At 46.0% G+C, this 72,089-nt stretch overlaps 3 protein-coding genes across 3 annotated transcripts; all 3 read left to right on the forward strand.

The window, feature by feature from the left end:
• The first annotated feature begins 26,933 nt into the window (after positions 1-26,933).
• LOC147971017 (uncharacterized) lies at positions 26,934-28,337 on the forward strand. Its single transcript, XM_087522877.1, has one exon. The coding sequence runs from the start codon at positions 26,934-26,936 to the stop codon at positions 28,335-28,337; it is 1,404 nt and encodes a 467-aa protein (XP_087379003.1).
• Positions 28,338-34,551: 6,214 nt separating this feature from the next.
• On the forward strand, positions 34,552-36,276 carry LOC147971018 (uncharacterized). The gene is made up of 2 exons (XM_087523782.1): positions 34,552-34,645; positions 34,784-36,276. The coding sequence occupies exons 1-2, from the start codon at positions 34,552-34,554 to the stop codon at positions 36,274-36,276; spliced, it is 1,587 nt and encodes a 528-aa protein (XP_087379908.1).
• Positions 36,277-36,723: 447 nt separating this feature from the next.
• LOC147971019 (uncharacterized) lies at positions 36,724-38,088 on the forward strand. The gene is made up of 2 exons (XM_087522798.1): positions 36,724-37,560; positions 37,642-38,088. The coding sequence occupies exons 1-2, from the start codon at positions 36,724-36,726 to the stop codon at positions 38,086-38,088; spliced, it is 1,284 nt and encodes a 427-aa protein (XP_087378924.1).
• The last annotated feature ends 34,001 nt before the right edge of the window (positions 38,089-72,089 follow it).

Consider the following 72,089-nt stretch of genomic DNA (forward strand, 5'->3'; position numbering starts at 1 on the left):
GATTTGAGTGGAAAAAAAACTTGGGGAAGGCTAGAGATCAAGATTCATATGGTAGGAATGGAATATCTTGGTCTCAACACATGAGTAGGTGGTTCTCTCTCAGAACATATGAGTTGGAATTGTGTATGTGTTCTGATGGCTCTCTCCACGAATGAAGAGGAGGTGGAGGGGTATATATAGCCTCCACACAAAATCCAACCGTTACACACAGTTTTCCAATCTCGGTGGGACCGAATCAACAAACTCGGTCGGACCGAAAAGGTAAACCTAGTGACCGTTAGAGATTTTCGGTGGGACTGACATGCAACTTGGTAGGACCGATATGGTTAGGGTTTGGGCATAACGTAATCTCGGTGAGACCGATTACACAAACTCGGTGAGACCGATTTTGGTAATAAGCTAACCAGAGAGTTGGTCAGGCAAACTCGGTGGGACCGATTTGCTCTTTCGCTGAGACCGAAAAGTTACAAAAAGGAAACACTGAATTTACATTGCAATCTCGGTGGGACCGATCCGCTCTTTCGGTGAGACCGAAAAGTTACGAAAGGGAAACAGAGAGTTTGCAATCCCATCTCGGTGAGACCGAGATCCCTATCGGTAGAACCGAATTGCTAGGGTTTGGCAGTGGCTTATGACAAGTGAAACTCGGTGGCGCCGGATAGAAAGAATCGGTAGGACCGAGTTTGGCTTAGGGTTTAGGTCATATGTGGATATGGGAAAGTAGTTGAGGGTTTTGGAGCATATCACTAAGCACATGAAGCAAGAGGCTCATTAAGCAACACCTCATCCCTCCTTGATAGTATTGGCTTTTCCTAAAGACTCAATGTGATCTTGGATCACTAAAATATAAAATGAAGAGTCTTGAGCTTTTGAGCTTGAGCCAATCCTTTGTCCTTAGCATTTTGAGGGTTCCACTTTCACATCCATGCCATGCCAATCATTGAGCTTTCCTGAAATAGTCATCTTGGAATAGCATTAGCTCAATGAGCTATATGTTGTTATGAATTACCAAAACCACCTAGGGATAGTTGCACTTTCACGGACATGTCCGTCCGCGCCGGACGCGTCCACCGGCCACCTTACTCCGCCCAATGGCGAGCCGCCACGTCACCCCGCCGCCGATGTCCTCCAACCACGCGCCGCCACCTCAGCGGCATGCTCCCTCTCTCTCCTCTGCGCCCGCCGCCGGCCCACGGGGCCCGCAGCCGGCCCACGGGGCCCGCAGCCGGCCCGCGCGGCCCGCGCGTCGCCCGTCGCCGCCCGCGCGCCTGGCCGCATCCGAGCGCCGCCTCCCCGCCTCTTCACCGCCCGGCGCCACCGCGCGCTCCGGCGACCACCACCGCGCACCGCGCCGCTCCACCGCGCCGGCGCTGCGCCCCCTCGTCGGCGCCACATCACCCGCACCGCGCCGGCCTCTTCTTCCGGTGGCTCCGGCAAGCCCAACTCCGGCCGTCCCCCGCATCAAGTCCGGCCACCACAGCCATTAACTCCGGCGAGCATCCTCGGGCTGCGTGCGTGCGTGCTACAGTATAACTATGATCAAGAAGTGATCCTAGAAAAACCTACGTCAAGCATAACTCCAACACCGTGTTCACTTCCCAGACTCCGCCGGAAAGAGACCATCACGGTTACACACGCGGTTGATGCATTTTAATTAAGGTCAACTTCGGGTTTTCTACAACCGGACATTAACAAATGCCCATCTGCCCATAACCGCGGGCCCGGCTTTCGAAAGTTCAAATCCCTGCAGGGGTGTCCCAACTTAGCCCATCACAAGCTCTCACGGTCAACGAAGGATATACCTTCTCCCGAGACATTCCGATCAGACTCGGTATCCCGGTTCTACAAGACAACTTCGACAAGTTAAAACAAATCCAGCAACATCGCCCGAATGTGCCGACAAATCCCGATAGGAGTTGCACATATCTCGTTTGCAGGGCACACTCGGATTGTCTAAACTTCCGGTAGGCCAGCCCAGAGTTGCCCCTGGTGGCCATCGGCGGCAGACAGGTTGGACCAACACTCAGAGGAGCACTGGCCCGAGGGTTAAATAAAGATGACCCTTGAGTCTGCGGAACCCAAGGGAAAAAGAGGCTAGGTGGCAAATGGTAAAACCAAAGTTGGGCATTGCTGGAAGAGTTTTATTCAAGGCGAATTGTCAAGGGGTTCCCATTATTACCCAACCGCGTAAGGAACGCAAAATCCGGGAACATAACACCGATATGACGGAAACTAGGGCGGCAAGAGTGGAACAAAACACTAGGCATAAGGCCGAGCCTTCCACCCTTTACCAAGTATATAGATGCATTAATTAAATAAGAGATATTGTGATATCCCAACAAGTAAACATGTTCCAACAAGGAACAACATCTCCATGTTCCAACAAGGAACAAACTTCAATCTTCACCTGCAACTAACAACGCTATAAGAGGGGCTGAGCAAAGCGGTAACATAGCCAAAAAACGGTTTGCTAGGACAAGGTGGGTTAGAGGCTTGGTTCAACAATATGGGAGGCATGATAAGCAAGTGGTAGGTATCGCAGCATAGGCATAGCAAAAGAGCGAGCAACTTGCAAGCAAAGATAGAAGTGATTTCGAGGGTATGGTCATCTTGCCTGAAATCCCACAAGGAAGAAGAACGAGTCCATGAAGAAGACAAATGGACGTAGTCGAACGGGTCCTCACAAATGCGACGTTATTGGAACCAACCCGAAGAAGCAACGCCGGAAAGAAGCACACAGCATAGTAAACAACCACGACATGAACATGGCATGATGCACAACCAAGTAAGATGCATGTCCGGTTTAATGAAGCATGGCATGGCCTGGAAAAGTGCAACAAACAACACTACAAATTAAGTGGAGTTCAATATGCATCGGGGTGCATATTGCCAAAACACCACATAACGTATTTAGTTCGATCTTGTTTATGTACCCAACAATATTAAATGTCGATTAACATGGCAAGAGGGTGAAGCAAAGTAAAACTACCTATCTAGTCAAGTCTAAATGAGTCCGGAAGCAACGAACAACAATTCCGGTAAATCCCCATATGCATATATTAGATTTGGTATTGTTCTGACCTAAACCATATTTTATAGTTGTTAAACATGCAAAGTGATGCCACCATGTTAAACTAGGCATTTTCTACCCCATTTACATATATAATTTATTTACTTCGGAGCTACGGTTATTTAGTTATGAAATAAAGCATTTTAGCATGACATAGGAGCAAATTTAAACAAACAGCATTTTAAACATTTTGAACATGGATGAAAGTTGGATATTATGAATCTAGACAAAATTCTAAGCAAGTTTCATATATAAAACATTTTAATCCGATGCACAGTTGTGAAGTTATTAAATGCATGAAGAACAGGGACTTTTCTGTAAAATAGTCATCTCTGGAATAATAGACAAATTCGCAGAACTGAAAAAAAAGGTATGGTTCGAAACAAAGGTCGGCCCAACAGTGCATAGGATCTGGGCGACTGCTCACCATGGGCTTCGGCCCGTTGGTGAAGGAGGCTGGCTGGGGAGGAAGCGCCTGGGCCAGGAGGCCGAGCGCTGGGCCTTGGCGATTATCGGTGGAGGCGGCCCAGGGGGCGCGGTCGAGCAGGCGTGGTCAATGGGGCGAGCAGTTGCGCTCTGCTCGTTGCAGAGGAAGAAGAGGTCAGCGGCAGGGACGAACATGCCCAGGCGAGGGCGCTCGTCCAAGGAAGCAGCAGCAGAGGGGCGATACGGCTCCTGAGAAGGGGAGGCCGGTCAACGACGAGGAAACGGGCGGATCTGGGCACGGGGACGATCCATCAGCCGATCGGTCCACGCGGGCGACCAGAGGCGCTCGCTCAAACAAGACGAAGCAGAGGTGCGGCTCTCGCCGGGAAGAAAACAGGATGGCGGCAGCTGGGCGGAGCTGTGGCGAGGAACGGCAGCACGACGGTGGGATCCGGCCAGGACGGGCCTGCAGGCAGCGCATCCGCGCGCAACTGGAGGCGGCGCGACGAGCTTGATGGCCGGCAGTGCCATGGGGTTCCTATGGAGAGAACGAGAGAAAACTTGAAGGCAGGGAGCTAGAGAACCAAGAGAAAAGGAACGAGAGGAGAGGGAGAACAAGCATGGGCAGCAGGGCACTCATCTCCGGCAACGGCGGCGCTCCAAACGGCGGCGTTGGCGCTCATGGCTCCAGCATGGAGGCCTCGGGCTCCTCTCGAGCGGGCACGGAGCTGACTGCTGGTGGTTGCGGGTGCTCCCCTGGCCGTTAGATGCAAGATCCGGCGGTCAGGATTGACAGGAGGGGCTGGATCTGGTTTGGTGGATTGGGGAAAACGAGATAGGAAGGATGGCTACGCGTGGGTTCGCTCGGGTGGGATCCTAAGGAAGATGCTGCTAGTGGCGGCGTGAGGGACAACTGACTAGTATTTAGGGTTAGTCTAGAAATGGACGAAGGGGACACTATATATAGCAATTCAGATACGGTTAGGGCGGTTAGGTCCCTCCGATCGTAATCGGACTGTAACGCCCCAGATATACTTTCCATATTTGTATCCAACTCTTGCCGTCTCTGGCGCTAAGTTATATTTATTTCTCGGGTTCGGGTCTTTGTCTCCGTGTGTTGTTTTTCTTTTTTGTGCATCTCTTATCATGTCATCTCATGCATTGCATTTGCATACATGTTCATCTCATGCATTCGAGCATTTTCCCCGTTGTCCGTTTTGCATTCCGGCGCTTCGTTCTCCTCCGGTGGCCATTTCTAGCTTTCTTTCGTGTGTGGGGTTCAAACATTTCCGGATTGGACCGAGACTTGTCATGCGGCCTTGGTTTACTACCGGTAGACCGCCCGTCAAGTTTCGGGTCATTTGGACTTCGTTTGATACTCCAACGGTTAACCGAGGGACCGAAAAGGCCTCGTGTGTGTTGCAGCCCAACACCCCCCCAAATTTGTCCCAAAACCCACCAAACTCTGCTCCATGTCCTAGAGCGTTCGATCACGATCGCGTGGGCGAAAACCGCACCTCATTTGGACTCTCCTAGCTCCACTTATGCCTATTTAAACACCCCCCATTTCGGATCTCGTCTTCCTCCCCGTCCTCCTCCTAAAAAAACAGATCTCCCCGCGCCGACGGACGTGTCCGGCCCGCACCGGACAGCGTCCGCCGCCGCCCGCCTCCGCCACGTGGCGCCGCCTCGTCGCGCCCACATCGCCGGCACCAGGCCCGGGAGGCCCGAGGCTGGCCCCCGAGGCCTAGCCGGCTCGCCCCGCCGCCCGCCTCCTCTCGCCACCGTCGCCTTCGGCCCCGGCGACCGGCGCCACCGCAGGCCGCCTCTCCGGCAGCCGCACCTCGCCGGCGCGCGAGCCACCGCCGGCCGACCCCGCCGCCGCACCGCGCCTCCTCGCCGCGCCCCTCCGCTGCCTCCTCGCCGGCGCCGCCCCCCGGCGACCTCCTCCACCGCCGGCGCACCCCGCAGCTCCGGCGAGCTCGAGCTCCGCCGCCGGCGCCGCCTCGGCTTCCGCGCCGCGATCCCGATCTGGATCCGGTCGCGTGAACAGTAAACCCTAACCCCCGATTTTTTTTCTAAGTCCTGAAATTTTTTGATCCAAGTTGCTCTGTTCGAGGTCCCGTAACTTTGCAACCGTAGCTCCGTTTTGGGCATATGATATATCAAAATCTTCGTCTCGACATGTACATCATTTCATTCCATTGAATCATTTGCATTTGAGGTCATCTTGTTGCCCAAAATGCTGTTAGAAGGAGGCTTCGTGAGTTAAATTGCAGATCCGTTAGTTCATCATGCACTTTTGCCATTTTTGCCATGTTTAATCCGTGCATGATATGCCTGTGCCCCTTTGGTATGAATTGTTAAGCATTTTGTCTTCTTTCCAGAGGTGCCACCCATGCATTTTTAGGATGTGTTTGTTGTCTTGTGCAAGCTTGCGAAGAGAGGTACCTGAGATTGCTGATTTCAGGGACTTAGTGATTTTCACTGTCTGGGATATTTTAGTTCATGATGCTATATGTCCAGCTTGTTTCCTAGTGATCCGTGCCTCTTTTGAGGATGATCAGTAAGGGAGTTTTGATATTTATGTTATGCTATATCCATCCATGTCTTCGTTTGCATATGTGCAGTGCCCTAGGTTAACTCAATCGAGCTCAACTTTTGCTTCGTTGTTAATCTGGGCAGATCGTCAACTTGTTTGCGATTTTGCCGATGCTACCGTTAGTGTTCCATGCATGCTATGCCTTTGTTATTGCCATGTGTAGCTAGCATATTGTGCCTTTTCTTGCTGGTTATATGCTTTCCTTGCCATGACTTGCACCGTAGTGAGTGCATCGAGCTCGTTTACATGCCTTCGTGAGTTAAATTTCTGCATGTCTCAGTTTTCACTAAGTCTGAAAACTGATTGTGTTCGAGCTATGCTCGTGAGCTCGGTAGAGTATTTTGTGAACCCTTTTGGCCCCAGGTCACTTTGGGTGTTTTGTTAAGCCATGTTCTTACTTGTCATGTTCAGGTTCTGTATCATGTTGTTTTGCTGCTCCGAAGAGGGCTTCGTGATCTGAAATTTCAGGCTAGTGTTAATTTCACCAAGTCTGGAATCTGTTTTGCATATTCATTTTTGCCATGCTTGTTTGAACCTCTTAATGGATGAATTTGCCTATGGCTCAGTGCTAGTGTTTTGTTAACCATCTTGTTTACATCACTGCCATGTATTTTGTTTTCATGTTTGGTGGATGTAGCATGTTCATTTCGTTGCATTTAGGAGCCTACTTGCTGTATATCGCAGATCGGTTCGTTTCGTAAAACGCTCGCCATTTCCACACCGTAGCTCCGATTCCTATGATCTTTATATCGTTTTCAGGTGATTTCATCCCCTCTATCCAGTGGCACACTTGGTTTTCCAAGTTGAGTCCAAGCTCATGCATTTTCTGTAACGTCTTGCATTTTGCATCCCGCATCGCATCCCGCATCGCATATCATCTTTGCATCTTATTGCTTGTCCTTGCACGTGGTTGAATGTATTCTTGTTGCTTGTTTGTGTTGTTGGGTAGAGCCGGGAGACGAGTTTGCTAATGAGGAGCCCGTTGAGTGTGCTTTTGAGGATCCAGTCAACTCTGACAGCTTTGCAGGCAAGATGATCATACCCTCGAAATCACTACTATCTTTGCTATGCTAGTTTGCTCGCTCTTTTGCTTTGCCACTGCTACGATGCCTACCACTTGCTTGTCAGCCTCCCAATTGCATGATTGAACCTCTAACCTACCATTGTCCTAGCAAACCGTTGATTGGCTATGTTACCGCTTTGGTCAGCCCTTCTTATAGCGTTGTTAGTTGCAGGTGAAGATTGGAGCCGTTCCTTGTTGGAACATTTATTTACTTGTTGGGATATCATTATATTGCTATGTTATCTTAATGCATCTATATACTTGGTAAAGGGTGGAAGGCTCGGCCTCTCGCCTAGTGTTTTGTTCCACTCTTGCCGCCCTAGTTTCCGTCATATCGGTGTTATGTTCCCGGATTGTTGCGTCCCTTACGCGGTTGGGCTATAATGTGAACCCCTTGATAGTTCGCCTTGATTAAAGCTTTTCCAGCAATGCCCAACATTGGTTTTATCATTTGCCGCCTACCCCCTTTTCCTTTGGGTTTCCGGAGCCCGAGGGTCATCTTTATTTTAGCCCCCCACGGGCCAGTGCTCCTCTGAGTGTTGGTCCGAACTAGAGCCCTGTGCAGCGCCACCTCGGGGAAAATCAAGGGCTGGTTTTAGTTGTACGGATTGCTCATCTGAGTGTGCCCTGAGAAAGAGATATGTGCAGCTCCTATCGGGATTTTTCGGCACATTCGGGCGGTGTTGCTGGACTTGTTTTAACCTGTCGAATCATCTTGTTGTACCGAGATACCGAGTCTGATCGGTGTGTCTTGGGTGGAGGTCTATTCCTTCGTTGACCGTGAGAGCTTGTTATGGGCTAAGTTGGGACTCCCCTGCAGGGATTGATCTTTCGAAAGCCGTGCCCGCAGTTATGGGCAGATGGGAATTTGTTAATGTCCGGTTGTAGATAACTTCAACTAAACTTAATTAAAATGAATCAACCGTGTGTGTTACCGTGATGGCCCCTTCTCGGCGGAGTCCGGGAAGTGGACACGGTGTTGGAGTTATGCTTGCGCAGGATGTTCCTTTAGCTTCTCGCTCATGCTTCGCCTTCTCTTCTCGCTCTCATTTGCGTATAAGTTAGCCACCATATATGCTAGTCGCTTGCTGCAGCTCCACCTACACTTGCCTTAACCTTCCTATAAGCTTAAATAGTCTTGATCGCATGGGTGTGAGATTGCTGAGTCCCTGTGGCTCACAGATACTACAACTCCAGATGCAGGTCCAGGTGTTTCCGCTCCAGTTGACGATTACGAGCTCAAGTGGGAGTTCGACGAGGACTCTCAGCGATACTACGTGTCTTTTCCGGATGATCAGTAGTGGTGCCTAGTTGGGGTTATCAATTCAGGGCCTTGTCGCATGTTGGGGGTCTTTTCTATTTTGGCACCGTAGTCGGGCCATGAGTGATTTGTATGATGGATGTTATTTATGTACTTTGATGTGACGTGGCGAGTGTAAGCCAACTACGTTTCTCCCCTTTATATTATTTATGTACATGGGATGTGTAATGATTTCCCGACTTGCGACATTGCTTTCAATGCGGTTATGCCTCTAAGTCGTGCCTCGGCATGTGGGAGATATAGCCGCATCGAGGGCGTTACACGGACATTCGCGAATCAAATAGCTAGGGAGTCCAAATAAGAAAACGGAGATGCTTTGTAGATGTTTGGGGATGATCCGGATCCAACGGTGACGACTGTCCGGGTCGGGTCCAGGACAGCTTTTCGGACGCGCGCGCGAGGTTGGTTTGATGCACTGAGCAGAGAGGGTTTCGGACCGTGTGATCGCATCGGACAACTCCAGAAGCGAAGTGGGGAAGGAGGATGGACTAGGTGGGCTGTGGCGAGACTGCGAGGGGGAGAAGAGAGAGAGAGAGAGGGCCAGGCATCTGTTTCCGGAGACCGAAAACGTCCGACGTTAGACCGGCTATACTGCCGCTATAGTTTAACGGTTGGGCTATCAAACGAACTCTGAATGCGATGAAACTTGGCAGGCGACCTACTAACACTAAAACAACACTGCATGCCAACTTTCACCCCAAACTGAGAACATTTTCCGGCCACTTATAAGATAATATTTCAGACATGCCGCGGGCATGTGCAAGTGTGGTTGGGCTCAGAACAGACAATGGAAGGAACGGGGAGACCTGGACAGATGCAAGTTTCGAAAACATGATGATGCAATGCACATGATGACATGACAAGATGCGACACGCAAGCAAAGGCAGGGGAACAACATCGAATAACTGGAAGACATCTGGCACATCGGTCTCGGGGCGTCACAACACTCCACCACTACGAGAGGGTCTCGTCTCGAGATCTAGAATGGCACCGGAGGGAAAAACGGAAGAGCAAGAGAAGAGGTAAAACTAAGTTGCTTCTTTGACGAATGAGTGAAACCAAAGAACCTTGAAAAGGTTAAGACATTTCGAGAAAAGAATACAACGGAGATGAACAAAGTTGAAAACACTCCGTTAGTAAAGATGAACAAGGAAGAACAACTTTGGGCAGCACTCCGATTGAAAAGAAAAGGAAATGAGTAAGAACTTGATAAGATGAGAAGATACTTGACGAAATCACAACACACTGCCTCCGGAACTATTGAATGGAAGGAACAAGGGGTAACAAAGATCTCATACAGCACTCTGGTAGAAAAGAGGTGCAAGGCTTGATAAGGCGAAAAGAACTTGAGCAAAAGGGCACAACACTCCGGTTAAATGGATAGGCACATGAAAGAACATGATCTTAAATGAAACGAGATGATGGTTGAAGAAAGAAACATCACAAGGCCTCCGGAACAAAAGTAAGAATGGAATGGAATGAACGAAGGGAAACAAGATCTTGAGGGAACACGCTTACAACAAAAGCTAGAACGGAATTGTTGGAAAACCAACAACGAAAAGGATAAACTTGATATGGTCTTATGGAATACATCTCAAATTATGAGGTGACAACCTGCCACTCATGGGAAGAAGAATTGGATTGATATGAACAAGGAGACAAGAAACTTATCTCACCGGGAGGATAATGAAGAACTTGGGTCATTTATAAGCACCATAATTAGCAACAATCCTTAGGGGAAGTTTTAGGTGAAATATAACCCAAGATAACTCCAATGAAGAGATTGATGGATTTACAATACCCCATTCTTAACAACCTGTGAATCATGAAACATGAACTCAAATATCAAGAATGATGTAAAACCACCTCCAATGATATGGTAGAAAGAAATGCACTCCAGATTGCAAGATGAGGAATGCTTGAGCTCCTTAGAAAAGAAACTCAATGAAAAACTTCTAGACAGAATTAAAACCTTTATGAACCAACATGTAGCATCTTCATGAAGAACTCCGGTAAACAAAAGAATGATCAAACGAAAGGAAAGAGAAGTTGAAAACACAAGGTAAATCCTTGTAACGATTTAGATGAATCTCCGTGGTGATATAATTGAAAGAGGTTGGAACTCTGGAAAAAAGAGAAGATGAAACAATTGAAATCAGGAATTTGATGAGCCTCCGAAATAGGGAATTGAGTTCACTCGATGAAACAAGAATAAGAATTACATTATGCTTATCCTTCACAAACAACAGATTTGGCATACTACTTATTCTCGAAGAAAGGATTAAGATAGATATGGCGCCAACTTGAGAAGGTCTTCAACGAAAACACCGGTGGAATCGAAACAACGAATGAATTGATATGATAACCAAGGAAAAGAACTCTTGAACGAACCACCGTAAGAATTGGAAATGAACGAAGTAGGGGTGAATCACCGGTAAGAATTAGCAAATGAATGAAGATATATGAGAGAGTTTAGATATAAGAGAACGAAGAGATCATGAACTGATTAGAGAATATTTGAATGATGCACCGGTAAGATTTGGGGAACTAGAGCTGAAAGCTGAGAATGAATAATATTTGAAAAGATGGCCTTCGGAGGAAATAAATGGAAACAACTCATGAAATGCTCCGTGTGGGTGAAAAGAATTCTCACAATCAAAACCAATTATGAGAGGATGGCATGAAGCTAGAGCCATGACTCTTGAAGAGAAAAGAGCAAGATTTAGAGGGAAAATCTTCTTCGGTCTTCAAATGCAGAGAATGACGATGAGAAACACCACCGTGAATCATTGATGCACTCCGGAATGACAAATAGAAAAGGTTGAGCCAATGATGAAAATGATTTGACAGATCTTGGAGGAAGACATTTGACTGATGACAGTTCATTCTTACGTCAAACTTTGGAAAGAATTTGAGAAGCTCCGGTAAAATAAGAAGAGTCAGGTAAGATCCTGGGAAAAGATCTGTGGGTTAGGGCCCACTCAAAAGAAACACCGTTGAAATGATTTAAAAGGGAGGTTGCACCGGTTGAATTAAATGGCTTGAATGAGATAACAACCTCGAAATTGGTTGAGCTGATCTTGAATGACAAGACGGGCCTTCTGAGATATATTTAGCACTCAGGAACCAATGAATAGCGAGAAATGGAATGACAAAAGAAGTGCACCGGCATGAGAAGATATTTGAAACGAGGAAAAGGATATGGTCAACACCGCAAACTTGGATTAAATCTACCGGATAAGGGAAAAGAATGAAGGATGACGAACTTGATGCTCCGTTAGTATCTTCATGAGAATCACCGGATAAGAACATTGAAGGAAAAGAATGGAGAGACTTTGCATCAATAAGATGGATACTCGATTAAGAAATCTGAATCCTTGGAGAAAAACAAAGGGATGGAGGGTGGGAAAAACAAAGACAACTTGGAGACGAATGAAACAAACACCGTTGAGAAGAACTGATACTTGATCTTGCGGTTGTTGAAAAGATCGGGTCCACTTGAAAAGAAACATACCGGTTGAAAAGGATTGACATGACAATCTCGATTATCATGAAGGATTAGTATTCGCATAGAAATGTGAGAGCACCACTAAGGAAAGGTATGGAATCAACATTTGACTTCGAAGCAACTCGAATGCCACAACTCAAAACAAAACTAAGGGTTGGCTTGCAAAATAAGCCGGAACAAACATATGATAGAGATTTCGTCCGAAGTTTTCGTGGTGGGGCCTACACGGGCTCGATCGTACAGCACCATCATGTACAAGGCAGTGCACATGACATACGAAGCGTCCCCGAGTCGGCATAGCCAAGGACTCTTTAAGACACAACGAGACCACTGTAAAACCGACCGTGGATAGGCGGACCACTAGACGTAGAACCCCAATTTCTTATCATACCTCTGTCGGAAAGATATCCTAAGAGCTACTTGAATTCCCACTTATAAACTCCCGAAATTTTCCGGTTATGCAATCAGGTGTTGGGGATACAGGGGAAGCATAATATCTCACCCAAAACTAGCAAATCCTACATCCAGCTGTATCCATCCTTCAACACATAACCAAGAAACCTTCAGAAATCGTCTACCTCAACCTTCGAAGAGCATCCGTTATACGAGTTATGGCGATACTCCCGAACTCCCGCCCCAGTACTGGGTGGCGTCGAGGTTATCTCACCAACAACTGCATAAAAGAGATTTTCGATGTCGGCGAAACTAAACTCAGGTATTCCAGAACTGCAACGATAAAATTGTGACGACAACACCTCGGAGCTCAACTCCCCGGGACACTGCCACAACCCCTAAATGAAAGGAGGCACCAAGAACAAAGTTCTCGTCACAAATCGATCAGAACGATTCCAAGATACCCGCGTGATCCTAAAATTTTTTTAGTGAAATTTGAGAAGAGAAGAGTCAAAACTCTACGTCAGGATGCCTTACCAGAGCGATGAAGGGACTGGGGAGTAAAAAGAATTCCTAAACTCTCCGATATATAATTCCTAAATGACTCAAAACATTTTTCTAGACTCAACTCGTCAGCTAATTCGATCAAGCAGGGGGCTCCTAAGGTCGGGGAAGGCTCTGATTACCAACTTGTAACGCCCTCGATGCGGCTATATCTCCCACGTGTCGAAGCACGACTTAGAGGCATAACCGCATTGAAAGCAATGTCGCAAGTGAGATAATCTTCGCAAACAACCCATGCAATACAATAGGGGAAAAGATACATAGTTGGCTTACAATCGCCACTTCACACAAATACATGAATAAAGCATTACATCAACCAGATACAATCAAGGTTCGACTACGGAACCAAAATAAAAGAAGACTACCCCAAATGCTACACAGATCCCCGATCGACCCCAACTGGGCTCCACTACTGATCAACTAGAACGAAACAACACCCAGGGACAAGATCTTCATCGAGCTCCTCCGTGATCTTGGTTGCGTCGTCTGCACGGTTCAACAGCACCTGCAAGCTGGTTTTGGAAGTATCTGTGAGTCACGGGGACTCGGCAATCTCGCACCCTCGCGATCAAGACTATTTAAGCTTATGGTTAAGGTAAAGGTATGAGGTGGAGTTGCAGCAAGCGATTAGCATATATGGTGGCTAACATACACAAATGAGAGCGAGAGGAGAATGCAAAGCACGATCGAACAACTATGATCAAGAAGTGATCCTAGAACAACCTACGTCAAGCATAACTCCAACACTGTGTTCACTTCCCGGACTCCGCCGGAAAGAGACCATCACGGTTACACACGCGGTTGATGCATTTTAATTAAGGTCAACTTCGGGTTTTCTACAACCGGACATTAACAAATTTCCATCTGCCCATAACCGTGGGCACGGCTTTCGAAAGTTCAAATCCCTGCAGGGGTGTCCCAACTTAACCCAACACAAGCTCTCACGGTCAACGAAGGATATTCCTTCTCCCGAGACATTCCGATCAGACTCGGTATCCCGGTTCTACAAGACAACTTCGACAAGTTAAAACAAATCCAGCAACACCACCCGAATGTGCCAACAAATCCCGATAGGAGCTGCACATATCTCGTTCTCAGGGCACACTCAGATTGTCTAAACTTCCGGTAGGCCAGCCCAGAGTTGCCCCTGGTGGCCACCGGCGGCTGACAGGTTGGACCAACACTCAAAGGAGCACTGGCCCGGGGGTTAAATAAAGATGACCCATGAGTCCGCGGAACCCAAGGGAAAAAGAGGCTAGGTGGCAAATGGTAAAACCAAAGTTGGGCATTTCTGGAAGAGTTTTATTCAAGCCGAATTGTCAAGGGGTTCCCATTATTACCCAACCGCGTAAGGAACGCAAAATCCAGGAACATAACACCGATATGACGGAAACTAGGGCGGCAAGAGTGGAACAAAACACTAGGCATAAGGCCGAGCCTTCCACCCTTTACCAAGTATATAGATGCATTAATTAAATAAGAGATATTGTGATATCCCAACAAGTAAACATGTTCCAACAAGGAACAACATCTCCATGTTCCAACAAGGAACAAACTTCAATCTTCACCTGCAACTAACAACGCTATAAGAGGGGCTGAGCAAAGCGGTAACATAGCCAAACAACGGTTTGCTACGACAAGGTGGGTTAGAGGCTTGGTTCAACAATATGGGAGGCATGATAAGCAAGTGGAAGGTATCGCAACATAGGCATAGCAAAAGAGCGAGCAACTTGCAAGCAAAGATAGAAGTGATTTCGAGGGTATGGTCATCTTGCCTGAAATCCCGCAAGGAAGAAGAACGAGTCCATGAAGAAGACAAATGGACGTAGTCGAACGGGTCCTCACAAACGCGACGTTATCGGAACCAATCCGAAGAAGCAACACCGGAAAGAAGCACACAGCATAGTAAACAACCACGACATGAACATGGCATGATGCACAACCAAGTATGATGCATGTCCGGTTTAATGAAGCATGGCATGGCATGGCAAAGTGCAACAAACAACACTACAAATTAAGTGGAGTTCAATATGCATCGGGGTGCATATTGCCAAAACAACACATAACGTATTTAGTTCGATCTTGTTTATGTACCCAACAATATTAAATGTCGATTAACATGGCAAGAGGGTGAAGCAAAGTAAAACTACCTATCTAGTCAAGTTTAAATGAGGCCGGAAGCAACGAACAACAATTCCGGTAAATCCCCATATGCATATATTAGGTTTGGTATTGTTCTTCCCTAAACCATATTTTATAGTTGTTAAACATGCAAAGTGATGCCACCATGTTAAACTAGGCATTTTCTACCCCATTTACATATATAATTTATTTACTTCAAAGCTACGGTTATTTAGTTATGAAATAAAGCATTTTAGCATGACATAGGAGCAAATTTAAACAAACAGCATTTTAAACATTTTGAACATGGTTGAAAGGTGGATATTATGAATCTAGACAAAATTCTAAGCAAGTTTCATATATAAAACATTTTAATCCGATGCACAGTTGTGAAGTTATTAAATGCATGAAGAACAGGGACTTTTTTGTAAAACAGTCATCTCTGGAATAATAGACAAATTCGCATAACTGAAAAAAACAGGTATGGGTCGAGACAAAGGCCGGCCCAACAGTGCATAGGATCTGGGCGACTGCTCACCATGGGTTTCGGCCCATTGGTGAAGGAGGCTGGCTAGGGAGGAAGCGCCTGGGCCGGGAGGCCGAGCGCTGGGCCTTGGCGATTGTCGGTGGAGGCGGCCCAGGGGGCGTGGTCGAGCAGGCGTGGTCAACGGGGCGAGCGGCTTTGCTCTGCTCGTTGCAGAGGAAGAAGAGGTCAGCGGCATGGACGAACATGCCCAGGCGAGGGCGCTCGTCCAAGGAAGCAGCAGTAGAGGGGCGATACGGCTCCTGAGAATGGGAGGCCGATCAACGACGGGGAAACGGGCGGATCTGGGCACGAGGACGATCCATCGGCCGATCGATCCACGCGGGCGAGCAGAGGCGCTCGCTCAAACAAGACGAAGCAGAGGCGCGGCTCTCGCCGGGAAGAAAACAGGACGGTGGCAGCTGGGTGGAGCTGTGGCGAGGAACGGCAGCGCGACGGTGGGATCCGGCCAGGACGGGCCTGCAGGCAGTGCATCCGCGCGCAACTGGAGGTGGCGCGACGAGCTTGATGGCCGACAGTGCCATGGGGCTCCTGTGGAGAGAACGAGAGAAAACTTGAAGGCAGGGAGCTAGAGAACCAAGAGAAAAGGAACGAGAGGAGAGGGAGAACAAGCATGGGCAGCAGGGCACTCATCTCCGGCAACGGCGGCGCTCCAAACGGCGGCGTTGGCGCTCATGGCTCCAGCATGGAGGCCTCGGGCTCCTCTCGAGCGGGCACGGAGCTGACTGCTGGTGGTTGCGGGTGCTCCCCTGGCAGATGCAAGATCCGGCGGTCAGGATTGACAGGAGGGGCTGGATCTGGTTTGGTGGATTGGGGAAAACGAGATAGGAAGGATGGCTACGCGTGGGTTCGCTCGGGTGGGATCCCGAGGAAGATGCTACTGGCGGCGACGCGAGGGACAACTGACTAGTATTTAGGGTTAGTCTAGAAATGGACAAAGGGGACACTATATATAGCAATTCAGATCCGGTTAGGGCCTTTGCTCCCTCCGATCGTAATCGGAAGTTCGTGAATAAAATAGTTAGGGAGTCCAAATAAGAAAAGGGAGATGTTTTGTAGATGTTTGGGGATGATCCGGATCCAATGGTGACGACTGTCCAGGTCGGGTCCAGGACAACTTTTCGGACGCGCGCGCGAGGTTGGTTTGATGCACTAAGCAGAGAGGGTTTCGGACCGTGCGATCGCATCGAACAACTCTAGAAGTGAAGAGGGGAAGGAGGATGGACTAGGTGGGCTGTGGCGAGACTGTGAGGGGGAGAAGAGAGAGAGAGGGCCCGACATCTGTTTCCGGAGACCGAAAACGTCCGACGTTAGACGGGCTATACTGCCGCTATAGTTTAACGGTTGGGCTATCAAACAAACTCCGAATGCGATGAAACTTGGCAGGCGACCTACTAACACTAAAACAACACCGCATGCCAACTTTCACCCCAATCCAAGAACATTTTCCGGCCACTTATAAGATAATATTTCGGACATGCCGCGGGCGCGTGCAAGTGTGGTTGGGCTCAGAACGGACAACGGAAGGAATGGGGAGACCTGGACAGATGCAAGTTTCGAAAACATGATGATGCAATGCACATGATGACATGACAAGATGCGACACGCAAGCAAAGGCAGGGCAACAACATCGAATCACTGGAAGACATCTGGCACATCGGTCTCGGGGCGTCACAACAAGACCGGATCTCAGATCTGGAAACTCCCCTCGGTTGACTTTTTCCCTCCTAACCCTAACTTTTTGGCATACTTCATCATGTCATAATTCATCATCTGTGGCTCCGTTTTTGAGCGTGTAGCATATCAAAATGTTCGCCTCGACGAGTACATCATTTCATCTCATTGCATCATTTTCATTTGAGCTCATCGTAATGCCCGAAATGTTGTTGGAAGAGGGCTATGTGAGTATTTTGTCAGATCTGTTTCAACAAATGGCATTTTGTCATTTTTTCCATGATTAATGTGTGCATGCTATTATCCTGAGCTCTACATGTGTGTTGTTATATGCCATGCCATATTTACAGTGGTGCTTGCCATGTATTTTTGTGATATTTGTGGTGACTAGCACAAGCTTGCAAAGTAGCATAATCGGTAATGCTGATTTCAGGGACTTAGTATTTCACTAAGTCCTTGTCCTGATTTTGTCGGTATGCCATATGTTCATGTTGTTTCCTAGTGATCCATGCCTCTTTTGAGGATGATCAGCAAGGATGTTTTGTTAACATTGTGGTTCTCTATCCATCCATGTCTTTGTTTGCATTTATGGAGCACCCTAGATTGAGTCAATCGAGCTCTACTTTTGCTATATCGTGAATCCTGGCAGATTGTTGACTTGTTAGCGATTTTGCCGAGGATGTTGCTATTGATCCGTGCATGCTATGTTGTTGTTCTTGCCATGTCTAGCTTCTATGCCATGTATTCTTGATGGGTGTATGCTTAGTTTGTCATGCCATGCTCTGTAGTGAGTGCATCGGGCTCATAAACATGCCTACTTGCTAATCTGTTTTGCATGCTCCAGTTTTTCACTAAGTCTGAATCTGTTTATGTTTTTGCCATGTTCACATGCTTGCCATTGTATTTTCTGATCCCTTTTGGCTCAAGGTCACTAAGAGACTTTTGTTAATTGCTTTGAGTAGCTTCACGCCTTGCCTTGCTTTGCCATGATATGTTCCTGTAGCATATAGTTTTCATGCTCTAAAGTGTGCTTCCTGATGATAAATCCCAGACTTGTGTTAATTTCACTAAGTCTGAAACCTGTTATCATTTGCAATTTTGCCATGCTTGTTTGAGCCTGTTAATGGACAAATTAGCCGTAGCTCAGTGTTCATCTTTTGTCAAGCATCATGAGTGGATCCCTGACATGTTTTTTTGTCATGTTTGAGTTCTGTAGCATATTTATCTTGTTGCATTTAGATGACTACTTGCTGATTATCGTAGACCAGTGCCATATTTGTTTTTGCTTGCCATTTCCAAACCGTGCATCCGATTCCGGTGATCTTTATATCGATTTCAACCTAAATCATCTCACCTTTCCAGTGGCACTCTTGGATTACCAAGTTGAGGCCAGGTTCATTCATTCCCTTGCAAATCATGCATATGCATCGCATACCGCATCCCGCATATCATACCATGTCCATGTGTTGGTTGTTTACTATGTTGTGTGCTTGTTTCCGGTGTTACTTCTTCGGGTTAGTTCCGATAACATCGCGTTTGAGAGGACCCATTCGTCTACGTCTGTTTGTCTTCTTCATGGACTCGTTCCTCTTCCTTGCGGGATCTCAGGCAAGATGACCATACCCTCGAAATCACTTCTATCTTTGCTTGCTAGTTGCTCGCTCTTTTGCTATGCCTATGCTGCGATACCTAGCACTTGCTTATCATGCCTCCCATATTGTTGAACCAAGCCTCTAACCCACCTTGTCCTAGCAAACCGTTGTTTGGCTATGTTACCGCTTTGCTCAGCCCCTATTATAGCGTTCTTAGTTGCAGGTGAAGATTGAAGTTTGTTCCTTGTTGGAACATGGAGATGTTGTTCCTTGTTGGAACATGTTTACTTGTTGGGATATCACAATATATCTTATTTAATTAATGCATCTATATACTTGGTAAAGGGTGGAAGGCTCGGCCTTATGCCTGGTGTTTTGTTCCACTCTTGCCGCCCTAGTTTCCGTCATATCGGTGTTATGTTCCCGGATTTTGTGTTCCTTACGCGGTTGGGTTATAATGAGAACCCCTTGACAGTTCGCCTTGAATAAAACTCCTCCAGCAATGCCCAACATTGGTTTTACCATTCGCCACCTAGCCTTTTTTTCCCTTGTGAGTCGCGCTCCTGAGGGTCATCATTATTTTACCCCCCCTGGCCAGTGCTCCTCTGAGTGTTGGTCCAAACTAGAGCCCTGTGCAGCGCCTCCTCGGGGAAACTCGAGGTTTGGTTTTAGTTGTATGGAGTGCTCATCTGAGTGTGCCCTGAGAACGAGATATGTGCAGCTCCTATCAGGATTTGTCGGCACATTCAGGCGGTGTTGCTGGACTTGTTTTACCATTGTCAAAATGTCTTGTAACCTGGATGCCGAGTCTGATCGGAATGTCTTGGGAGAAGGAATATCCTTCATTGACCGTGAGAGCTTGTGTTGGGTTAAGTTGGGACACCCTTGCAGGGATTTGAACTTTCGAAAGTCGTGCCCGCGGTTATGGGCAGATGGGAATTTGTTAATGTCCGGTTGTAGAAAACCTGAAGTTGACCTTAATTAAAATACATCAACCGCATGTGTAACCGCGATGGTCTCTTTTCGGCGGAGTCCGGGAAGTGAACACGGTGTTGGAGTAATGCTTGACGTAGGGTTTTCTAGGATCACTTCTTGATCATAGTTGCTCGACCGTGCTTTTGCTTTCTCTTCTCGCTCTCTTTTGCGAATATGTTAGCCACCATATATGCTAGTCGCTTGCTGCGGCTCCGCCATCATACCTTTACCCTACCTATAAGCTTAAATAGTCTTGATCGCGAGGGTGTGAGATTGCTGAGTCCCTGTGACTCACAGATACTTCCAGAACCAGCCTGCAGGTGCTGAGGTTACCGTGCAGATGACGCAACCAAGCTCAAGGAGGAGCTCGATGAAGATCTTGTCCTTTGTGTTGTGTCGTTCTAGTTGATCAGTAGTGGAGCCCAGTCGGGACGATCGGGGATCTGTGTAGCATTTGGGATAGTCTTCTTTTATTTTGGTTCCGTAGTCGGACCTTGATTGTATCTGGATGATGTAATGCTTTATTCATGTATTTGTGTGAAGTGGCGATTGTAAGCCAACTATGTATCTCTTTCCCTTATGTATTACATGGGTTGTGTGAAGATTACCTCACTTGCGACATTGCTTTCAATGCGGTTATGCCTCTAAGTCGTGCTTCGACACATGGGAGATATAGCCGCATCGAGGGCGTTACAAAGCAGACCCGAGGCGGTGAAGGACGACATAGTGGGAATAGCTCCGATGCGTTGGGCGGTGGCGACGTTGGAGCGGCAACGGTGAGGCGCAAGACGGCGTGGTTGAATTAGCTCGGGTACAGCGCACGTCGGCGTCCTGGAGGCAGCTCGGCCTCGGCTTCAACTACTAGCCGTGGAGGGCGTTGCGGTTGCGGTGGACGATGATGTCAGGGTATCAGTTCCGGCGTGATGGTGGAGGGCGGCGGTTGATGGGTGGGATGGGGTGACAGACGGAGGATGTCGGGGTTTTGCGGCTGGTGGAGAGGTAGTTTTGGCGCCCACAGAGTACGAATGGGGAATCGGACGGGGGGAGCTAAGGGGGAACCATGTTTCGGTCTAGGATGTGCTTGTTTTTTTTTTGAACAGATGGGACGTGCTTGTTTGAAATTTGGGGAAAGTACAAACTTTCCCCCCTCTTAAATTTTGGACCTACCGCAGGTCGGGGGTAGGACGATAATCCCAGGTGTCCCAAATAGTGGGCGGGGGCGATTTCGGCCGAGCGCATGTGTGTTTAGGCGGCCACGGTGTATGAATGTTTTTTGGAGGCAGTTGCGTGGTGTCTAGATGAAGATAGAAACCTACGCCCACTACAAAAAATACACTTCCATGATGATATGTGTTTGTCACAATAGGTCACGTTTTCTGTCATGCATGTACATCCATGGCGATTTAATGACAGAATCAAGATAGTCATACCTGTGTTGTCATAGAGGTGTTCCATGACAATACCAAAATTATCATCACGGAAGTGTCCACTTCCATGACGATAAATGGCGCGTCATGGAAGTGTTTTCATCAAGGGTAACCGACACATGGCATCCACCATAACGGGTGACCGTTAAGCTATCGGGTTCCGGTTTGGATTCGATCACCCGTTAACAGCCCCGACCAATGGGGATTTTCCACGTTTAAAATTCTTATTAACCGCTAGGAGCTCAGCGTTGGGACAGATGTCATCCACTCCTTATACACGAGGTGCCTATGATACGTTGGCACATGGCAAGGCCCAAAAGTGGCCCATTCAGATGAAAGAGGCTGGCCCAGTCAAAATTAGCAGGTCGGCCTATATAGGGCCGACTGGTGTCTGTTCCATTCAAGCACATGACCCATACGAGATGTGCCAATTCGGCCCGTCAACGGCCCGTTAACTATTTGACACCATTGTAGTGCATCGTCAGTTCAAGCCCGTAATCTTGGACGTGATGCCTATGTAATGATCATTGCCTGGATATTGTCATGATTATTTAAAGTTCTATCAATTGCTCGACAGTAATTTGTTTACCCACCTTTTTCTATTTTTCTCGAGAGAAGCCACTACTGAAACCTATGACCCCCGGGTCACTTTCTCATATTATTTGCCTTTACGATCTACTTTTCCTTTGCTTTTAATTTCAGATATATTAAACCAAAAATACAAAATTACCTTGCTGCCTTTTATTCTTATTTATTTTATTTGGCGTTCGATCTATCAATCTACTACAATTTATTTCACATCCGTTTGTCTATGTTGAGGCGCCGCTACCCGAAAGGGATTGACAAACCTTTTACACGCCGGGTTGCGAGTATTTGCTATTTGTGTGCAGGGGTTGTTTACGTTATGTTGCTTGGTTCTCCTACTGGTTCGATAACCTTGGTCTCATCACTGAGGGAAATACCTACCGCCGATGTGCTGCATCACCCTTCCTCTTTGGGAAAATATCGACGTAGCTTCAAGCCCCATCACATAACAAGGCAATACGCGGTGCTAGGGGTGACCTAACGCGGTATTAGGTGCTACTGGCGAAGGGGGAAACATCCGGGAAAATATTCCCGGTGTTTGGCATATTTGGACAGACGAACCAGAGGGGGACGGTTGCATGTTCGGTATGCTAGGGACGTGTGGTGAACGAACGGACTGCGTATTCAGATTCGTCTCATTGTTCTGAGCAACTTTCATGTACAAAGTATTTTCATCCGAGTTACGGATTGTTTTATATTAATTTATAAAGATATAAACATTTTCTAAATTTCTGAAATTGTTTAATACGAGTTTGACCAAGTCAAAATGACTAGTCAAATAGAGAAGGGGTCGCCCACATGTCACAGGCTATACCTAAACAAATAAATAAATCTAACTTTTTAATGGAGGCCTACATGTCATCAACTACTAAACTAACTTAGCACTAATTTAATCCTAAGCTAGGCTAAACAAGGGCCGACTCATACACACACCTACGCACACATCTAGCGGCAACAGCACACATAGCAGCAGCTCCTAGCGGCAGCAGCTTGCGAGCAAGGCAGCGGCAGCAGCAGAGCAACGACACCATGGGGCAGCAGCAACACATAGCGCAGCAGCGACAACTAAGCAGCAACAGTGGCAAGGAAACAACCCAAGCAGCCCATCGGCACAACTACAACATTAGGCACGGCGGCAAAAGCAGCAGTATGGGCAGCCGGGCGAGTGGCGTGACGGGCGCGCGCAGCCGGCACAGCACGCCCAGGCGGACGCGACCAGGGGATGTCTTGGGCGCGCGGGCACGGCAGGGGGGAGCCCAGGTCGCGGGCTGGGCACGGTGAGCGCGGACAGAGGCGAGCGGGAAGGCGGAGCTCCGGGCGAACTCAAGGGCAGCAGCTACGGCACAAATTCTCAAGGGGAAGAAGGGGAATTGGACGACGGCCTCACTAAATTTCTCGATGAGTTGCTCGGGAGGTCGGGGGAGCACTGAGGGAGGAGATCTGGGGCGGGGCAGCGGCGGCTGGATGCGGGGAAGAGGCCCGATGGTGAGCGCTTGGGGCGTTCCGGCTCGGGCACTTCGGTGTAGACGAAGGAGACGACTGCGGACAGCCTCCTGTACTTGGTGGTTTGGCACGGGGAGGCACGTGGCCGCGGGATTGACGCCGCGACGATGGCGCTACGCTCGGCTGTGTGCGGGGAGAGGAAAACAAGTGAGGGGGAGGGGATTTTTAGGCTAGGGTTCGTCAAGTGGGGGTCGGGGAGGACTTGCAGGTCACCGAGAAGTGGTAGATGGCCGGCACGTGCGGCAGCGCCGTGGGATGGCCGCCACGGTTGCCCTGCCTCCCACTAGAGTGAGATGTTAGGGATGCCCTAGTTGGGCTGGGCCACGGTGCACTGAGGCCACTAAAGGCCCAGTTGCATAGTAGTTTCATTCCCTTTTCCTTTTTTCTATTTTCTGTTTCATTTTTCTCCTCTCTTTTCTATTTTCAATAACTACTAACTAAATTTTGTTATTTATAAATATTGGTACATAAATAGTATGCATCATCATGAACATGCGCAAAAAGTCTCAAGCCATTTGGAAAAGTATAAACATTTGTTTATTTTAAAAGAACCAATTTAATTGTTGTTGGCCCACTTTCAATAAAGCTAAGGGCATTTTTAGAATTTAAAAGACATTGGTTCCTTCAAGAAAATTACTTGGGGATTTTATAACATAATGTACACATTTTGCTTCACTGTTTAGAGAAATATTATTTTGTCTTTGTTGCAAATTTGAATTTGAACTAGGTTGGGATCAAAGTGAAGTTTAGCAAAAAAATAATTATGATGACATGGCACCATTAGCATGGGTTCACTGTAGCTAATTATCTAGGGTGTCACAAATCTCCTCCACTACAAGAAATCTTGTCCCAAGATTTAAGAGGTAGAGTAAGCGGAAAAGATTTGGTTACAAAATTCTAACGAATCTTCTTGTTCTTATTGCACTCATCGAAGAGGTTGATCCATTACGTTGATGTCTTCATTTCTCTATTTCAGGTCATCATGATGAAGTCGTCATCCTTTCTTCGGCAACCCCATCATACTTGCGAATAGGTAGAAGGGGGAAACTATAAGGACAGATGTCTGGAAGGATTGACATCCGGTAATAATCTCAGGTAAGGAAATTTTAGAAGCACTAGGAAACATATCAAGAGTGATAGAAGGAGGTTCAATGAGTTTCAATCAGGTAGGCCTCCAGCTGATGCTTAAAACAGATGATCAAGGGGTTCAGATCAATGAGGAATAATGTTGCATCTGATTCCGGAATGAAACATGGTAAGGAATTTAGCTCGTGAATTACATACAAAGCAAAGAATGAGGAATAACTTTGGAAACAGGGGTGTACAAGAGAGTCTGGTTTCGATCCTATGGAACTGTGAGTTATGGGCCCACCATGTGGGTTAAAAGTAGAAAGGGCGCTGCCATATTGCACGGTCATGACAACAAGGCATGTCAGAGGATAGTCTATCATTTATGTCAGCAACAATGTCGGTAGCAAGGACGAGGGATGGGGAGAACTATTTTCCTGCTCGTTGAACGAGGCGGACCATTAGGCAAAGTTCTCGGCCATTGGTGGCTACCAGAATATCATCAACAATAGGAACAAGGTCTTGCTGACAGAATTGTACACCAGGTGTTTATAAACAGGAGAATATTACTACTTATATCATATAGACCTCAAGAAAGGTTAAACCAAACAATGGAAATGATAATATGATTATCAAATTAAACAGAACAATGGAAAGGAAAATGTGTTTAAACACATATTTCAGTGGTATATCCTTCCCAAGGACAAACATACCATGATATCCATGACAGGATAGAAGTACAAAACCATTTAGGTAAGGGGAGAGGAATTTCATGACATTACCCGAACAATAGTGTTTGTATAATTGATCAAGAAAAAATTTAGCATTGTGCTTCAATTGTCTTGTTGATGAACAGAGTACCACAGACATGATTCGAGATAGCATTGACATGGTCACTAGGTAAAGATCAAACTTTGGATACACAAAGGATCCATCAGGAACAACTTATAGAATAAGTCTCGCAATTTCCTCATGGAAGAATAGATATCCTTGCTAAGAAGGAAACTATAACAATAGGTCCTCCGGCCAAGTGTGCTAGGCATGATATCACCTTACCGGGTCATATAAAGACCAATGTTATAACTCTTATAAATATGTTCCAACCATCATATCTAACCGAGGTTCAGATCTGATTGGTGTCGTGCAACACAATTTGACGAGAAGACATTGTAAGATTCTCGGTAGTGAACTATGGAAGCGAGTTCCAAAACAAGAGTTATTCATTAAAGAGTAAATTGCAGAAAACCACCAGTTTGAGGGCTAGGTTAGCAGAAATCATTACGTTATAGTTTCTTGGCAAAAAAACACCAACTCTCCCGTAAACAATTTGCAAATACCACTGATCGGCGGATCGGACACTGATAAGTGGATTTATGACAGGTGGGGCCCGGTTTTTGCCGACATGGCGCTGTCAGCTAGTCCGACAGCCGTTAGACGCCGTTAGACGGTGCCGTTCGTTCTGTTTACTCTTATCCCTCGTTTCCCCTGTCTTCTTGCCCCATTTCTCCCTTCTTCTCCCCTGTTCCCGGTCGTGCGGCACACCATCCCCGCCCCCCGTCGCAGCCATGAGTCCGGCGAAGTCGAGCGATGCTGGCAGCGGCACCCAGCTGTCCACTGGCAAGATGTGCGGGAGCTCGAACCCTACGAAGGCGACGGTAGAAGAAGAGGAGGAGGAGGACCCGCAGTACTCGGTGGAATTCAGGGCAGCCAGATCTTTCGCCGTGACAGTGAAGGCAAATCCAGTTGGAAGCCAGCACATTGCTTCAGCTTTCGGCGGCGTCTAGTGAGATCCCAGTCCCATTCCCCTCCCCAATCACATTCCCCTTCTGTTGCTAGGGTTAGGGTTAACGTAGTTCTAGGGTTTTTGTGTGTTATAGTTCTGTAATTAGAATGATATAGTTCTTTAATTAGATGCTTACAACTAGGGTTTCTGTAAATAAAAGGATATGAATTGTTGCACTCAAATGATGTTCTGCTCTGGTCTGCACTAGCTTGCTTCAGTTTCCCTTAAGTACTTATAGTGCACTATTGTATTATTATTTGCAATCTTGAAGATGAGGTTTGGGAATTGAGGATGCATTTTCATGATAGAGATAATATTGAAAGGAGTATGATGATGTCAGACATCACATATTACAATTTGGTAGCACTCATGGAGACAGAAGGGTATGGTTTTAGAGATTATATGTATTATGTGAGGGACCCTGGGCTAGGGATTGAAGGAATGGAAGAAATAGATGATGATGATAAGTTAGAGGAAATTTTAGACCACATAGCAGAGAAGAATAACAAGATATTGAATGTGACAATAGTTAGGGCCAGTGCAGAGAAAGTTCCCAATACAAATACCAGTGTTAATGTCATTGAGATGCAGACCCCAATAGAACAAATTGGAGAGCCCAAACTGTATCAGATTGATGATGAAGGAGTGTTGTTCAATGCTGAAAATGTGCATATAGAAGCTGAGAGTTATGATGCAGGAGGAGAACAAGAGTCAATGCCCTTGCAGTTTGACACACAGCAGAGCAGAATAAATGTGAGCCTCGAACCTGCTTTAGGTGATGTAGTAGTGGAAGAATACCATGTGACTGACAATTCAGAGGAGCAACTGTTAACAGAGCAAGAAATGGAGGAGAAAAGGAGAAATGAAATTGAAATGTTTAGGAAGAACAAGAAGGAAAGAGTGAAGGACACTTGTTTGAACAACAAGGAAATAGTGCAGGAGACTTGTTTGAACAGGAAAGCAGCAGTGATGGACATTGAAGAGGATAGTGATGATGATGATCTAGTAGAATATGGTGATATCTTAGCTAGGCTTGAGGAGATGAGAAGACAGAGGAATGACCCAGAACTTCATTTTGAAGGGGACACGGATGTTGAGGAAATGTGTGACTCAGAGGTGGATGATGAGCTGTATGTGCCACAAGGTGAAGAAGAGGATGTAGAGGAGGAAGAGGAGGAGGAATTGGAGGAAGAGGAACAAGAGGATGTGCTAGGGCAAGATGTACCAAACAAGAGAAGGGCCAAGGGACAAAGAAAAGGCCCAACAAGCAATTCACATGGGAGTATAGAACACATGTTTGAGGAGGACTGGATTCCATCATCTGTTGAGGACAAGAAACCACAAGACCTTGGTGTGGAAGATGATGATGGTGCTGAGGCATTGGCATATGTGTTGCCCAATGGTAGAAAAAGCAGAGCAAAGAAGATGAAGAGGAGGTTATGGTTTGATGAGCACAGAGCTCATCCAAAGGAGCAATTTGTGAAGCATCTTTCCTTCTTAAATGTGTATCAGTTTAGAACTGCACTTCAAACCCTGCACATTGCTCAAAACAAGAACTTTGTCTACCATAGAAACTACAGTGATAGGGTGATAGCACAATGCATAGATGAGCAATGTCCCTTCTATATAGCAGCTTCTCAGATTGCAAATGAGATGTCATTTACAATTAGGAAGGTGTATTTAGTGCACACATGCCCTTCTATGTCAGAGAACACTAAAGTCACTGCTAAGTGGGTTTCAAAATTCTGTGAGGAGGCTATCAGAAATGACCCATGCACAACAATCACAAGTATTATTAATACTGCAAAGAGCAAGTATGGTGTGGACATATCAACACACATGGCATACAAGGCAAAGAGGGCAGCAAAGGTTGTTGTATTAGGAGACCAGAAAGCCCAGTACACCAAGATTAGGGATTATTTACAGGCTGTGTTGGATACAAATCTAGGTCCAAGATGCATTGTGACAACAAGATATCTGAAGGAGCATCCAAGCACTAACCCTAGATTTCATGCACTGTTCATATGTTTGAATGGATGCAAAGAAGGGTTTCTCAATGGCTGTAGACCATTCATAGGTAAGTCAATAATATTTGTGCTAAGTGCTACTAATGTTTGATTTCATGTGCTAATCAATTGTGATTTCATTTATTTGTTGTAGGTCTGGATGGTTGTTTCATCAAGCTCACTACTTTTACAGGGGGAACCGATGTTTTGGAGGAGGGTGGAGCCTTGGACGAACCCATGGCCAAATTATTGACTGTGTTGCGGTGGCTGTCTGTGGGCGGAGGGGAAGCAGACCCGAGGCGGCGAAGGACGATATAGTGGGAATAGCTCCGATGCGTTGGGCGGTGGCGACGTTGGAGCGGCAACGGTGAGGCGCAAGACGGCGTGGTTGAATTAGCTCAGGTACAGCGCACATCGGCGTCCTGGAGGCAGCTCGGCCTCGGCTTCAACTACTAGCCGTGGAGGGCGTTGCAGTTGCGGTTGCGGTGGACGACGATGTCAGTGTATCGGTTCCGGCATGATGGTGGAGGGCGGCGGTGGATGGGTGGGATGGGGTGACAGACGGAGGATGTTGGGGTTTCGCGGCTGGTGGAGAGGTAGTTTTGGCGCCCACAGAGTACGAACGGGGAATCGGACGGGGGGGAGCTAAGGGGGAACCATGTTTCGGTATAGGACGCGCTTGTTTTTGTTTGAACAGATGGGACGCGCTTGTTTGAAATTTGGGGAAAGTACAAAATTTCCCCCCTCTTAAATTTTGGACCTACCGCAGGTCGGGGGTAGGACGATAATCCCAGGTGTCCCAAATAGTGGGCAGGGGCGATTTCGGCCGAGCGCATGTGTGTTTAGGCGGCCACGGTGTATGAATGTTTTTTGGAGGCACTTGCGTGGTGTCTATATGAAGATACAAACCTACCCCCACTACAAAAAATACACTTCCATGATGATATGTGTTTGTCACAATAGGTCATGTTTTCTGTCATGCATGTGCATCCATGGCGATTTAATGACAGAATCAAGATAGTCATACCTGTGTTGTCATAGAGGTGTTCCATGACAATACCAAAATTATCATCACGGAAGTGTCCACTTCCATGATGATAAATGGCGCGTCATGGAAGTGTTTTCATCAAGGGTAACCGACACATGGCATCCACCATAACGGGTGACCGTTAAGCTATCGGGTTCTGGTTTGGATCCGATCACCCGTTAACAGCCCCGGCCAATGGGGATTTTCCACGTTTAAAATTCTCATTAGTCAGAGGATCCACGTGTCGGCTCAGCGTTGGGACAGATGTCATCCACTCCTTGTACACGAGGTGCCTATGATACGTTGGCACATGGCAAGGCCCAACAGTGGCCCATTTAGATGAAAGAGGCTGGCCCAGTCAAAATTAGCAGGCCGGCCTATATAGGGTCGACTGGTGTCTGTTCTATTCAAGCCCATGACCCATACGAGATGTGCCAATTCGGCCCGTCAACGGCCCGTTAACTATTTGACACCATTGTAGTGCATCGTCAGTTCAAGCCCGTAATCTTGGACGTGATGCCTATGTAATGATCATTGCCTGGATATTGTCATGATTATTTAAAGTTCTATCAATTGCTCGACAGTAATTTGTTTACCCACCTTTTTCTATTTTTCTCGAGAGAAGCCACTACTGAAACCTACGACCCCCGGGTCACTTTCTCATATTATTTGCCTTTACGATCTACTTTTCCTTTTTAATTTCAGATATATTAAACCAAAAATACAAAATTACCTTGCTGCCTTTTATTCTTATTTATTTTATTTGGCGTTCGATCTATCAATCTACTACAATTTATTTCACGTCCGTTTGCCTATGTTGAGGCGCCGCTACCCGAAAGGGATTGACAAACCTTTTACACGCCGGGTTGCGAGTATTTGCTATTTGTGTGCAGGGGTTGTTTACGTTATGTTGCTTGGTTCTCCTACTGGTTCGATAACCTTGGTCTCATCACTGAGGGAAATACCTACCGCCGATGTGTTGCATCACCCCTTCCTCTTTGGGAAAATATCAACGTAGCTTCAAGCCCCATCACATAACAAGGCAATACGCGGTGCTAGGGGTGACCTAACGCGGTATTAGGTGCTACTGGCGAAGGGGGAAACATCCGGGAAAATATTCCCGGTGTTTGGCATATTTGGACAGACGAACCAGAGGGGGACGGTTGCATGTTCGGTATGCTAGGGACGTGTGGTGAACGAACAGACTGCGTATTCAGATTCATCTCATTGTTCTGAGCAAATTTCATGTACAAAGTATTTTCATCCGAGTTACGGATTGTTTTATATTAATTTATAAAGATATAAACATTTTCTAAATTTCTGAAATTGTTTAATACGAGTTTGACCAAGTCAAAATGACTAGTCAAATAGAGAAGGGGTGGCCCACATGTCACAGGCTATACCTAAACAAATAAATAAATCTAACTTTTTAATGGAGGCCTACATGTCATCAACTACTAAACTAACTTAGCACTAATTTAATCCTAAGCTAGGCTAAACAAGGGCCGACTCATACACACACCTACGCACACATCTAGCGGCAACAGCACACATAGCAGCAGCTCCTAGCGGCAGCAGCTTGCGAGCAAGGCAGCGGCAGCAGCAGAGCAACGACACCATGGGGCAGCAGCAACACATAGCGCAGCAGCGACAACTAAGCAGCAACAGTGGCAAGGAAACAACCCAAGCAGCCCATCGGCACAACTACAACATTAGGCACGGCGGCAAAAGCAGCAGTATGGGCAGCCGAGCGAGTGGCGTGACGGGCGCGCGCAGCCGGCACAGCACGCCCAGGCGGACGCGACCAGGGGATGTCTTGGGCGCGCGGGCACGGCAGGGGGGAGCCCAGGTCGCGGGCTGGGCACGGTGAGCGCGGACAGAGGCGAGCGGGAACGCGGAGCTCCGGAAGAACTCAAGGGCAGCAGCTACGGCACAAATTCTCAGGGGGAAGAAGGGGAATTGGACGACGGCCTCACTAAAGTTCTCGATGAGGTGCTCGGGAGGTCGGGGGAGCACTGAGGGAGGAGATCTGGGGCGGGGCAGCGGCGGCTGGATGCGGGGAAGAGGCCCGATGGCGAGCGCTTGGGGTGTTCCGGCTCGGGCACTTCGGTGTAGACGAAGGAGACGACTGCGGACAGCCTCCTGGACTTGGTGGTTTGGCACGGGGAGGCACGTGGCCGCGGGATTGACGCCGCGACGATGACGCTGCGCTCGGCTGTGTGCGGGGAGAGGAAAACGAGCGAGGGGGAGGGGATTTTTAGGCTAGGGTTCGTCAAGTGGGGGTCGGGGAGGACTTGCAGGTCACCGAGAAGTGGTAGATGGCCGGCACGTGCGGCAGCGCCGTGGGATGGCCGCCACGGTTGCCCTGCCTCCCACTATAGCGAGATGTTAGGGATGCCCTAGTTGGGCTGGGCCACGGTGCACTGAGGCCACTAAAGGCCCAGTTGCACAGTAGTTTCATTCCCTTTTCCTTTTTTCTATTTTCTATTTCATTTTTCTCCTCTCTTTTCTATTTTCAATAACTACTAACTAAATTTTGTTATTTATAAAAATTGGTACATAAATAGTATGCATCATCATGAACATGCGCAAAAAGTCTCATGCCATTTGGAAAAGTATAAATATTTTTTTATTTTAAAAGAACCAATTTAATTGTTGTTGGCCCACTTTCAATAAAGCTAAGGGCATTTTTAGAATTTAAAAGACATTGGTTCCTTCAAGAAAATTACTTGGGGATTTTATAACATAATGTACACATTTTGCTTCACTGTTTAGAGAAATATTATTTTGTCTTTGTTTCAAATTTGAATTTGAACTAGGTTGGGATCAAAGTGAAGTTTAGCAAAAAAATAATTATGATGACATGGCACCATTAGCATGGGCTCACTGTAGCTAATTATCTGGGGTGTCACAAATCTCCTCCACTACAAGAAATCTCGTCCCGAGATTTAAGAGGTAGAGTAAGGGGAAAAGATTTGGTTACAAAATTCTAACGAATCTTCTTGTTCTTGTTGCACTCATCGAAGAGGTTGATCCATTACGTTGATGTCCTCATTTCTCTATTTCAGGTCATCATGATGAAGTCGTCATCCTTTCTTCGGCAACCCCATCATACTTACAAATATGTAGAAGGGGGAAACTATAAGGACAGATGTCTGGAAGGATTGACATCCGGTAATAATCTCAGGTAAGGAAATTTTAGAAGCACCAGGAAACATATCGAGAGTGATACAAGGAGGTTCAATGAGTTTCAATCAGGTAGGCCTCCAGCTGATGCTTAAAACAGATGATCAAGGGGTTCAGATCAATGAGGAATAATGTTGCATCTGATTTCGGAGTGAAACATGGTAAGGAATTTAGCTCGTGAATTACATACAAAGCAAAGAATGAGGAATAACTTTGGAAACAGGGGTGTACAAGAGAGTCTGGTTTCGATCCTATGGAACTGTGAGTTATGGGCCCACCATGTGGGTTAAAAGTAGAAAGGGCGCTGCCATATTGCACGGTCATGACAGCAAGGCATGTCAGAGGATAGTCTATCATTTATGTCAGCAACAATGTCGGTAGCAAGGACGAGGGATTGGGAGAACTATTTTCCTGCTCGTTGAATGAGGCGGACCATTAGGCAAAGTTCTCGGCCATTGGTGGCTACCAGAATATCATCAACAATAGGAACAAGGTCTTGCTGACAGAATTGTACACCAGGTGTTTATAAACAGGAGAATATTACTACTTATATCATATAGACCTCAAGAAAGGTTAAACCAAACAATGGAAATGATAATATGATTATCAAATTAAACAGAACAATGGAAAGGAAAATGTGTTTAAACACATATTTCAGTGGTATATCCTTCCCAAGGACAAACATACCATGATATCCATGACAGGATAGAAGTACAAAACCATTTAGGTAAGGGGAGAGGAATTTCATGACATTACCCGAACAATAGTGTTTGTATAATTGATCAAGAAAAAATTTAGCATTGCGCTTCAATTGTCTTGTTGATGAACGGAGTACCACAGACATGCTTCGAGATAGCATTGACATGGTCACTAGGTAAAGATCAAACTTTGCATACACAAAGGATCCATCAGGAACAACTTATAGAATAAGTCTCGCAATTTCCTCATGGAAGAATGGATATCCTTGCTAAGAAGGAAACTATAACAATAGGTCCTCCGGCCAAGTGTGCTAGGCATGATATCACCTTACCGGGTCATATAAAGACCAATGTTATAACTCTTGTAAATATGTTCCAACCATCATATCTAACCGAGGTTCAGATCTGATTGGTGTCATGCAACACAATTTGACGAGAAGACATTGTAAGATTCTCGGGTAGTGAACTATGGAAGCGAGTTCCAAAACAAGAGTTATTCATTAAAGAGTAAATTGCTGAAAACCACCAGTTTGAGGGCTAGGTTAGCAGAAATCACTACGTTACAGTTTCTTGGAAAAAAACACAAACTCTCCCGTAAACAATTTGCAAATACCACTGATCGGCAGATCGGACACCGATAAGTGGATTTATGACAGGTGTGGCCCGGTTTTTGCCGACGTGGCGCTGTCAGCTGGTCCGACAGCCGTTAGATGCCGCTGTTCGTTTTGTTTCCTCTTATCCCTCGTTTCCCCCGTCTTCTTCCCCCATTTCCCCCTTCTTCTCCCCTGTTCCCGGTCGTGCGGCGCACCGTCCCCGCCCCCCATCGCAGCCATGAGTCCGGCGAAGTTGAGTGATGCTGGCAGCGGCGCCCAGCCGTCCACTGGCGAGATGTGCGGGAGCTCGAACCCTATGAAGGCGACGGTCGAAGAAGAGGACGAGGACCTGTAGTACTCGGTGGAATTCAGGGCAGTCGGATCTTTCGCCGCGGCGGTGAAGGCAAATCCAGTTGGAAGCCAGCACATTGCTTCAGCTTTCGGCGGCGTCTAGTGAGATCCCAGTCCCATTCCCCTCCCCAATCACATTCCCCTTCTGTTGCTAGGGTTAGGGTTAATGTAGTTCTAGGGTTTGTGTGTGTTATAGTTCTGTAATTAGAATGATATAGTTCTTTAATTAGATGCTTACAACTAGGGTTTCTGTAAATAAAAGGATATGAATTGTTGCACTCAAATGATGTTCTGCTCTGGTCTGCACTAGCTTGCTTCAGTTTCCCTTAAGTACTTATAGTGCACTATTGTATTAGTATTTACAGTCTTGAAGATGAGGTTTGGGAATTGAGGATGCATTTTCATGATAGAGATAATATTGAAAGGAGTATGATGATGTCAGACATCACGTATTACAATTTGGTAGCACTGATGGAGACAGAAGGGTATGGTTTTAGAGATTATATGTATTATGTGAGGGATCCTGGGCTAGGGATTGAAGGAATGGAAGAAATAGATGATGATGGTAAGTGAGAGGAAATTTTAGACCACATAGCAGAGCAGAATAACAAGATATTCAATGTGACAATAGTTAGAGCCAGTGCAGAGAAAGTTCCCAATATAAATACCAGCGTTAATGTCATTAAGATGCATACCCCAATAGAACAAATTGGAGAGCCCAAACTGTATCAGATTGATGATGAAGGAGTGTTGTTCAATGCTGAAAATGTGCATGTAGAAGCTGAGAGTTGTGATGCAGGAGGAGAACAAGAGCCAATCCCCTTGCAGTTTGACACACAGCAGAGCAGAATAAATGTGAGCCTGGAACCTGCTTTAGGTGATGCAGTAGTGGAAGAATACCATGTGACTGACAATTCAGAGGAGCAACTGTTAATAGAGCAAGAAATGGAGGAGAAAAGGAGAAATGAAATTGAAATGTTTAGGAAGAACAAGAAGGAAAGAGTGAAGGAGACTTGTTTGAACAAGAAGGAAAGAGTGAAGGAGAATTTTTTGAACAGGAAAGCAGCAGTGATGGACAATGAAGAGGATAGTGATGATGATGATCTAGTAGAATATGGTGATATCTTAGCTAGGCTTGAGGAGATGAGAAGACAGAGGAATGACCCAGAACTTCATTTTGAAGGGGACACAGATGTTGAGGAAATGTGTGACTTAGAGGTGGATGATGAGTTGTATGTACCACAAGGTGAAGAAGAGGATATAGAGGAGGAAGAGGAACAAGAGGATGAGCTAGGGCAAGATGTACCAAACAAGAGAAGGTTCAAGAGAGAAAGAAAAGGCCCAACAAGCAATTCACATGGGAGTATAGAACACATGTTTGAGGAGGACTGGATTACATCATCTGATGAGGACAAGAAACCACAAGACCTTGGTGTGGAAGATGATGATGGTGCTGAGGCATTGGCATATGTGTTGCCCAATGGTAGAAAAAGTAGAGCAAAGGAGATGAAGAGGTTATGGTTTGATGAGCACAGAGCTCATTCAGAGGAGCAATTTGTGAATCATCTTTGCTTCTTAAATGTGTATCAGTTTAGAACTGCACTTCAAACCCTGCACATTGCTCAAAACAGGAACTTTGTCTACCATAGAAACTGCAGTGATAGGGTGATAGCACAATGCATAGATGAGCAATGTCCCTTCTATATAGCAGCTTCTCAGATTGCAAATGAGAAGTCATTTACAATTAGGAAGGTGTATTTAGTGCACACATGTCCTTCTATGTCAGAGAACACTAAAGTCATTGCTAAGTGGGTTTCAAAATTCTGTGAGGAGGCTATCAAAAATGACCCATGCACAACAATCACAAGTATTATTAATACTGCAAAGAGCAAGTATGGTGTGGACATATCAACACACATGGCATACAGGGCAAAGAGGGCAGCAAAGGCTGTTGTGTTAGGAGACCAGAAAGCCCAGTACACCAAGATTAGGGATTATTTACAGGCTGTGTTGGATACAAATCCAAGTTCAAGATGCATTGTGACAACAAGATATCTGAAGGAGCATCCAAGCACTAACCCTAGGTTTCATTCACTGTTCATATGCTTGAATGGATGCAAAGAAGGGTTTCTCAATGGCTGCAGACCATTCATAGGTAAGTCAATAATATTTGTGCTAAGTGCTACTAATGTTTGATTTCATGTGCTAATCAATTGTGATTTCATTTATTTGTTGTAGGTCTAGATGGTTGTTTCATCAAGCTCACTATTGGTCAACAAATTCTAGCTGCTACTGGAAGATATGGGAACAATAATATTTTTCCCATTGCTTTTGGAATTGTTGATGAGGAGGACACTAACTCCTGGACCTAGTTTTTATATCAGTTGAGACAAGCATTAGGTGGAGAATCTGGGAAGTTTGGGAACTACACAATAATTTCAGATAGGCAGAAGGTAATTAGTTGTAATTACTTTCTTTATTTACTTTCTTTATTTACTCTCTTGTATTTACTTATTGTACACACAGGGCCTTTTAAAAGCCATTACCAGAGTGTTTCCGAATTGTCCCCAAAGGTTTTGTCTTAGACATATCTACTAGAACTTTCAAAATGCTGGGTTTGGAGGGCCTGAATTAAAGCAATACATGGATGCAGCTAGTTATTCATATACTGAACATGGTTTTAAAACTGCAATGGCTGCATTAAAGAATGAGAGTGAGGCTGCTTGGGAATGGCTAAGCAAAATACCTAAACACACTTGGGCCAGACATGCAATGGATATGAACTGCAAAACAGACTTAGTTGTTAACAATCTAAGTGAGGTTTTCAACAAGTGGGTTCTAGATGTCAGGGCTAAACCAATTAGGACCATGGTGGATGGAATTATGACAAAGTTAATGGTCAAGTTCAATGCAAATAGAACAAAGACTGAGACTGTAAGATGGGAAATTTGTCCAACATATGCTGAGAAATTAGAGGAAGCAAAGAAGTTTGCAAGGAACTGTCATGCTTTGATGGCTGGGCCCAATCTTTACCAAGTCACTAGTTGGGAGACAACTTATGCTGTGAACCTACAACATAGGACTTGTGGGTGCAAGAAGTGGGATATGACAGCAGTTCCTTGCAATAATGCTATTTCTGCCATACACAAGGCTAAGCTTCAGCCAGAGGACTTTGTTCATGATTTCTTCAAAAAAAAAAAGATGTACCTGACAGCTTACAGTCCCATTATATATCCTGTACCTGGACCTGATATGTGGCCAAGGACAGACAGTATGGACATTGAGGCTCCAGTTTTCAAAGAACACAAGGGAAGGGCACAGACTAAGAGGAGAAAGGGCCAATATGAGAAGCCAGCTCCCAAAGACACCTCAAGAATGGCCTCAATTACCTGCTCTAATTGCAAAAAGGTTGGCCATAGATACACCAACTGTAATGTTGCTTTGAATCCATCACTGGCAATGAGAAAGAATAGGCATGAGGTAACCAATGTCCTAATATTGACTATTTGTTGCTGCTTTGAATCCGTCTTACTGTTCTTACACTATTTGATCTTTTTGTAGCCAAGTAGCAGCTCCTATGAACTTGATGCAGCCACACCAGCAAGGAGGGCCTCTTCTGCTGCTGGTGCTGCTGCTACTGCACCATCACCAGCACAGAGGGCATCTTCTTCTTCTGCTACAGCACCTGGACCAGCAAAGAAGAGGGCCCCTTCTGCTTCTGCAACAACACCTGGACCACCAAAGAAGAGGGCATCTTCTGCTTCTGCAACAGCACCTGGACCACCAAAGAAGAGGGCCACTTTTGCTGCACCAGCACAGAGGACAACTACTGGTAGTTCATCATCTGATGCAAAGGGTAAAATAACAGTAACTAGATCTTCAGCTACTGCAAAGGGAGCAAGGGCATCTTTCTTGCCTCCAAGGCCAACTGGTGTTTCCCAAAGAATCAGGAAGCCCACCCAGAAAATTAGAGATTACTTGACTGCTTCAGGTGCTCCATGGGAATGATGCATTTTAGGTGTGTGAAAACTCTTGTGATGATGGTCAATTTGGTTGTGTGTCAAAATAATGTCAATTTGGTTGTGTCAAACTGCTGTTGAGATGTTTGGTTGTGTCAAAATACTGTCAATTTGATCAGTTTGGTTGTGATGATGGTCATGTAGTTGAGATGTTTAAGTTAAGTTGTCATACTATAATGCTTCGATGGTATTTTGTGATGATGAGTTTATCATACATTTTGTGATGATGATGAGTTTAGCATACATTTTGTGATGATGATGAGTTTATCATACATCTTTTCTGGTATTTTGTGATGATGAGTTTATCATACATTTTGCGATGATGAGGCTAGATGTCGACAAAGCCACCAAAGATGCCAAAAAACGATCGAAGATGCCTAAAAACCCTAGTGAAGGCTAGATGTCGACAAAACCATCGAAGATGCCAACCCTAGGTGATGGCTAGACGTCGACAAAACCATCGACGATGCCTAAAAACCCTAGTGAAGGCTAGATGTTGACAAAACCATCAAAGATGCCAAAATATCCTAGGTGAAGGCTAGATGTCGACAAAACCCCCAAAGATGCCTAAAAACCCTATTTGATGGCTAGACGTCCACAAAACCATCAAAGATGCCTAAAAACCCTAGTGAAGGCTAGATGTCGACAAAACCATCGAAGATGCCAAAATACCCTAGGTGATGGCTAGACGTTGACAAAACCATCGAAGATGCCTAAAAACCCTAGTGAAGGCTAGATGTCGACAAAACCATCGAAGATGCCTAAAAACCCTAGTGAAGGCTAGATGTCGACAAAACCATTGAAGATGCCAAAATACCCTAGGTGATGGCTAGACGTCGAAAAAACCATCGAAGATGCCTAAAAACCCTAGTGAAGGCCCGGAAGGACCGCACACTATTCAGAATTTCCTCGGCCTGACGCACGAGGATATATACAAATCATTCTTCGGACCCCAAATAGAGTGTCCGGACACTACCGAGGATGTGGGCATGAGCAGCAACCGCACCGCGGCCCAAGTAAGTAATCCCATGGCCGAACACACTGTCCTTTTTTTTTATCATGACATCATTCTGAAGAATCGCTCTTTGACCAGGACTGGATAACAAAGGCGAAGGTGATCCGGTGTTCGGCCCCCCTTCCTGAAGGCTTGGACAATCTGGTGTTGGAAAAGATGCTCGAGCCAGCACCTTGCCTGGTGCCCTCAAAGGAAGATGAAGGGGGGAATAAATAGGGCGAAAGCGGGCCTCCACCGCTACCTATTCGAACCGAGGGAATGAGCGCCTCTGTGAGGGAGGACAACCCAGGGGAAGCATCTGACATTCTCTCGCCCCGGGGAAGGATGAGGACTACCTCTGAAGACCCGGAAACCAAGGTTTCCAAACGGGAGAAGAAATCTCCACCAAAGGGTCCTGCCTCGGAGGGTGCTCTCGTCGCACAATGTCCGCGCGGGGATCAGCCCTCTAACGAGCTGTAAGTAATCAAAAAGTACTTACTAGTGAAGATATCCTACCTTACTTCTGAGGAAAATAACCGAAATATTTAACTTACAGTTCGGATCTTAGCCCTTCTCAGCAGAGCTCGTCTTCAGGGGATCTTCTTCCAGAGATGATGGAGAGCGAAACGCCTCCCCCGGACTCCCCAGCTCAAGAAGCGGGCGACCTTGAAGTGTCGTCGCAGAGGGTCTCTCCAGATCCGGCGAGGCCAGAAGATAATCCTATGGCCACCCGAAGCCCCCAGTATCCGGCTCTTGAAGAGAGCAACCAAAAGAGTCCGGCACCGTCTGGTATGCGGTCGGACGTACTGAGGGATCTGCTAGAGCGAGCGAATATCTCAGAAGAGCACCGTACGTTGATGGGTACGGTGACTGAAAGGATTTCGTCTGCCGAAAGCGGGTTGCATGAAGCCTTTATGAGTCTACTGACGGGTTTTGAGGTACGTGAAATGATGTACATTTTTCACAGTATCGCACATTTTAAGGTGTGCCTTGTGTAGATAGTAGCCCCTGAGACTCTGGTTGTCGTCGAGAACGGCGGCAAATAGAGGATCGTAGTCCCAGGTAATAACCAGACCGCCTTTATGTGCAGGTGGTTGAAGCTCCGGTGGATAGCCGGACTGATGGGTTTGCGGGACTAAAGCGACAACTGGATGCGGCAGATGCCGACATTGTGCTTGTCAACAAGCGGCTTGATGAGGCACAGGGTGAGTGATTTTCTGGTGATCGTCACATAATAAGAGCAGCATGATGCTAGTATCTTTAACATGTTGTGACTGCAGATGGAGCTGCCACCGTGGAGACCCTTCGGGCGGAGCTTGCCCGAGCCAAGGAGCAAGCAAGGAGTAGTAATGCGGTCGCTTTAAAGGCGGCCGAAGAGTTAAGAGCCGAAAAGGCCGCGCATTGCGAGAGCAAAGAGAAAATGGCCAAGATGGCTGTAAAGTTAAAATACACTGCCGACCGTTGCCAGCTTCTTGAAGAAGAAAACCGGGCAAAGGCGACGGACCTGGAAAAGGCCACGATGGCGACCAAAGACACCCGCTCTGTGATGAGAGCGAAGAAGGAGGAGCCGCGTCAAGCCGAGGATATTGTGGCTGGGAAAACCTTCATGCTGCGGAGGAAGTTTGGAGATTCTCAGTATGCCCCTCTGGACCGGCTGTGGAGTTCGGCGGACGCATATCTGGACTTGGCGGCGAGTGCTGTCGATGCAGTCGAATACTTCCGAGATCAAACAGATCGTCCGCTTCCATTGACTGATCGGCTTGCCGAATGGGCCGAGCTGAATAGATTGTCTGGACTCTCCATGAGGTCTGTTGTGGATCATCTGTGGCCGGAAAGGCCAAAGCCGAACAACTATTTTAGTTTGGTGCAGCAGTTCCTTGGTGCGGTGCCCCGCATTAGTGCGATGAAGAGGTTGGCATGCATAGAAGGCTCGCGGATGGCCCTTGCCCGTGTCAAAACATACTGGGCGGAGATGGATGCCACCACTGTCGCGGAGTAGGGTTCGGCCATAGGCCGAGTGGCTGCCGAGCACTATTTTGAAGAAGTTCTTGAAGGCGCTCATTCGATAGAGGCCCAGCGCTCGAAGAATATTATGTTTTAATGACATGTATTCCCATTGTAAAAACAATGTTTTATTAGGTTTATCAAGGCTATATTTATACTTTTGCCCGAAAGTATTATGATGCCTCATGTGCGGCCGTTTATGTATATATGTATATAACCTGAAAGATTGCAGTCGTCGGCTTCAGCCCCCATGCATATAATGCGGGGGTGTTCGCAGAAGACGCATGTTCACACTTGATCCAACGTCTTGGTCCATTAAGGAGGTGATAGCGCAGCGAACTAGGCAACCGGACTATAATGCTTTAACACTTTCACTTAGCCAGAGGAGTTTGATAGTGGGGCTACTATATAGCCCCTGGTGGCTCCGCACTCCTCTGAATTCGGGGTGCGTACATGCCTGGCCGGGAAATGGCCCTTCGTTAAGGCGGAGGAATCCCGAAGATTCCGGTAGGTCATCGAGTGGTTGACCAGTCTCACGCTATATCTTGACAGTCAATTTTTGGCTTTCTCTACTGAGGTGCTCGTCCGGATGAACCAGGGCACAATCGCAGTAGTTCTCCTGGTGCCGCCTTAGCCGATAGAGCAGAACATAAGGCAGCAAAACACAGGAGCCGGGCAAACCCAACATTTGACCAAAGACATGATTCGGAGTTGATGCATATAAGGCCAAACTCGCGACGCCGAACATTCCCTAAGGTATTCGGTCTTTATGGTGTAAACCGGGCCTAAACAGTGCCTTTTGTAATAAGCCCCTGGTGTCCAGGTACGTGCAATATTCTGACGTGGCCACATGCCAATACGTCAGCATCCTTCTCAATTGTACCGAGAATCTGGGGGATGTGTGTCAACAAGAGACAGTAAAAAAGGTTTACGCAGGGTCTTAATCTAAAAAGAATCCTTGGAACGGGTCCCTGCTGCACGTCTGCGCCTGTGTCTCCGTTGTGTCGTATCCTGGATGAGTGTAGCACGATGGTAATCTGTATCAATTACATATAATTGCGCCGGACTCGTCTAACCACGTCCGTGGTCTTAACGACCTATCAGATGCTTTAGTTGGTGAGGCCGTTTAGCGTGCGGCTGCCAAGGCAACCGCGCGGTCTTCCGCGCGCAAGGAGTGCTCAATATTTCCATTTACCGTAATGATGCCGCGTGGACCGGGCATCTTAAGCATAATAGAAGCATAATGCAGTATTGCGTTAAAGCGAGCGAAAGCTTCGCGTCCGAGTAGAGCTTGATAGCCACTTTGGAACGGAGCGATGTGGAAGGTTAACTTTTCACTGTGGAAGTTATCCGGAAAGCCGAATATAACCTCTAGTCGTAGGGAGCCCGTGCAATGGGCTTCTGGGCCTGGCATTACTCCTTTAAAGGTAGTATTGCTATGGCTAATTTTTGCTGGGTCTATCCCCATGTTGCGGACTATGTCCTAATATATCAGGTTTAGACTGCTGCCGCTGTCCATCAGGACTCGTGTGAAGTGGTATCCGTCAATTATTGGGTCTAATACAAAGGCAGCCCATCCTGCACGCCGGACACTTGCTGAGTAATCCCGATGGTCAAAAGTGATCGGTTGGGACGACCAGTGGCAGAACTCCGCGGCGATAGGCCCTGGGGCATGTGTCTCTGGGAGTGCCGCTTTGTTTCTCCCCTTTATCACGTATAACACGTTGATTGTTTTGACTTCTGGTGGGAATTTCTTCTGTTCCCGAGTGCTTTGCTTGCGAGGCTCGTCCTCGTCTTCGCTTGGTGTATCATGCCCCTTATGTTCGGTGTTGAGCTTGCCGGACTGCTTGAAGACCCAACATTCTCTATGGGTATGATTTGCAGGTTTATCGGGGGTACTATGGATCTGACATATTTGGTCCAGAATCTTGTTTAGGTTGGACAGTTCGTCTCTGTTGCCTTTGGAGGGCGGATTTTGCCGACCTGGCTGAGAGCTTCTGAATCCGGCGTTTACTGCCGCGCTCTTCGGGTTGTCTTCTTTATTCTGGCGCTTGTTTTTGCTGTGTCGTGATTTCCCGTTTTCGTCCCTGACTTCGGATGTACTTGGGTTGTTGGTGCTGCATCGGGCTAACCAGCTATCCTCGCCCGCGCAAAAGCGGGTCATGAGGCTTGTTAATGCTGCCATTGTTCTCGGCTTTTCTTGGCCGAGGTGTATGGCGAGCCATTCGTCTCGAATGCTGTGCTTGAAAGCTGCTAAGGCTTCGGCGTCCGGACAGTCGACTATTTGGTTCTTCTTAGTGAGGAACCTGTTCCAAAGCTTTCGGGATGACTCTCCGGGCTGTTGAGTTATATGACTTAAATCGTTTGCATCCGGTGGTCGGACATAGGTCCCTTGAAAATTTTCCCGAAAGGCGCCTTCGAGCTCTTCCCAGCTTCTAATGGAGTTTTCGGGGAGGCTTTTAAGCCAGTGCCGGGCTGGCCCTTTAAGCTTGAGGGGTAAGTACTTGATGGCGTGGAGATCGTCTCCTCGAGCCATGTGGATATGGAGGATATAGTCCTCAATCCAGACGCCAGGGTCTGTTGTTCCATCGTACGCCCTTATGTTTACGGGTTTGAATCCCTCTGGAAATTCATGGTCCAGCACCTCATCGGTGAAACATAGGGGGTGTACGGCACCCCTGTATTTGGGTGTACCGTCGTGTTCGAATGTTTGTTGTGTTATATTGCATACTGGAGCGTGCTTGCGTGGCCCATATATGGATCTGGTTGCGTCGTCCTTTTGATGCGAGCCCTCGCATGGATCGCGTACTGGCTTATGTGCGGCGTCATTTGCCGCTCTATATTAGCCACGAGGTCGTCTATCCGACCGGATGTCCACTTTGTTTTCTAATTGCGGGGGATCTAAGGCCTCCTCGTCGAATTCAGGTAGCAATTTTTGCTTCGGGTAGCTCTTGGTGTGGCGATTACCGCCGTACTTCGCTACCATGTTGAGTACTTCACTCCATCTAATTCTGATTGTGTCTTGCGCAGCCCTGAGCCTTTGCTTCTGCTTTTTCAGACTCCTCGGAGTGGCAATGAGCCTTTGATGGTAATTCTGTTGCTCCAGGCGCCTGTCCGGTGTGATGTCGTCCAGACTGTTATCTTCGACGAAGTCGGGTTGTTCGGTTTGATTCTCCGTGTTGCCCTGGTCGGGCGGTGGTTCACCCTGCTCTATCGCTGGGTCTATGTGACCGCTGTTTCTGCCGAGGCGGGATTTGGAGTGGCTCTTACGCCGCCGCTTTGACTGCTTCTCAAGGGAACAAGCCTTCGCTGCATCCTTCCGTTCCTCATCGTCGTTTTCTTTGGGTGTGTCCACCATGTATACATCATATGATGAAGTGGGCGTCCAGTGCCCTGTGGGCAGTGGTTCCTCTTCGCCTCCCGCATCGTCGTCCATACCGTCGATGTCTTCGGAGTCGAAGTCGAGCATGTCGGTTAAGTCGTCGACAGTGGCTACTAAGTGGGTGGTGGGTGGGTGGTGAATTTCTTCGTCATCCGCATCCCAATCCTGCCGAACATAGTTCAGCTAGGACTCTCCTGACAAGGAGAGAGACCTCAATGAGTTCAGTATGTCGCCAAAGGGCGAGTGATGAAAGATATCCGCGGAGGTAAACTCCGTGATCGGCGCCCAATCGGATTCGATAGGCACGGGCGCGGGTGGTTGGGAGTCCGTGGCCGGGGAGGAATCCGGTAGTTCGACGTCACGGCTCTCGCGAAGGGTAAGGTCGATACTCGGCTCGATCGCCGATGAGAGTGCGGCCTCCGTGGCGGAGTCTATCCACTCGTCCATGGATGGGGCAGCTGGTTCCGAATTGAGGGTCGGAGCGGTTGCCGGTGCGATCTCCTGAACACTGTCTAATGGTAGAGCTAAATCATACTCATCATGACCGTGTGGCGCACAAGGCAGGGGCTCGAATCCGTCGAAGATCAAGTCTCCACGGATATCGGCCGTGTAGTTTAAGCTTCCAAACCTGACTTGGTGTCTAGGTGCGTAACTCTCAATCTGCTCCAGATGGCCAAGCGAGTTGGCTCGCAGTGCGAAGCTGCCAAACACAAAGATTTGTCCGGGGAGAAAAGTCTCACCCTGGACTGCATCGCTATCGATGATCGGAGGAGCCATCAAGCCTAATGGGGACGACACATAGGAACTCTCAATGAAAACACCAATGTCGGTGTCAAGACCGGCGGATCTCGGGTAGGGGGTCCCGAACTGTGTGTCTAATCGGATGGTAACAGGAGGCAGGGGACACGATGTTTTACCCAGGTTCGGGCCCTCTTAAAGGAGGTAAAACCCTACGTCCTGCTTGATTATTCTTGATAATATGAGTAGTACAAGAGTTGATCTACCACGAGATCGGAGAGGCTAAACCCTAAAAGCTAGCCTATGGTCTGATTGTATGTTATCCTACGGACTAAAACCCTCCGGTTTATATAGACACCGGAGGGGGCTAGGGTTACACAAGGTCGGTTACAAAGGAGGAGATGTACATATCCGTATTGCCTAGCTTGCCTTCCACGCCAAGTAGAGTCCCATCCGAACACGGGACGAAGTCTTCAATCTTGTATCTTCATAATCCAACAGTCCGGCCAAAGGATATAATCCGGCTGTCCGGAGACCCCCTAATCCAGGACTCCCTCAGTGGTCGTCCTCCCATAGAGGGAATTCTCTTTAACTAAGAGGACATAATGCGTCTACGATCCTTAGATCATGTTGCTTATAATGAAAATTTAAGAAAGAGGGTCCCTACCGATGTTTTAATTGATAAGATTTCTGAGCTTAATGATGATTTTGCAATACAAAACAACGGGTTGGGTTTCTCTCTTGGACACAAGCTCATGACTTTTTGCCAAAAGAATGCTTATAATGATGAGTTGGTCATACAATATGAAGGGCCAAAGGAGGAACCAATTCCTCCCGAGATCGAGCTTGGCGATTCTTACCTTATTAAATTTAGCCCTTTTGATTACTTTTGCTTGCCACAAAGAAAACTTGCTGCTGAATGAAGGGGGTATGAGATGAGTTTTCGAGATTTGCCCTATCATTATTATGACTATATCTAGATCTATTCGTGTTTTATGCCTAGCTAAGGGCGTTAAACAATAGCGCTTGTTGGGAGGCAACCCATTTTTTGTGCTTTTTAGGTCCTGTTTTGCAATAAATATTTCATCTAGCCTCTGGTTAGAGGTGGTTTTGTATTTTAATTAGTGTTTGTGCCAAGTAAGACCTTTGGGATAGCTTGCGGTGATAGTAGATTTGATCTTGCTGAAAAACAGAAACTTTTGCACCCAGGAGATTATTTTTGTTTTTAGCATAAGCGCGATAAAATACTGATTATTTCTGTAGAAGATTAATACACAAATTTCCTAGGACTTCCTAATTTCTCTGGATTTTTTGAGTTACATAAGTATTCGAAATATCTAGATTGCTAGAGACTATTCTGTTTTTGACAGATTCTGTTTTTCGCGTATTATTTGCTTATTTTGATGAATCTATGACTAGTATCGGGGGTATGAACCATGGAAAAGTTGGAATACAGTAGATATTACACCAATATAAAAAATAATGAGTTCACAATAGTACCAAAAGTGGTGATTTATTTTCTTATACTAACGGAGCTTACGAGATTTTCTGTTGAAGTTTTGTGTTGTGAAGTTTTCAAGTTTTGGGTAAGGATTTGATGGACAATGGAATAAGGAGTGGCAAGAGCCTAAGCTTGGGGATGCCCAAGGCACCCCAAGGTAATATTCAAGGACAACCAAGAGCTTAAGCTTGGGGATGCCCCGGGAAGGCATCCCCTCTTTCGTCTTCATCTATCTGTAAGTTTACTTGAGGCTATATTTTTATTCACCACATGAAATGTGTTTTTCTTGGAGAGTCTTGTATTATTTGAGTCTTTGTTTTTTATTTTGCCACAATCATCCTTGCTGTACACACCTTTTGGGAGAGACACGCATGAATCGTGATTTATTAGAATACTCTATGTGCTTCACTTATATCTTTTGAGCTAGGCAATTTTGCTCTAGTGCTTCACTTATATATTTTTAGAGCACGGTGGTGGTTTTATTTTATATAAATTGATGAACTCTAGTACTTCACTTATATTATTTTGCGAGTCTTTAGAATGGCATGGCAATTTTCTTTGTTTATAAAATTAGTCCTAATATGATAGGCATCCAACAGGGATATAATAAAAACTTTCATATAGAGTGCATTGAATACTATGAGAAGTTTGATTCCTTATGATTGTTTTGAGATATGAAGATGGTGATATTAGAGTCATCTAGTGAGTAGTTTTGAATTTGAGAAATACTTGTGTTAAGGTTTGTGAGTCCCGTAGCATGCACGTATGGTGAACCGTTATGTAACGAAGTTGGAGCATGAGATGTTTTTTGATTGTCTTCCTTATGAGTGGCAATTGGGGAGGAGCGATGTTCTTTTCCTATCAATCTATCCCCCTAGGAGCATGTGCGTAGCACTTTGTTTTGATGACTAATAGATTTTTGTAGTAAGTATGTGAGTTCTTTATGACTAATAGAGAGTCTCTTATTTTGTCACTTTCATATACTAGTGGGAATTTTTCATTATATAACTTAGCTTGTATATTCCAACGATGGGCTTCCTCAAAATTCCCTAGGTCTTCATGAGCAAGCAAGTTGGATGCACACCCACTTAGTTTTCCTTTTGAGATTTCATATACTTGTAGATCTACTGCATCTGTTGCATGGCAATCCCTACTCACTCACATTGATATCTATTGATGGGCATCTCCATAGCCCGTTGATACGCCTAGTTGATGTGAGACTATCTCCTTCTTTTGTCTTCTCCACAACCACCGTCTATTCCACCTATAGTGCGATGTCCATGCTCATGCTTAGGTATTGCGTGAAAGTTGAAAAAGTTTGTAAATGTCAAAAGTATGAAACAATTGCTTGGCTTGTCATCGGGGTTGTGCATGATTTGAATATTTTGTGTGATGAAGATGGAGCATAGCCAGACTATATGATTTTGTAGGGATAAGCTTTCTTTGGCCATGATATTTCGAGAATACATAATTATTTTGTTAGTATGCTTGAAGTATTATTGTTTTTATGTCAATATCAAACTTTTGTTTTGAATCATATGGATCTAAACATTCATGATACAATAAAGAGAATTACATGGATAAATATGTTAGGTAGCATTCCACATCAAAAATTCTGTTTTTATCATTTACCTATTTGAGGACGAGCAAGAATTAAGCTTGGGGATGCCTGATACGTCTCCAACGTATCTATAATTTTTGATTGTTCCATGCTATTATATTATATGTTTTGGATGTTTTATATGCATTAATATGCTATTTTATATGATTTTTGGGACTAACCTATTAACCTAGAGCCCAGTGCCAGTTTCTGTTTTTCCTTGTTTTAGAGTTTCACAGAAAAGGAATACCAAACGGAGTCCAAACGGAATGTAACTTTCGCGATGATTTTTCTTGGACCAGAAGACATCCAAAGGGCTTGGAGTGCAAGTCAGGAAAGCTACGAGGCGGCCACAAGGTCGGGAGGCGCGCCCAGGGGGTAGGGGGCGCCCCCACCCTTGTGGGGCCCTCGTGACTCTACCAACCTATTTCTTCCGCCTATATATTCTCAAATATCCCAAAACTTACCGGAGGAGCCACGAAACCACTTTTCCACCGCTACAACCTTCTATACCTATGAGGTCCCATCTAGGGGCCTTTTTTCGGCATCCTGCCGGAGGGGGATTCGTTCACGGAGGGCTTCTATATCAACACCATTGCCTCTCCGATGAAGCGTGAGTAGTTTACCACAAACCTATGGGTCCATGGCTAGTAGCTAGATAGCTTCTTCTCTCTTTGATTCTCAATACCATGTTCTCATCGATGTTCTTGGAGATCTATTCAATGTAATACTTTTTGCGGTGTGTTTGCCGAGATCCGATGAATTGTGTATTTATGATCAACTTAACTATGAATATTATTTGAATCTCCTCTGAATTCTTATATGCATGATTTGATATCTTTGCAAGTCCTTTCGAACTATCGATTTGGTTTGGCCAACTAGATTGGTTTTTCTTGCAATTGGAGAAGTGCTTAGCTTTGGGTTCAATCTTGCGGTGCTCGATCCTAGTGACAGAAGGGGAACCGGCACATATTGTATTGTTGCCGTCGAGGATAACAAGATGGAGTTTTCATCATATTGCTTGAGTTTATCCCGCCACATCATGTCATCTTACTTAATGCGTTACTCTGTTCCTATGAACTTAATACTCTAGATGTAGGCATGAGTCAGTCGATGTGTGGAGTAATAGTAGTAGACGCAGAATCATTTCGGTCTACTTGATACAGGCGTGATGCCTATATTCATGATCGTTGCCTTGGATATCGTCATAACTTTGCTCTTTTCTATTTGCTCGGCAGTAATTTGTTCACCCACCGTATTATTTTCTATCTTGAGAGAAGCCTCTAGTGAAACCTATGCCCCCGGGTCTATTTTTAGGATCGAAAGTATGTCTAGAGGGGGGGTGATTAGACTACTTGACCAAATAAAAACTTAACCTTTTCCCAATTTTAGTTCTTGGCAGATTTTAGCTATTGTAGGACAAGTCAAGCAATCATCACACAATTCAAGCAAGCATGCAAAGAGTATATTGGCAGCAGAAAGTAAAGCATGCAACTTGCAAGAATGTAAAGGGAAGGGTTTGGAGAATCCTAACGCAATTGGAGACACGGATATTTTTCCCGTGGTTCGGATAGGTGGTGCTATCCTACATCCACGTTGATGGGGACTTCAACCCACGAAGGGTAACGGTCGCGCGAGTCCACGGAGGGCTCCACCGACGAAGGGTCCACGAAGTAGCAACCTTGTCTATCCCACCATGGCCATCGCCCACGAAGGACTTGCCTCACTAGCGGTAGATCTTCACGAAGTGGGCGATCTCCTTGCCCTTACAAACTCCTTGGTTCAACTCCACAACCTTGTCGGAGGCTCCCAAGTGACACCTAGCCAATCTAGGAGACACCACTCTCCAAGAAGTAACAAATGGTGTGTTGATGATGAACTCCTTGCTCTTGTGCTTCAAATGATAGTCTCCCCAACACTCAACTCTCTCTCATAGGATTTGGATTTTGTGGAAAGAAGATTTGAGTGGAAAGCAACTTGGGGAAGGCTAGAGATCAAGATTCATATGGTAGGAATGGAATATCTTGGTCTCAACACATGAGTAGGTGGTTCTCTCTCAGAACATATGAGTTGGAATTGTGTATGTGTTCTAATGGCTCTCTCCACGAATGAAGAGGAGGTGGAGGGGTATATATAGCCTCCACACAAAATCCAACCGTTACACACAGTTTTCCAATCTCGGTGGGACCGAATCAACAAACTCGATCGGACCGAAAAGGTAAACCTAGTGACCGTTAGAGATTTTCGGTGGGACTGACATGCAACTCGGTAGGACCAATATGGTTAGGGTTTGGGCATAACGTAATCTCGGTGAGACCGATTACACAAACTCGGTGAGACCGAGTTTGGTAATAAGCTAACCAGAGAGTTGGTCAGGCAAACTCGGTGGGACCGATTTGCTCTTTCGGTGAGACCGAAAAGTTACAAAAGGGAAACAAAGAGTTTACATTGCAATCTCGGTGGGACCGATTCGCTCTTTCGGTGAGACCGAAAAGTTACGAAAGGGAAACAGAGAGTTTGCAATCCCATCTCGGTGAGACCGAGATCCCTATTGGTAGAACCGAATTGCTAGGGTTTGGCAGTGGCTTATGACAAGTGAAACTCGGTGGCGCCGGATAGAAAGAATCGGTAGGACTGAGTTTGGCTTAGGGTTTAGGTCATATGTGGATATGGGAAAGTAGTTGAGGGTTTTGGAGCATATCACTAAGCACATGAAGCAAAAGGCTCATTAAGCAACACCTCATCCCTCCTTGATAGTATTGGCTTTTCCTAAAGACTCAATGTGATCTTGGATCACTAAAATATAAAATGAAGAGTCTTGAGCTTTTGAGCTTGAGCCAATTCTTTGTCCTTAGCATTTTGAGGGTTCCACTTTCACATCCATGCCATGCCAATCATTGAGCTTTCCTGAAATAGTCATCTTGGAATAGCATTAGCTCAATGAGCTATATGTTGTTATGAATTACCAAAACCACCTAGGGATAGTTGCACTTTCAATCTCCCCCTTTTTGGTAATTGATGACAACATATAGATCAAAGCTTCGACAAATGATAATAAGCATGAAATATATCGTCGCTTTGAGAAGTATGTGACAAGTAAGAGCTCCCCCTAAATTTGTGCATATTTAAAATTTGCTTTGGACTGCAAATGCACAAAGAGTTAGAGTCATGGGTTACTCTTCCATGTCACATACATCTTGGTGGAGCGCTTAAAATGATAAGAATGAAATACATGCACTCATCACCAAGAATAGTGAATGATCACATAAGATAGGTAAGATGATAATATTAAGCAAACATTAAGTGTAGCTTATGATCAAACACATGATCATCAATGTCTCACGAGCAATGACATAGTATCTCACACAAAAGCAAACAAAGTTCGAAAAACCACCAAATAAAACAAGAGAGAATAAAAGCAACACTAAAAGCAACACTCTCTCTCGAAGCCTATGATCTATACATTTTCTCCCCCTTTGGCAACAAGTTACCAAAAAGTTCCTAGAAAATGCATAGTGCTAAGTCGACACTCAGGCTTGATCTTCAGGTGGTGGTGGAGTCCGGAGCACTCCAAGGACGAAGCCTTCTGTAGACGTGGTCGGAGTCGAGGCTGAAGTGGACGCTGGAGCTGGTGGAACTGAGGCTGTAGCTGGTGCAGACGTGGTGGCTCTGGGGTTAGCAACTGGCACTGCAGACGACCTCGGACCTCGTGGCACTCTGGCAAAGGCATCAGTTGTAGTCTTGCCTCTCCTCTCCTGCATGTCATCCTGGAGCTGCTCCACTGCAGTCTGAATCTCTGTTACTTTGACATCCAAGTCATAGAACTTTTGTTCCATGATCCTCTCTAAGCTTGCCTGGTTCTGAGTTAGGTTGGCTAGTCCTTGCTCAATCCGCAGGGTGGATGCAATCAAGTAACCAAGCTGCTCTTGTTTGGTTTTCAGGAAATATTCAGATGCCTCCTCTTGAGTATGCATCTTGGCAGCTTTCTCCTTCCTCGCCTTCTCCTTCTTGGCTTGTGCTTGTGCAGATGATGGTTCATTCTCAGTCATGACAACTTGATTATCTTCAAAATCTGGACGGATGGGAAGATGTTCCTTGTCCAATAAGTATATGCCTGTGCCCATCTTGGAGTTAATGAGCTCCTGAATTTGAGGGGCATATCCACAACTCCTCTTCTGGTCTGCTGCAGTCCTCTTGATTGTTTCTATGATGAGGCTCATGACCTTGAACTTTTGAGGCACATCAAATACATGAAGCAAATTGATCGCATGGCCTCTGATCATCTTGTGATCACCTGACTTGGGCAACAGAGTGTGTCTCAAGATCCAATTGATAGTTGGCAGCCCTGACAGAAGATAGTGCACTGAGTCAAACTTGAAAGTATCAAGTGCTTCATTTGGGATCTCCTTGTACATGTTTGACATTGAGTTATGATCCATCTTCTTCTTGGCATATACATCCAAGTCATCCTCATGCTCTTCTGGGGCATTGATGAGCTGTGCCCACTCAGCAACTGTAGATTGGTACCTCGTACCCTCAGACATCCATACAATTCTGCCATCTGAATAAAAATGTGTTGTGGAGTAGAACTGCATGATGAGTTCCTCGTTCCACTTTGTGAGCTTCTGCCCAACAAAGTCCTCTACTCCACATGCCTTGAAGCTGTCTTGCACTCCAGGATAGTGCTCTTCGTTGTCCTTGATGTATTGCCAATCAACCCATCTCATATCACATACAATTGGCTTCTTGTCAAGCAGCACTGTCTCATAAAAATCTTGCTGCTCCTTGGTGTAAAACCTGTAGTCAATAGCAGTCCTTCTCCTTGAAGCATACGGATCTGCTTCTCTCCACTTCCTGAGCCCTGAGTCTCTCCTGAGCTTCATGTCCTCAGCCACAGGATGAGCATCACTATGGTCTGGGATCTTGGGCTTGAGCTTTCTGAGCACTTGACCTTCTTCTTCTTCAGCAATGTCAGGCACTGGGGCCTTGTTCTTCTCAGTAGCTGGGATGCTTCTTGTATTCCTCTTTGGCTTTGGCTTTGGAGCTGGCTTGGCCTTAGAAGCAGTTGACCCTGATCTTATGGCATCACCCATCAGCTTGGGTGCCTTAGGTGCTGGTGCAGCAACCTCTTCTTCTTTATCCTCATCTTCCATGATGGAAGCCTTTCCAAGCACTTTGGCTACGGTCTTCTTGACCCTTTACTTCCTCTTCTTTCCCTCAGCAGCAACTGGCTCTATGGGAGTGGGTTTCTCAGTTGAAGCTCTGGCCTTTGACATAGGCTGCCTGCCTGCTGGCCTTTTGACTTTCATCCCTGGCTTTGTGCCTTGAGCTGAGCCATGTTCCTTCTCAAGCACTACTCTCTTTGAAGTTGCTTCCTCTTCTGCCACATAATCCTCATCCTCTGATTCTGAGGTTCTCTTCTTCCTCTGTCTGGTGGTAGCTTTAGGCAGATTGCTAGGAGTACTTCTGCTGCCATCATCTGAAGAACTTGAGGGACTAGTGCCCTCACTCATCTGCACTTGCTCTTCTGACATGTTCTGGCTATCACTTTGGTCTGACATGATGAACAAGCTGACTGCTGACCCTGTGAATAGTTTATAGATGAGGTAGAATAGATGAACATCACAAAATGCAGAGATTTTTGCAAAAGAATGACTCAAAAACTTAGTTTTAGTTTCCCACTGAAATCATCTCGGATCTACCGATTTTCAAACTCGGTGATACCGAAGCAGTTTTGGAACCTAAACTAGTGAACTCAGTTGGACCGAGTCACAGTTCGGTGGCACCGAGACTGCTAGGGTTTCACAGAGTCCAAAATCGGTCACACCGATAAGTAATTCTCGGTCAGACCGAGTCTCACTTGTGCAATGGCATAAGCCAAATCGGTGGGACCGAGTTTTTCAACTCGGTGGGTCCGAGATGGTTTCGGCGGAAACCTAACCCTAAAATTTTCGAATTAAACCTAATCTACGAGTCCATTGACTAGATAGAAGTTTAACAAACGTGGCAAGAATCATGATGATCACAATGTGCTAAGAATCGGATTGGGGAATAGCACAAAGATCGAGTCCATACCCTAGTTCGGCGGAGACTCGCTACGGCGGCAACGGCGGGGTTGAATTTCCGTTGACGGCGACGGAGACCAGCGACTGGAGGCGGCTGGCGGCGAGGAGACGATCTGGAGACCAAGTTGGCAGAGCAGGCTATCGCGCGGGCGAAGGGGTTCGGAGAAATTTCCAAATTTTTGCCCGTGACTATATATAGCCCGACCCTGTCGGTGTGACCGAGTGGAACAACTCGGTGGCACCGAGATGCAAAATTGTATACAGTTGTTGCAACTCGGTGTGACCGAATGGTTCAAATTGGTTGCACCGAGATCGAAAACCTAGATCAACTTAATGATCTCGGTAGGACCGAAAGTAGGGTATCGGTCTGACCGAGAATCATAAAGAGGTTTTGGAAGTTTAAGTCTATGACGAATCGGGGACTCCGAGCGCTCCTCACACAGAGTGGTTCGAATCTGACTTGATCAAATTTTGTGATGTAGCATGAATAGAGTTTGAGACGAGAAAAGCATAGATAGCTAGAGGAGGTTCTTAGGCATTCTTGTCCATCCACTTGGCAAAAGCAAATAAAACCAAACATTCAAAACAACAAGTGGATGTCCTCGAATGAGTAAAATATGCAACCAGCATGCTCACACAATAAGATGGCAAATGAAATATGTGACAAGGCATGCACAACCAATTCTAGCATCTATCAAGAAATTTGCGATGACAAGGTCATCTATATATGAGTATATTGACTTAGGAGTCAAGTGAGAACACTTGATCATAGGTCATACTCATCGTTTAAGCTCAAGTGGGGTTACCACTTTTACATAAACCATTGTTGTGTTCACATCTTTAGAGTTGCTTTAGCTCAAGTCTTAGAGTAAAGCTCCCCCTAGATGTGATATCCCCCCTTAGAGGGATGAACTAACCTCGGGTTTTGTCGATGATGACTTCATGTAGATGTTGAAGATGTGGATGCTCAATGTTGATGTAGATCACTTGGAGCTATCCATTTGAGTGAATTGCACTTTCAATACCTACATGGGTTAGTCCCACAAGGAACAAACAAGGATATCCATAGACATAGACTGATGCACACACAAGATGATGTCCATGAAAACTTTTAGGTTACCTTGTCCCTTGTCTTACCAACAAGAGGGTTTGTGACTCCTTGAACTAGTGCAAGATGTGGAAGTTGATTGCACTTGTTCTTGCAAAAATGATAAGAGTGAAGTATGTTGGCGGAGTCACCCTCAAGAACTCTCTAGTTCTTCCTCTTTTGGATCCACACCATCTTGATGGGAATCCTTGGAGTTGTAGTCGTACTTGATGAAGTGGAACTTGAAGTAGTCTTGGGAATCCACTTGACCAAGGTCTTAGGAGCTTCTTCAAATGCATCAATTTCCTCTTGAAGCTTGTCCTTGCCTTTTTGCTTGTAGTCTTGTGGTGGAAGATCATCTTGAGCTTGTGTCCCCTTGAAAGAAGTATCATACTTCTCTTGTTGAGGAACAAACTTTGTCTTGGGGTATTGATCTTCTTCCCACTCAACTCCATTGGCATTGAACTTTCGTTCAAAACCAACACCTTGATTCTTCCGGTGCATTCCTTGCTTGCGCACAATTTCCTCGAATTGCTTACTCCCGGCAAGGCTTTTGTACACTCCTTTCTCTATAATTCCCTTCAATAAGCTATTTTCTTGCTCAAGTGTAACTTGGCTAAGAGAATCATTAGTGGAATCAAGAGAACTACTAGAAGCAACAATATTGGATTTAGCATGATCATTGTTACTGCTAGAGGAAGAATCTTTCTTGTTCTTGTTACTAGACTTGACTTGAGGCATGTAAGTGGATAAGAGTAAACGCTTGGCAATGTAAGAAGAACTTTTCTTACAGAGATCATCATTGATTGCTTTTAAGAACTCATGCTCTTGCTCAATATTGAGCTTTTCAAAGCGTAATTTCTCATGAGCTCTTAAAAGTTCTCGATGATCTTCGAAGATAGTTTCATGAGCTAACTTAAGAGTGTTTAGTTCTTTAGTTAGAGCCTCAATCTTCTCCTTATCATTGTCATTCGTTTTATCTTGATTAGCATGATTAATTGACGTTTCATCATAGTATTCATCACTAGAGTTGTCAACAAGCAAATCATCACCTAACAAGTCATCTTCATCACTATTGGAATCAACATACTCGGGGTGTGTTACCTTAGGACCTTTGGCCATGAAGCATCTTCCAATTCCTTCATTTGGTGAGTCAAATATGTCGTAGGAGTTGCTTGACACAAGTGCTAGACCGGCAACACCTTCATCTTGAGTATCTTCGGAGTCGGAGTGATAACTTCTCTCCGAGTGGCTGTCGGAGTCGGAGCCGGATACCCATTCACCAACATGAGCTTGATGTCTTCGTTTTGTGTAGCTCCTTGATGATTTTTCCTTCCTTTCCGAATCCTTGCTTCTCCGTGAGTATCTTCATTCATAACGATCATCTCTACTCCTTCTCTCTCTTGGTGGTGATTCTTTGCTTCTTCTTTTTGGAGAATCTTCTCTTCTCTTGTAGGGAGCCATACACTCATTGGAATAGTGTCCGGGTCTTCCACAACTGTAGCAGTTTCGCTCTCGACTAGAAGATCTTTTGTCATTGTAGGACCTTGACTTGAAGCTTCTATCTTTGCTTCTACTCTTGTAGAACTTGTTGAAGTTCTTCACCATTAAGCTCAATTCTTCATTAAAGTTTTGTTTCTCACTTGATGATGTAGGGGCTTCACATGAGGCTTTGTAGGCACCACTTGATTTGTTGTGAAGTTCCTCTTTATCCTTAAGTGACATCTCATGAGCAACAATTCTTCCAATCACCTCCGTTGGCTTGAGATCTTTGTAATTGGGCATCATTTGGATCAATGTGCACACGTTATCATATTTTCCATCCAAGGCTCTTAGAATCTTCTTGATGATGAATCTATCGGTCATCTCTTCACTTCCTAAGCCGGCAATCTCATTTGTGATGAGAGCAAGCCTAGAGTACATTTCAGCGACACCTTCACCATCCTTCATTTTGAACTTGTCAAGTTGACTTTGAAGCACATCCAACTTGGATTCCTTGACGGAGTCGGTACCTTCGTGCATATCAATCAAAGTGTCCCAAATTTCCTTTGCATTCTCAAGACGGCTGATTTTGTTGAATTCTTCGGGGCACAATCCGTTGAAGAGAATATCACAAGCTTGAGCATTGTATTGCAACATCTTCAACTCATCCGCGGTAGCTTCACGATTTGGTTCTTTCCCATCAAAGAAGTCACCTTGCAAACCAACACACACAATAGCCCAAACGGCGGGGTTATGTCCAAGAATATGCATTTTCATTTTATGCTTCCAACTAGCAAAATTAGTACCATCAAAGTAAGGACTTCTACGGTGATAATTTCCCTCGCTAGATGCCATACTCTCCTAGGTTGTGAAACCAAGGCTATGACCACCAAAAGCTATGGAGATCAAAGCAAATGGAGACCAAAGCTCCGATACCACTTGTAGGATCGAAAGTATGTCTAGAGGGGGGGTGATTAGACTACTTGACCAAATAAAAACTTAACCTTTTCCCAATTTTAGTTCTTGGTAGATTTTACCTATTGTAGGACAAGTCAAGCAATCATCACACAATTCAAGCAAGCATGCAAAGAGTATATTGGCAGCGGAAAGTAAAGCATGCAACTTGCAAGAATGTAAAGGGAAGGGTTTGGAGAATTCAAACGTAATTGGAGACACGGATGTTTTTCCCATGGTTCGGATAGGTGGTGCTATCCTACATCCACGTTGATGGAGACTTCAACCCACGAAGGGTAACGGTCGCGCGAGTCCACGGAGGGCTCCACCCACGAAGTAGCAACCTTGTCTATCCCACCATGGCCATCGCCCACGAAGGACTTGCCTCACTAGCGGTAGATCTTCACGAAGTAGGCATGCTATTATATTATATGTTTTGGATGTTTTATATGCATTAATATGCTATTTTATATGATTTTTGGGACTAACCTATTAACCTAGAGCCCAGTGCCAGTGTCTATTTTTCCTTGTTTTAGAGTTTCACAGAAAAGGAATACCAAACGGAGTCCAAACGGAATGAAACTTTCGCGATGATTTTTCTTGGACCAGAAGACATCCAAAGGGCTTGGAGTGCAAGTCAGGAAAGCTACGAGGCGGCCACAAGGTCGGGAGGCGCGCCCAGGGGGTAGGGGGCGCCCCCACCCTTGTGGGGCCCTCGTGACTCTACCAACCTATTTCTTCCGCCTATATATTCTCAAATATCCCAAAACTTACCGGAGGAGCCACGAAACCACTTTTCCACCGCTACAACCTTCTATACCTATGAGGTCCCATCTAGGGGCCTTTTTTCGGCATCCTGCCGGAGGGGGATTCGTTCACGGAGGGCTTCTATATCAACACCATTGCCTCTCCGATGAAGCGTGAGTAGTTTACCACAAACCTATGGGTCCATGGCTAGTAGCTAGATAGCTTCTTCTCTCTTTGATTCTCAATACCATGTTCTCATCGATGTTCTTGGAGATCTATTCAATGTAATACTTTTTGCGGTGTGTTTGCCGAGATCCGATGAATTGTGTATTTATGATCAACTTAACTATGAATATTATTTGAATCTCCTCTGAATTCTTATATGCATGATTTGATATCTTTGCAAGTCCTTTCGAACTATCGATTTGGTTTGGCCAACTAGATTGGTTTTTCTTGCAATTGGAGAAGTGCTTAGCTTTGGGTTCAATCTTGCGGTGCTCGATCCTAGTGACAGAAGGGGAACCGGCACATATTGTATTGTTGCCGTCGAGGATAACAAGATGGAGTTTTCATCATATTGCTTGAGTTTATCCCGCCACATCATGTCATCTTACTTAATGCGTTACTCTGTTCCTATGAACTTAATACTCTAGATGTAGGCATGAGTCAGTCGATGTGTGGAGTAATAGTAGTAGACGCAGAATCATTTCGGTCTACTTGATACAGGCGTGATGCCTATATTCATGATCGTTGCCTTGGATATCGTCATAACTTTGCTCTTTTCTATTTGCTCGGCAGTAATTTGTTCACCCACCGTATTATTTTCTATCTTGAGAGAAGCCTCTAGTGAAACCTATGCCCCCGGGTCTATTTTTAGGATCGAAAGTATGTCTAGAGGGGGGGTGATTAGACTACTTGACCAAATAAAAACTTAACCTTTTCCCAATTTTAGTTCTTGGCAGATTTTAGCTATTGTAGGACAAGTCAAGCAATCATCACACAATTCAAGCAAGCATGCAAAGAGTATATTGGCAGCAGAAAGTAAAGCATGCAACTTGCAAGAATGTAAAGGGAAGGGTTTGGAGAATCCTAACGCAATTGGAGACACGGATATTTTTCCCGTGGTTCGGATAGGTGGTGCTATCCTACATCCACGTTGATGGGGACTTCAACCCACGAAGGGTAACGGTCGCGCGAGTCCACAGAGGGCTCCACCGACGAAGGGTCCACGAAGTAGCAACCTTGTCTATCCCACCATGGCCATCGCCCACGAAGGACTTGCCTCACTAGCGGTAGATCTTCACGAAGTGGGCGATCTCCTTGCCCTTACAAACTCCTTGGTTCAACTCCACAACCTTGTCGGAGGCTCCCAAGTGACACCTAGCCAATCTAGGAGACACCACTCTCCAAGAAGTAACAAATGGTGTGTTGATGATGAACTCCTTGCTCTTGTGCTTCAAATGATAGTCTCCCCAACACTCAACTCTCTCTCATAGGATTTGGATTTTGTGGAAAGAAGATTTGAGTGGAAAGCAACTTGGGGAAGGCTAGAGATCAAGATTCATATGGTAGGAATGGAATATCTTGGTCTCAACACATGAGTAGGTGGTTCTCTCTCAGAACATATGAGTTGGAATTGTGTATGTGTTTTGATGGCTCTCTCCATGAATGAAGAGGAGGTGGAGGGGTATATATAGCCTCCACACAAAATCCAACCGTTACACATAGTTTTCCAATCTCGGTGGGACCGAATCAACAAACTCGTTCGGACCGAAAAGGTAAACCTAGTGACCGTTAGAGATTTTCTGTGGGACTGACATGCAACTCGGTAGGACCGATATGGTTATGGTTTGGGCATAACGTAATCTCGGTGAGACCGATTACACAAACTCGGTGAGACCGAGTTTGGTAATAAGCTAACCAGAGAGTTGGTCAGGCAAACTCGGTGGGACCGATTTGCTCTTTTGTTGAGACCGAAAAGTTACAAAAGGGAAACAAAGAACAAAGAGTTTACATTGCAATCTCGGTGGGACCGATTCGCTCTTTCGGTGAGACCGAAAAGTTACGAAAGGGAAACAGAGAGTTTGCAATCCCATCTCGGTGAGACCGAGATCCCTATCGGTAGAATCGAATTGCTAGGGTTTGGCAGTGGCTTATGACAAGTGAAACTCGGTGGCGCCGGATAGAAAGAATCGGTAGGACCGAGTTTGGCTTAGGGTTTAGGTCATATGTGGATATGGGAAAGTAGTTGAGGGTTTTGGAGCATATCACTAAGCACATGAAGCAAAAGGCTCATTAAGCAACACCTCATCCCTCCTTGATAGTATTGGCTTTTCCTAAAGACTCAATGTGATCTTGGATCACTAAAATATAAAATGAAGAGTCTTGAGCTTTTGAGCTTGAGCCAATTCTTTGTCCTTAGCATTTTGAGGGTTCCACTTTCACATCCATGCCATGCCAATCATTGAGCTTTCCTGAAATAGTCATCTTGGAATAGCATTAGCTCAATGAGCTATATGTTGTTATGAATTACCAAAACCACCTAGGGATAGTTGCACTTTCACTATTTTCCTTCATATAAGTTTCCGATCCACAATCTTAGTTTCCTATTTACTTTCTTTGCAATCTTTTACTTTCCGTTCCATAAACCAAAAATACCAAAAATATTACTTTACCGTTTATCCATCAATATCATATCTCACTTTGTAAATAACCGTGAAGGGATTGACAACCCCTTTGTCCCGTTGGGTGCAAGTTGGTGTTTGTTTGTGCAGGTATTCGGTGGCTTGTTGCATTGTCTCCTACTGGATTGATACCATGGTTCTCAAAACTGAGGGAAATACTTACTCTACTTTGCTGCATCACCCTTTACTCTTCAATGGAAAACCAATGCAAGATCAAGATGTAGCACTATAGTACATATGCATTGGTATCAATGAAATGGGTAGAATCTGTGGAGTGAACTGTAGAATGCCATAATAAGAGGGGGATAGCTAGTCCTATTGAAGACTACGCTTTTGGCCGCCTCCATCTTGAAGCATGTAGGAGAGAGTAGCAAATGCAGCGTCAAGTAGCAATGCATAGCACAATCCTACCCGGCGATCCTCCCCTTGTCGCCTTGTGGGAAAGCGATCACCGGGTTGTATCTCGAACTTGTAAGAGGTGTGCTTTATTAAGTATTCGGTTCTAGTTTTCATAAGGTCAGAATACAACTACGGGCGTCCTTTTACCGAGGGACACGGCTATTCGAATAGATAAACTTCCCTGCAGGGGTGCACCACATTACCCAACATGCTCGATCCCTTTGATCGGACACACTTTCCTGGGTCATGCCCGGCCTCGGAATATCAACACGTCGCAGCCCTACGTAGGCACAACAGAGAGGTCAGCACATCGGTCTAAATCCTAAGCATGCAGGGGTCTAGGCCCATCGCCCGTTGCACACCTGCACGTTGCGAACGCGGTCAGTGAGCAGACCTAGCAACCTCCATTACAAAGGAAGTTGCGTTACATGGTTCAACCCGGCGCGTGTCGCTCAGTCGCTGACATCAAGAAGGCTTCGGTTGATACCACAACATCGAGTGCCCATAACTGTTCCAGCGTAGTTGGTTAGTGCGTATAGGCCAGTGGCCAGACTCAGATCAAATATCCAAATCTCGTTAAGCATGTTATTTGAAGTATCCGCGGACGCCGACCAGGGACCAGGCCCACCTGTCTCATAGGTGGTCGCAACCTGCCCTATCGCTCCGCCACAAAGTAACATTCAGGGGGCTGCCAGGAACCCAGGCCCACCACTACCTGGGTGGAACCACCTGCCCCTTCACCTACCCCTACCGGAAAGAAGTAACGGGGGGGAACATGATAAATAATAGAGCAATCAAAGCATCACAAAGCATAACAAGGCAATACGCGGTGCTATGGGTGACCTAACGCGGTACTAGGTGCTACTGGCGAATGGGGGAAACATCCGGGAAAGTATTCCCAGTATTTGGAATAATTGGACAGACGAATTGGAGAAGGGCGGTTGCATGGTCGCTATGTTAGGGACGTGTGGCGAACAAACCGATTGCGTATTCCGTCTCGTCATTCTGAGCAACTTTCATGTACAAAGTATTTTAATCCAAATTACGGATTATTTTATATTAATTTATAAAGATTTAAACATTTTCTAAATTTCTGAAAATGTTTAATACGAGTTTAACCAAGTCAAAATGACTGGTCAAATAGAGAAGGGGTGGCCCACATGTCACAGGCTATACCTAAACAAATCAATAAATCTAATTTTTTAATAGGGGGCCTATATGTCATCTACTACTAGACTAACTTAGCACTAATTTAATGCTAAGCTAGACTAAACAAGGACCGGCTCATACACACACCTACACACACATCTAGCGGCAACATCACACATAGCAGCGGCTCCTAGTGGTAGCAGCTCTGCCAGCAAGGCAGCGGCAGCAGCAGAGCAACGACACCATGGGGTAGCAGCAACACATAGCGCGGCAGCGGCAGCTAAGCAGCAACAGTGGCAAGGCAGCAGCACAAGCAGCGCAGCGGCACAACAGCAGCATCAGGCGCGACAGCAAAAGTAGCAGTATGGGCAGCCGAGCGAGCGGCATGACGGGCGCGCGCGACCTGCGCAGCACGTCCAGGCGGACGCGGTCAGGGGATGTCTTGGGTGCACGGGCATGGCAGGGGGGCAGGGTCACGGACTGGGCGCGGTGAGCGCGGCCAGAGGCGAGCGGGCACGCGGAGCTCCGAGCGAACTCAAGGGCGGCAGCTACGACACAAATTCTAAGGGAAGAGAAGGGGAATTGGACGAGGGTCTGACTGCAGTTCTTGATGACGTGCTCGGGAGGTCGGGGGAGCGCCAAGGGAGGAGATCCGGGAAGGGGCAGCGGCAGCTGGACGTGGGGAAGACGCCCGATGGCGAGCGCTCGGGGCGTTCCGGCTCGGGCTCTTCGGTGTAGACGAAGGAGACGACCGCGGGAAGCCTCCTGGACTTGGTGGTTCGGCACGGGGAGGCATGTGGCCGCGGGATCGACGCCGTGACGGCGACGCTGCGCTCGGTTGTGTGCGGGGAGAGGAACACGAGCGAGGGGGAGGGGATTTTTAGGCTAGGGTTTGTCAAGGAGGGGTCAGGGAGGACTTGTAGGTCGCCCAGAAGCGGTAGATGGCCGGCACGTGCGGCAGCGCCGTGGGATGGCCACCATGGTTGCCCTGCCTCCCACTGTAGCGAGAGGTTAGGGATGCCCTAGTTGGGCTAGGCCACAGTGCACTGAGGCCACTAAAGGCCTAGTTGCACAGTAGTTTCATTCCCTTTTCCTTTTTTCTATTTTCTGTTTCATTTTTCTCCTCTCTTTTCTATTTTCAATAACTACTAACTGAATTTTGTTATTTATAAAAAATGGTACATAAATAGTATGCATCATCATGAACAGGCGCACAAAGTCTCAATCCATTGGAAAAGTATAAACATTTGTTTATTTTAAAAGAACCAATTTAATTGTTGTTCAATAAAGCTAGGGGTATTTTTAGAATTTAAAAGACATTGGTTCCTTCAAGAAAATAACTTGGGGATTTTATAACATAATGTACACGCTTCGCTCTTTAGAGAAATATTATTTTGACTTTGTTTTAAATTTGAATTTCAACTGGGTTGGGATCAAAGTGAAGTTTAGCAAAAAATTAATTATGATGACATGGCACCATTTGGGTTCACTATAGCTGATTATCTAGGGTGTCACGCCCTGTTAGTAGGAAGAACATATGTTTTTTCTAGATCTTTGCTTTTGGACCTACATATTTGTATATGATCTGTGAATCATTAAGATGCATTAACATGTTGATCTTATGTATGGGAATCGTACTAGTTGGTTGTGAATTTGGTCTACTAATGTGAACATATTACGATGCGAGGCCTGTGAGTCTCGTGTGAACATTTCAAACGGATTGGCTCTTACTACTGTGCACAACATGATCCTTATTTCTGGGTGCTCAATGTTTACAAGTTACTAGAATTTCCTTATTTATGTTCGCTCAGTGTTTACAAGTTACTGATCGATCACTAGCTAGCCTACTAATATGCTCCTGGTAGTTTTATTTGCGACACAAGATCGGAAGGTGGTTGTTTTTTGAATAAAAATGCCTACCTCTAAAGAAACTGACATGTTGTTCTGAAGGAAATGCCATGCGAATCTGAAGAAACTGACAGCAAAAACGTTTGCAAATGCCTTATCTCCCAGCGAATGTTCAACAACTATTGTGATCCTACATGTGCCTCATCTGGATGAATTGAGCACACTCGTTTGACCGTCATGCCGATGTGCGACCCAGCATGGATGGGACGCACCACTGACAGGACGGGACGGGACGACACAGTCATAATTTCAGTTTTTCTAGTTTTCCATGGCAAGCTAGCGCATGATGCGGCTTGAACTACGTCGGTATTTCCCCAAAGAGGAAGGGATGATGCAGCACAGCTACGGTAGGTATTTCCCTCAGTGATGAGACCAAGGTTATCGAACTAGTAGGAGAACCAGGCAAAATCACGTAAATAGCTCCTGCACACAAAGAACAAGTACTTGCAACCCGACGTAAGAGAGGGGTTGTCAATCCCTCACGGGTAAAAAGATAGGTAAAATTGTAGTAGATTGGGTAAATAGATATTGCGATAACGCGTGATAAAATAAATGAATTAAAATTGCGGCAAGGTATTTTTGGGTTTTTGGATTAATAGATCTGAAAATAAAAGCAAATAAAAATAGATCTTAAAGGCAAATATAATAAAGAAGAGACCCGGGGGCCGTAGGTTTCACTAGTGGCTTCTCTTGAGAAAAAATAGCAACGGTGGGTGAACAAATTACTGTTGGGCAATTGATAGAACTGCAAATAGTCATGGCGATATCCAGGCAATGATCATTATATAGGCATCACGTCCAAGATTAGTAGACCGACTCCTACCAGCATCTACTACTATTACTCCACACATCGACCGCTATCCAGCATGCATCTAGTGTATTAAGTTCGTGGAGAAACCGAGTAATCCAATAAGAACGATGACATGATGTAGACAAGATCTATTTATGTAGAAATAGACCCCATCTTGTTATCCTTAATAGCAACGATACATATGTGTCAGTTCCCTTCTGTCACTGGGATCAAGCACCGTAAGATCAAACCCATCACAAAGCACGTCTTCCCATGGCACAAAAAATCAATCTAGTCGGCCTAACTAAACCAAAGATTCGAAGAAGAAATACGAGGCTATAAGTAATCATGCATATAAGAGATCAAAAGACTCAAATAACTTTCATGGATAAAAACATAGATCTGATCATAAACTCAAAGTTCATCGGATTCCAACAAAAAACACACCGCAAAAAGAGTTACATCAAATAGATCTCCAAGAGACCATTGTGTTGAGAATCAAGAGAGAGAGAGAGAGGAAGCCATCTAGCTACTAACTACGGACTCGTAGGTCTACAAAAGACTACTCATGCATCATCGGAGAGGTGCCAATGAGGATGAAATGGTGTCTAGATTGGATCTGTGGTTTCTAGAACTTGTGGCAGCTGGAATTGATTGTCGACTCCCCTAGGGTTTCTGGAATATTGGGGGTATCTATAGAGCAAAGAGGCGGTGCGGGAGGCCACCGAGGTGGGCACAACCCACCTGGCGCGCCTGGGGGCCCAGGTGCACCCTGGTGGGTTGTTGCCCCCTCGGAGCACCCCCAGGTGCTTCTCCAGCCCATTGGGTGTCTTCTGGTCCATAAAAATCCCACAAAAAGTTTCATTGTGTTTGGACTCCGTTTGATATCGATTTTCTGCGATGTAGAAAACAAGCAAAAAATAGCAACTGGCACTGGACACTATATCAATAGGTTAGAACCAAAAAATGATATAAAATGATTATATAACATCCAAGAATGATAATATAACAACATGGAACAATCAAAAGTTATATATACGTTGGAGACGTATCAGCATCCCCAAGCTTAATTCCTGCTCGTCCTCGAGTAGGTAAATGATAATAACAGAATTTTTGATGTGGAATGCTGCCCAACATGTTCATCACATAATCTTTATTTTATAGCATGGGTAATTGGACTTTTATATGGTTCAAAGCAATAGTCTAGTTTTGACATGAGGACTTTAATACTCAAGCATATCAACAAGCAACCATGCCTTTCATAATATCAATGCTAAAGCAAGTTATCCTGGCCCATTATGCTCAATCATTGATCCATTCATGAAACACACTCACATATTAGCTACACCCAATGCTCAAGTATGATCATAGTGCCCCTTAGTTGGTGCTTTATAAGAGAAGATGGAGACTCAAGTAAAAATAAAAATTGCATAAAGTAAATAGGAAGGCCTTTCGTAGAGGGAAGTAGGAATTTGTAGAGGTGCCAGAGCTCAAAGCGAAAAAGATGGAGATAAAACGTTTTGGGTGGCATGCTTTTCCTGTCAACGAAAACGATCGAGTAGTTTCCAATACTTTCCATGCTAGATATATCATAGGCGGTTCCCAAATAGAAAATAAAGTTTATTCCTTTTTCCACCATACTTTCACTTTCCATGGCTAACCGTATCCATGGGTGCCTTCCATACCAACACTTTCCAAGGAATTTATTATTTGACAACATAAAGTAAATTCATTTTTCATTTCAGGACTGGGCATCCCTAATACCTTTACCATACTCTCGTGCAATGACAAGTGAATAAACACTCATCTTGAGAATAACACATCTAGCATGGAAATATATCAGCCACCCACTACCATTTGATGAGCGGTATGAGTGTAACACCCCGGATGTAACTTTCCCTATTTGTACTCCAACTCTTGCCGTTTCCGGCGTTAAGTTATATTTATTTCCTCGGGTTCGGGTTTTGTCTCCGTGTGTTGTTGTCGTTGTCATGCATCTCATATCATGTCATCATGTGCATTGCATTTTGCATACGTGTTCATCTCATGCATTCGAGCATTTTCCCCGTTGTCCGTTTTGCATTCCGGCGCTTCGTTCTCCTCCGGTGGTCATTTCTGGCTTTCGTTCGCGTGTGGGGATTAAACATTTCCGTATTGGACCGAGACTTGCCAAGCGGCCTTGGTTTACTACCGGTAGACCGCCTGTCAAGTTTCGTATCATTTGGACTTCGTTTGATACTCCAACGGTTAACCGAGGGACCGAAAAGGCCTCGTGTGTGTTGCAGCCCAACACCCCTCCAATTTGGCCCAAAACCCACCAAACTTTGCTCCATCTCCTAGAGCGTTCGATCACGATCGCGTGGCCGAAAATCGCACCTCATTTGGACTCTCCTAGCTCCCTCTATGCCTATAAATAGACCCCCCATTCCAAATCCCGGGTCTCCTCCCCCGAAACCCTAAAATCTCAGATCCGCCGCCGCCGGACACGTCCGGCCAGCCCTGCCGCTGCCACGTGGCGCCGCGCCACTCGCCGCCCCAGCCGGCCCGCAGAGGCCCGAGGCCGGCCCTCCCGCGCCGCCTCCCGGGCCGCGCCCCGAGCCGCCGCCCTCCTCCACACGCCACCGCCGCCCGCAGCTGCCGCCGCCGCCGCCCGCAGCCGCCGCCGCCGCCGCCCGCAACCGCCGGCCGCCGCCGCCCGCTCCGCCGCGGCCGGGACGTCGCGCCGCGCCGCCCCCTCGCCCCGGCCGACCCCAGCTCCGGCTCGGCCACCGGCGACCTCGCCGGACACGTCCCCAACCCCGGCCGCCGCCGCCCTCGACATTCCGGCGGTGAACAGTAACTCCGGCGGCCTCGTAATCCGCGCAGATCTCAGATCTGAAATCCTAACCCTAGGTCATTTTTCGTCTAAGTCCTCAGGATTTTAGCTCATATGCACATGTTCGCGGCTCCATAACTTTGCATCCATAGCTCCGATTTGGGCATACAACATATCAAAATGTTCGTCCCGATGAGTACATCATTTCATTCCATTACATCATTTTCATTTGAGTTCATCTTGATGCCCGAAACGCTGTTAGAAGAGGCCTTCGTGAGTTAATTGTCAGATCCGCTAGTTCATCTTAGACTTTTGTCATTTTTGCCATGATTATTGTGTGCATGATATGCCTATGAGTCCTTCATATGTTTTGTTAAGGGTTTTGTCTTCTTTCCAGAGGTGCAACCCATGCATTTTTGTGATGTGTGTGGTGACTAGTGCAAGCTTGCAAAGTGAGGCACCCGATAAATCTGTTTTCAGGGACTTAGTAGTTTTCTCCAAGTCTGGGATTATTTAGTTCATGATGCCATATGTTCATGCTGCTTCCTAGTGATCCGTGCCTCTTTTGAGGATGATCAGTAAAGGAGTTTTGTTAATCTTGTAGTGATCTATCCATCCATGTCTTTGTTTGCAATTATGGAGCACCCTAGCTTGAGTCAATCGAGCTCTACTTTTGCTTCGTTGTGAATCTGGGCAGATCGTCAACTTGTTTGCGATTTTGCCGATGTTATTGTAGTTGGCCCGTGCATGCTATGCCATTGTTCTTGTCATGTCGAGCTTTTATTTTGTGCCTTCTTTATGGGTGTATGGTTGTCTTGCCATGACTTGCTCTGTAGTGAGTGCATCGAGCTCGTAAACATGCCTTCGTGAGTTATATTTCAGCATGTCCCAGTTTTCACGAAGTCTGAAAACTGATTATGTTTTTGCTATGTTCGTGTGCTTGTTAGTATATTTTGTGATCCCTTTTGGCTCAAGGTCACTAAGGGACTTTTGTTAATATTGTTGAGTAGCTTCATGCCATGTCTTTCTTTGTCATGTTCAGGTCCTGTAGCATATTGTTTTGCTGCTCCGAAGAGGGCTTCATGATCTGAAATTTCAGACAAGTGTTAATTTCACTAGGTCTGAAATCTGTTTTGCATTTGCGTTTTTGCCATGCTTGTTTGAACCTCATAATGGATGAATTGGCCGTGGCTCAGTGCTAGTCTTTTGTTAAGCATCTTGTGTGCATCCCTGCCATGTATTTTGATGTCATGTTTGGGTGCTGTAGCATGTTCATCTCGTTGCATTTAGATGCCTACTTGCTGTAAATCGCAGACCAGTGTCATTCTTAAATCGCTTGCCATTTCCAAACTGTAACTCCGATTCCGATGATCCTTATATCGTTTTCAAGCGATTTCATCCCATCTTTCCAGTGGCACACTTGGTTTTCCAAGTTGAGGCCAGGTACATACATTTCCTGTCATATCTTGCATTTTGCATCCCGCATCGCATCCCGCATAGCATGTCATCATTGCATCTTTTTGTTTGAGTTTGCACGTGGTTGATTGTATCCTTGTTGCTTGTTTGTCTTGTTTGGGTAGAGCCGGGAGACGAGTTCGCTAACGAGGAGCCCGTTGAGTTTGCTTGTGAGGATCCAGTCAACTCTGACAACTGTGCAGGCAAGATGATCATACCCTCGAAATCACTACTATCTTTGCTATGCTAGTTTGCTCGCTCTTCGCTATGCCATTGCCATGATGCCTACCACTTTCTTGCAAGCCTCCAAAATTGCCATGTCAAACCTCTAACCCACCATTGTCCTAGCAAACCGTTGATTGGCTATGTTACCGCTTTGCTCAGCCCCTCTTATAGCGTTGCTAGTTGCAGGTGAAGTTTGGAGGCCGTTCCTTGTTGGAACATTTATTTAATTGTAGGGATATCATTATTTTGCTATGTTATCTTAATGCATCTATATACTTGGTAAAGGGTGGAAGGCTCGGCCTCTCGCCTAGTGTTTTGTTCCACTCTTGCCGCCCTAGTTTCCGTCATATCGGTGTTATGTTCCCGGATTGTTGCGTTCCTTAAGCGGTTGGGTTATAATGGGAACCCCTTGATATTTCGCCTTGATTAAAGCTTTTCCAGCAATGCCCAACATTAGTCTTACCATTCGCCACCTAGCCTTTTCTTTCCCTTGGGTTCTGTAGACTCAAGGGTCATCTTATTTTAACCCCCCCGGGCCAGTGCTCCTCTGAGTGTTGGTCCAACCGAGCGATGTCCGGGGCTACCAGGGGCAACTCTAGGCTGGCCTACCCGACGTCTTGCTCATATGAGTGTGCCCTGAGAAAGAGATATGTGCAGCTCCTATCGGGATTTGTCGGCGCATTCGGGCGGTGTTGCTGGTCTTGTTTTAACCTGTCGAAGTATCTTGAGTTACCGAGATACCGAGTCTGATCGGAACGTCTTGGGAGGAGGTCTATTCCTTCGTTGACCGTGAGAGCTTGTCATGGGCTAAGTTGGGACTCCCCTGCAGGGATTTGAACTTTCGAAAGCCATGCCCGCGGTTATGGGCAGATGGGAATTTGTTAATGTCCAGTTGTAGATAACTTGAACCTTAACTTAATTAAAATGAATCAACTGAGTGTGTTACCGTGATGGCCTCTACTCGGCGGAGTCCGGGAAGTGGACACGGTGTTGGAGTAATGTTTGCGCAGGTTGTTCTCTAGTTTCTCGCTCGTGCTTTGCCTCCTCTTCTCGCTCTCCTTTGCGAATAAGTTAGCCACCATACTTGCTAGACGCTTGCTGCAGCTCCACTCATATTTTACCTTGCCTTACCTATAAGCTCAAAGAGTCTTGATCGCGAGGGTGCGAGATTGCTGAGTCCCTGTGGCTCACAGATTACTATTACACCAGATGCAGGGCCTGATGATTCCGCCCCAGGTGACGCGTATGAGCTCAAGTGGGAGTTCGACGAAGACTCTCAACGATACTACATTTCCTTTCCCGATGATCAGTAGTGGTGCCTAGTTGGGGGTGATTGGGACCGTGTCGCATGTTGGGTTCTCTTTTATTTTGGCACCGTAGTCGGGCCATGAGTGTTTGGTTGATGTAATGTTATTTATGTACTTGATTAACGTGGCGCGTGTAAGCCAACTATGTTATCTCCCCTTTTATTATTATCACATGGGATGTTGTGAAGATTGCCTAACTTGCGACATATGCCTTCAATGCGATTATGTCTCTAAGTCGTGCCTCGACACGTGGGAGCTATAGTCGCATCGAGGGTGTTACAAGTTGGTAATCAGAGCCTTACCCGACCTTAGGAGCCCCATTGCTTGATCGTTTTTAGCGGCCGAGTTGTGTCTAGAAAAATGTTTTGAGTCTTTAGGAATTATATATCGGAGAGTTTAGGAATTCTTTTACTTCCCAGTCTCCTCATCGCTCTGGTAAGGCATCCTGACGTAGAGTTTTGACTCTTCTCTTCTCAAATTTCACTAAATTTTTTTTAGGATCATGCGAGTATCTTGGAATCGTTCCGATGGTTTTATGATGAGAACATTGTCTTGGTGCCTCCTGTCAGGGGTTTAGTGGAAGTGTCCCGGGGAGTTGAGCTCTGAGGTGTTGTCATCATAATTTTATCGTTGCAATTCTGGAATACTTGAGATATTTTCGCCGACATCGAAAATCTCTTCTATGCAGTTCGTTGGTGAGATAA

This window comes from Triticum urartu, chromosome 5A, assembly GCF_056163025.1.
Source record: "Triticum urartu cultivar PI428250 chromosome 5A, HENAU_Tu73, whole genome shotgun sequence".
NCBI classification, from domain to species: Eukaryota; Viridiplantae; Streptophyta; class Magnoliopsida; order Poales; family Poaceae; genus Triticum; species Triticum urartu.

Coding starts and splice junctions, on each gene's coding strand:
- LOC147971017 (XM_087522877.1), top strand. CDS start 26,934: ATGCCCTTGCAGTTTGACACACAGCAGAGCAGAATAAATGTGAGCCTC.
- LOC147971018 (XM_087523782.1), top strand. CDS start 34,552: ATGGAGACAGAAGGGTATGGTTTTAGAGATTATATGTATTATGTGAGG. Junction 34,646..34,783: donor GGAAGAAATAGATGATGATG/GTAAGTGAGAGG, acceptor ATACCCCAATAG/AACAAATTGGAGAGCCCAAA.
- LOC147971019 (XM_087522798.1), top strand. CDS start 36,724: ATGGATGCAGCTAGTTATTCATATACTGAACATGGTTTTAAAACTGCA. Junction 37,561..37,641: donor TGAGAAAGAATAGGCATGAG/GTAACCAATGTC, acceptor ATCTTTTTGTAG/CCAAGTAGCAGCTCCTATGA.